At 44.8% G+C, this 71,830-nt stretch overlaps 3 protein-coding genes across 7 annotated transcripts in view; 2 read left to right on the forward strand and 1 right to left on the reverse strand.

Moving 5' to 3' along the window:
* Positions 1-6,586: 6,586 nt before the first annotated feature.
* On the reverse strand, positions 6,587-27,197 carry mRpL16 (mitochondrial ribosomal protein L16). 4 transcript variants are annotated; one of them, XM_065447006.1, is made up of 6 exons: positions 27,055-27,197; positions 26,320-26,385; positions 15,556-15,713; positions 13,938-14,069; positions 9,227-9,358; positions 6,587-6,808 (listed from the first exon to the last, which is right to left on the reverse strand). In XM_065447006.1, exons 1-6 carry the CDS (start codon positions 27,113-27,115, stop codon positions 6,614-6,616), a joined length of 744 nt encoding a protein of 247 aa, XP_065303078.1. In that variant the 5' UTR covers positions 27,116-27,197; the 3' UTR covers positions 6,587-6,613. The 4 variants fall into 4 exon arrangements, with proteins under 4 accessions (XP_065303078.1, XP_065303077.1, XP_065303080.1 ...); XM_065447005.1 differs by having other exon boundaries at positions 26,320-26,415; positions 27,055-27,130; XM_065447008.2 differs by lacking the exon at positions 27,055-27,197 and adding an exon at positions 26,988-27,051.
* Positions 27,198-28,955: 1,758 nt separating this feature from the next.
* Positions 28,956-56,521, forward strand: LOC135914240 (RNA polymerase II-associated protein 3-like). 2 transcript variants are annotated; one of them, XM_065447010.1, is made up of 10 exons: positions 28,956-29,303; positions 32,876-32,977; positions 33,060-33,149; positions 34,233-34,360; positions 35,267-35,459; positions 38,504-38,707; positions 39,291-39,473; positions 42,356-42,453; positions 50,394-50,488; positions 56,259-56,521. In XM_065447010.1, the coding sequence occupies exons 1-10, from the start codon at positions 29,151-29,153 to the stop codon at positions 56,324-56,326; spliced, it is 1,314 nt and encodes a 437-aa protein (XP_065303082.1). In that variant the 5' UTR covers positions 28,956-29,150; the 3' UTR covers positions 56,327-56,521. The 2 variants fall into 2 exon arrangements, with proteins under 2 accessions (XP_065303082.1, XP_065303081.1); XM_065447009.1 differs by having other exon boundaries at positions 28,957-29,303; positions 39,288-39,473.
* Positions 56,522-69,354: 12,833 nt separating this feature from the next.
* The window catches only part of LOC135914243 (tRNA selenocysteine 1-associated protein 1-like), a 24,951-nt gene continuing 22,475 nt past the window's right edge, over positions 69,355-71,830 (forward strand). The window contains exons 1-2 of the mRNA XM_065447015.1: positions 69,355-69,597; positions 70,050-70,147. Coding sequence (XP_065303087.1) covers positions 69,379-69,597; positions 70,050-70,147 — 317 coding nt within the window. The 5' untranslated portion in view covers positions 69,355-69,378. The remainder of the gene's footprint in view (positions 69,598-70,049; positions 70,148-71,830) is intronic.

The following is a 71,830-nucleotide window of genomic DNA, read 5'->3' on the forward strand; positions in this document are numbered from 1 at the left end:
CACCTTCACTTCGATGTTATCGCAACCTCTCCGGAAAGTCTTCTGTCTCGCCGGTGTTGTATTGAGGCGAGGACTTACGGAGGCACCATCCGTCAGAAGCGTCTCCCTTTCACGTGGCGCGCACATAGGTTTCGCTTACGCCGCTCAATAAAAACACCTCGTGAAAGTACTCTCAAAACGGGGGAAGTTTTTGATTGTCGATATCATAATCGTGGACAAACTGAAAGCACAGAATCGTTCGGCGTTGAACTCGTAATCCTCTGGATGAAAGTGCAGCGAGCACACTTCATGATTTTTCAGCCATTTGCCAGCGCGCTGTGGTAAAGGTACGGCACTTAACCACTTCGAACGGTGAGGTTCACTCGTTGGCACACAGTGATAAGCAACGTTGGATTCGCCGCTGCAACTGCCCTTGGACAAGTTCCGCGAACCGTTCGCGCATCCCACGACATCACATAGACGTGCCATTCTCGCTGCTTGTTCCAAATGTAAGTTTCGCGAGCCAGCAGAACCAGCGCAGCACGACGCGATAACGAAACAACTGAAACTCCAAAGTGCGCGCGATGCTGAGTCGAGCGCGCGGAGTCGAGCGAAAACAAAACCTTTCGACCACCCATACAACTGAAGAGTAACATCAAAATCTTTTTTCTTAGAATCGAACAGAAGTGGACAAGTGGCATTTTCTTCCGTCTTGTAACCTAATGAAATGATCTTTTTAATACGAGTAGTTGAAAACTAGCGACATAAATTATGATGAGTGCCTTCGTCATCGGGCTAGTACCGGTATGTCGCTGGGGGGTCCCAAATCGTGTCATGCATTTACCTCAATTTCTCGGTTACTAAAGCTCTGTTCGCGATTATATTGACGCCTTAGACGTTCTAGAGCATTGCTTTATCACTTTAACTTGACTTCATAATAACCTTTAGCGTCCCTTTAAGGACGTTGTCAAAGGGAGAGACTTGTTCTCATCGAGAACGAGGAATATGGGATTTATTTACAATGTCTGCATGAAGGGTGGAGAACGTTACAGTTCATCAGTCTAGCATAACTGAAAGAGAATGCACCCGAAGCAGCTGTAAACGGCTGCTGAAAAACACTGTCCTCCCCAGATCCCTAGGCGAGGGAAAACTGCCGTTCAACCTTCGTCCAATGGGAGAGTCATCGTAGTCGACCCGCCTTTGAGGGGGAGGGTTCACACACTCACTTCCGCACTTTGGTTTCACTGAACACACCGAGGTGAGGGGGTTCTTGTAGACAGGGGTCTTGACCTGAGCAGGCTCCTCTTGATCCCAGAGCTGACCCTGCAGTCAGTAGCCACAGCGTCGGTCCATTGACTGTGACGACTTCTGGGGCCCGTGGGAAAGCACCGCAAAACATCCTTTTCCAGGAGTTCTCTTGCTCCAAGCAAACCGTGAAGGCGACAGCGAATTGACTAACAATACTCGGTCCGCTGAATATGGCTAGACATGACGGCGCCGTTGGGCTGTTGAAGAGGCGCATTGTTGTCTTTACAAAGCGAGTCGACGCAGCGGGCTGGAAAGGGTTCGGAAGTCGCTTCTCTAAAGATCACCAGCCCCCTGCAGGCCGATTGTAACAAGCTTAGATGATCAGGGACCGTATTCTGAAACGCTCGCCTTCCACGATAGTCGGGTTCAGTAAATCAAGCAGCTGCTTACCTGTAACATCAGTGTGCACTACCAACACGCACTCTCGAACACTTCACATAGCATGAGAGAGCACACCGTGCGAGTGCAAAGTGGCTCAGGTGTGTTGTTTTTGTTTGTTGTGGCTGCAGTATGGGTTCTGCACACTGACTATGGTTGGCTGCGTCTGCTTTAGGTAAAATAAATTTAAAAAGGAAGTGTGAAATGATTTATTTTAAATGGCTCAACAAATACTGCCACAAAACAATGTGTGTAAGATGCCACCAAGAAGACTACTATAAACTACCACCTCTCATATCTACTACACTCCACCACCAACTGAACGCCAAGAAACGTGTTCATCTATTCAATACATGTCGAGAGCACCCATCGACACCATGACATTAAAATGACGTAGGCAGGAACTACTAGATTGCGCTGTTTATTTTCCGGTTTTGCTAAAACACCCAATCCGATTGTGCCGTTGGCGGAGGCGTGGCCAAGGCGATAGTTTCATGGAAGGCGAACATTTCAGAATACAGCTCCTGGCAAGGATCGGCGTATTCTGCAAGACGCCCTCAGTGACCACAGAGGGATGGCAGGTGCAACATGAGGTGACTTCCACATTATGAGTTCAGCCTACTGGTTTAACTTAAAGCGAAACAGAAGCACGGGTGGCGAAAGGCACAGTATGTTATAAGTTTCTGTTCTTTTGAATATGTTGAAGGGGCAGCGCAAGATGACAATAACAGAAAGCAGGAAAGACACAGGACAGCACTTTCCTGCTTTCTGCTTTTGCCGTCTTTCACTGCCCCTCGATGATGTTCGACAAGTACCGACTTGCCCAAATGTCAATTCTGCTTTTTTTTTTTTTATAATGCGAAAACGTTATATAGCTCATGAAGCAGTAAATCCAACGTTGGTGTGACCACACGATGGTCCAAAAAGGCTAAGGACCCTCAGCCTTTGGTGGGAGTCAAAGCCATGACCGTCAGTGTTAATTACGGTGAAGTTAATTAAAACACTGTTAATTAAGATAGAGTCAGTTAAGACACTTGAATCCACGAAGTTACGTTGGGAGTCGAACCCACAACCTTTGGTGTTAATTAAGGTGAAGTTAAATTAAGACAACTGAAAGAGCACAGACATCGCATGGTGGTCACAATGCTTTTGCATTCATCCACATAGGTATAACTAAGTGTCTCTTCAATTTTTTTAAGGCGAAAGCCTTAAGTGGCTCATACTACCGACGGCCTTCAAAAAAATGCATCATCCGCTCCAATGGTACAAAAACTATCATCATCAGCAATGGCTCATACCTCTCTGAGCAAGCAAAAAATGCAATGCCTCATCCCTCTCCACACTCGCTGACCACATCTGGGCCGTTCAGCAGGCCCGCAAAGTGGCGACTAGGCAAGGCCTGAATGTCTTGATGTGGGAGACTTGAGGGTGGGTCATTAATCTGCAGGACACTCAATAAAATTTTTTACCAACCAATCCTTCTCGTAATGCAGAGGCTACAAGCAATCAGCAAAGTGGAGCAAACAGTGCATACATTCATTAAAATCATCCATACAACACACAGAACAGCATAGGTTTCAATCCCCCACTGAGAGGATGCAATAGAATAGAAAGTTGGAGAGAAACACTGTTTGCGCGAGTCTGACCTCACTATACGAGCGCACAAAGCCACAGCTAAGTGTCGAAAATGAGCCAAAGAAGTCGAACTGCAAAAGCAGGCAACGCGACAATGTGAGACGGGACATTACCAAGTGTGCAGCAGGCTTTCGCCTTCATGTGTTACAGGAGTGTAACATGCTGCCGAACTTTTTTAGTGTGTGCATAAGAAAAGGAAGGAATAGGTGCTTTCTTCACAACATTTGCCCTCTTTCATATTTACTCATTCTAATATGCATATTGAAGTCACTTATGCAAAAGTTGATGGTGGTTAATCAATTGAAATAATTGTCAACTGTCGCACAGGCTCTGCATGATTTCTAGCACTCATTGTATGAAAAATTACCACCTTTTTCTTACATTATCCTGAACTTGATATATGTATTACGCTGATATGCGTATGCAATTTGGTATACCTGTAAGTACATGTACACTTGGAATGCATACATCATTATAGAAAGGAAATGAATGCAAGATAACAATTATTCTTTGTGGACAAGATAAGCCACAAAGAAAGTACACTTTGGCCAGGAAATATTATCCCCCTTCTCTCAAGAACCATAGTTTCATTAATGAGGCAGTCCTCGCTGAAACTCATGGTGTATATACACTCTTAAGAAGTTGTGCACCATTTGGGGCTTATCTTTGTCCCACAATAATAATCATCATCTACCTTGCTTGCGTTTCCTTCCTGGAATACTCCACGCTTGCTACTTATCTTTTGAGAATGCAATGTCACGCTGATAACACGCTTATTGTTCGTGACCTGGAAGTACCAGGTGCGTTGCATTAAAGAAAGGAAATGTGATCGAGATAGATGACGATTATTGTTGTGGGACAAGATAAGCTCACTAAAGGTGCAAACTTTTTAAAGAATGTATAGGAAGAGGCACCGCTGTGGGCAACATGTAAAAGAAAGAAGAAAAAAGCCTAATTTGTTACCTAACTTGCGCTCATCGCCGCGTCTTCCAGTTTCTGTGTCTCTGTTAAACGTTTGCCCTCCCCACAAAAAGTTATATATTCGAGAAAGCAATTGATCGTATAGCTACGACTCCAGTGCACATAATGCCACACGTGCCCAGAGAAAGAGATTGGCAACTTCATCCCTTACGCCGAGGACAACCACAAGTTGATCGTCTGCATGGGCCGTGGTGTCTACAGACTGGGCTTGGACACCAAAGAGAAAATGCTGCTGACCAAGATGCTCGACAAGGAATCACCGGCGCCCACGGCCATCAACAATGAGCTGGAATGGTGACGATGGCACGACCATGACAGCATGATGTCAGCATGACAGGCAATGACAGGCAATAATATGACGACGGATTAATGACAGCGGCTGTCCGATGACAACGGCATGACGACAACGATATAATCACGACTGAATGACAACAGCATGGTTAAGATAGAATGATGGGGAAAAAATTATGTTGATGAAACGACGAAGGAGGTATGATGACAATGGGATGGCGTTTTTGAAGAGTTGAAGATGGTAAAATGACGTGAATGGCATGACTACAATGGTGTGACGATGACAGTGTGATGATGAATGCATGACAGGAGTCGGATGAGGAAGTTTCACTGGCGACAACGGAAGGACCATTACAGCATCGTGACAACTGTACGGCAACAAATGTATGGCGATGACTGTATGACGAAGACACAATGACGACACTTGCATGGCGATGGTATGAAGACAATCGGATGACAACAAGTGTAAGACGAATATGGTGTGAGAACTGTATCGCGAATACTACATGACGACTACGTGGCAACAACGGGATGACAGATAAAGCTGGAATGACAATAATCGAACGACCCTGACATGATGATGACAGTATGACTACTAATGCATGACTGTATGATGATGATAGCATGACGACAAGCGCATAACGAGAGTCAGATGAGAAAGCTGAAATGATGATTTAACAGCCATAACGGCATCATTACCACGAGTAAATACGTAGTGTTCCAAGCTATTAACAACTTGGGCAATAGAGTCGCAGTAAAAGGCATTAGGAAGAAGAAACTTTATTAAAGAATAGTCCAGCAGTTCTTCCTGAGGATCAAAAAAATTAAATTATGGGGTTTTACGTGCGAAAACCACTTTCTCATTATGAGGCACACCGTAGCGGGGGACTCTGAAAATTTGGACCACTTGGGGTTCTTTAACGTGCACCTAAATCTAAGTACACGGGTGTTTTAGCATTTCGTCCTCATCAAAATGTGGCCGCTGTGGTAGAGATTCGATCCCACGACTTGTGCTCAGCAGCCCAACACCATAGCCACAAAGCAACCACGGTGAGAGTAGAAAGCGTGACAATGACAGCAAGACTAGAGTCAGATGACAAAGCTGGAATGGTGACAATGCAATGATCACAATGGCATCATGACCATGAGTCCATACATTATGGTTCAAGCTATAATACAACTTGGTCCACTGGTTTGGTGTAGAAAGTGTGGCAATGACAGCATGACTAGAGTGGTGACAAAGCCTAAATGATGATGGAACAACCACGATGGCATTATGACGACGAGCCTACATGCAGTGGCCCAAGCTGGTAGACAAATTGCGCCATTGTGTTGGCGTAAGAGAACAGATAGATAGATAGCCTCAAAATGCCTGAAGCAGGCAAGGAATGCTAATCACATTAAAATTCGGCAGAACTATTCTCATGATGAACGTCAACTGAGATGTGTTTAGCGTTGAATCAATAGAGTGACGCAACGTTTTGTCACTGTAGAAAAGAGTTATGTATGAGGCATGTACTGCAGTAGGACTCCTCTTTTGCACTTCTCTAAGAACACTCAGTGCCATCTAAGGGTGCCATTGCAAGGACTGTGGCTGGCATCTGAAATGTATGGCACACCGGCATGTGCGAATGCTAAGAAACATGTCATGACCCAGGTAGATGGGAAAACAGCTAGAGACAAAGATATATAAAAAGGTGACCCGTGAAAAGTGCGTAAAGTACCATAAGAATGCCAACGCATTAAAATTTTGGGCAACAAAACGTCATAGTCCTGTTGTCAGCCATGCCATCATCATCACTGTGCCATTGTCATTGTGAGGTCATTGCTATGCCATTAAGTGCTTTGTACAGTAAATCACTTGGGTATGTGTCCTGTTTATTGCACTGCTTTGCTAACATGAGATTACGCTTTCTTCTTTTGCAAAATGAGATTTGCAGGGGAGGAGGCGCAAGAGAGACATGGCAACATCTAGTATTTTATTGAGCTCCACCCCCCCCCCCCCTTCTGTACATTAAACAAATGTCGTCTATTATGCATGTCACACATATTTAGTGTAGAACTTTCGGTCATATTTGCTAATCCACCGAGCAGAGTCATGCATCTTGTAGTCTATAACCCGCTCAATGCTAAATGGATTGATGTTCTTTCTCTCAAGCTCCTCTTCTTCACGCTTGATTTCTTCAAGCAGTTCATTGCTGATTGGTATGGCATCTACAGGAAGCTTGTAACATACCTAGAAACGATACAAAAAACCAGTCAATGCCTCTTTGAACTTGAACTTCTTTTATCAGTTCGAAAGACTTCTCTTAGGATTTCACTCAAAAGGTAGGTTAATCATGTGTATATATTTTTAAACAAATAACTAACTCTTAAGTTTTCTAATCGCTAAGGGATCAATACAAAAGTTGTAGATGACATTGAGATTGACCAATGACAACGTGTGTGGTTATTTTTTCTTGAGAAAAAGAAAGCTTGTGAAATTGGTATTACAGTCAAACTCGGCTATATGGAACTTGCAAAAAGATGCCTATGAGTTCAATATAAGGCATAATTCGATATAAACATGCTAAAGAATTGGATGTCATAAAAGCACATAACATTTATAAAATCACTTTACTGATGAAACTAGCTTAGCTTTGCATAAAATAGTTCTGTATTTTCTTCTGCTTGGGCAATTTCACTACCTGCGACACATGCACTTCGCCACATTGTCTAAAGAGTCGGATCAGCTAAGGCCGCAACCTTCCGCATTCGCGCAGAAGCACCGGACTAGTGCGAGTGCACCAATCACCTCGGAGGATGTGGGCAAAGGACCATCGTTGCTTTCCCCATTGTGCCCATTTTCACTTGTGCTCGGTACAATGTCGGCAATGTAGTCTTCATCATTGGGCGGCTCTCCCGTGGTCGCGACACCATCATCTGCACTCACAAACTCGTCGACTGTTGATGCATCAATGGCTTCTGGAAATACTGACAGCTCGCTCGAAACTTCGGCGACATTGGCAACGGCTTCATCGCACTCATCAGTATTCAGTCATTAACGGGCACGCGGAAGCCATTCTGAAGAAATTTCGGATGAACCACATGTACACAGCCGTGTGTACGCGTCGGGTGCCACGGGCACCGGGTCGCGAGTTTGTGCGCTTTAGTCCTAATCTCCCCCTTATTCTTCAAGATCGTGCCAAGAGTGCTCCTTAGAATCTTGCACGCTGTGGGGACATTCGACCTCTCACCGCGGTCGACCCGGTTTATGATTTCAAGCTTCACGGTGAAAGGCAAATTCTGCCACTTCATCAGGGCAACACTGCGGGAGAAGGCCTACAAGGCACAAACACGACGAACCAGAAAAGTAGCGAGGCAACTCGCACTTGCGCCATCTTGCACGACGAGGGCGCAAGAGCCTCTCATTAGCTGTCCAACAAGCGCTGTGGGCAAGCGAAGATAATTTTTTGTAGGGGGGTGTCGACGGCTCGCCCCACGCTGCGCTGTCACAGTAAAGAGAGTGGTTGGTTGGAGCTGCACCACTGGGGGGAAACTTTTGGAGGCACTTTTGCGCTGCTTGTCCTTCGACATATCGGGAGCCACTGCAATTTTTGTTCGATGTATGCATAATTTTTTTTATATATGCTTATTTTAACTATTCCGTGTTCTGAAATTTTTCGATATACAGAATAATTCAATGTAAACGGGTTCGATATAGCCAGGTTCGACTGTATATACTATGTGACAATGAGACCACATACCAGAGACTGCAGTGGTCTCAAACATAAACATAATCAAATATGGGTACAGACTGCTCCACTGGAAACGAGAGGCACCACTCTTTCCTCAACATGCAGCAGCTTTCAATGCAAGTCTTCAGTCCTCATCAAACACAACACCTTGGCTTTCAATGTGCATAAGATGCATAGCATACTAGATGATAAGGCTTACACTTGAGACCATTTATATCCCTGGCACACCAATACAGTGTTGCGTGGTATTATTAAAATGTTGCTGGCTTTTTCTTGTAGGATAAAAGCACCGCACATGACCTAGGTTGCTTTAAATGTTGTTCTCGACAATTTCTTGACATCCTCCACAATGCTTGCATTGACACCTTATTGATTAGGCAAGTCTATGAAAATCTAACTAAATAACTTAAATTAGATAGTTCTCATTGCACAATGAAAAAATACACTAATAGCTTGAGCAACACCCTCCACAAATAGTGATCATCGTTTGTATAAAGCCCTTAACCTTTTTTTAAATTTCTTGGCGACATTTAGTTGCAACAAGCTAGTACATATCACTGTCACAATTGATGGCAGTCAAGCAAGGCTTCAGAGAAACATGATATGGCGTGGCTTCTGATATTAAGCACCGCCTGCAGCTGCCTAAGGTGCACTGAAAAATACCAGAGGCAACATGCTGGAGTTTATGTCACATATGTTAACTACCAGGTGCCCGCATTATCTGCCTAGGTGACATTTAAAGGCTGCCAATAAGAAAATTAGACAATTACTAGCCCAGCACCTTTCCCAGGATTGCTTCAACAGGATATACTATTCATTTATAACTAATTTAGCCAAAGTGAAATTTCAATGCAGTTGACCTTTAAAAGCAATAAAATAATTCAACTATCAAAGGAAATTCAAGAAAAAGCACTTGCCTGCTGTAAGAGTGGCCTGATTTCCTCAAAATCCACGTGGCCGCCAACTTCGATGATGATACGTCCTGCTTTGATGGGAGTCACATAGTGGTCTATGGCGCCTTTTCCTTTACCCATCCTTTTTCCCTGACCCTAAGGGCACATTTAAACACAAAGGGAAAACAGAGCTCACAAGCAGCAAAAACATAGCACAGTCTAACCCACTGTATTAGGATGGATGTGACCTAGTAAGTTGCAAACAATACTAAAATACCTAGATTATATCCAGCATTCAATATATGCATATATTTGTTACATGGTGATATCGATGATAAACATTATATATTTACTTTGTTATATCCAATAATTCGTCATAATGGTGTCTATGAGGATGAAACAAGCACAGGTATAAAAAATTATTGGACATAACTAAGTAAAGCCAAAACGTCTCTCCTTGATACCAGCATGTAATGAATATATTGTTACGGTGCATTTGGACTGGGCATGCGTGCAAAAGGGAGACGAAGAGGAAGTGGTAGACTGTGTCCTGGAGCTGTGACCTTTGTACCAGCCTGCGCAATCACCACTAAATTTTCCCCATGTAAATAGTTGTAGATACATTTGTGCATCGGGCTTCCTCTTCATAACATTTGCTGGAGGTGCAGGGTAACTACTCGAATGGAACTTCGCAGTGGCCGCCGCTTCAGTCGCAGGAGACGATGCCTTGGTCGGCAATGCCTGCATCCACTGCATCGACTGCCGCACTCACACCTCCGTGTGATCCAGGAGCCTTCTGCTGCACTGATGGCGCCAATGTCGACGACTGGTTGGAGATGTATTAGCGGGTGAGCAGCCACTACAAATGGGATCCCACAGTAATGCTGACGAACATAATTTTTTACTTGGTGGAAACCGCGCGAGTGTGGTTTCAAAACCACGAAGAACTCCGTGACTGCGATACCTGCGAGCAGAAACTGTGAGATCTCTTCAGAAAACCATTGGGTTGGAAGGTTGTCGCCAAGAAAGAGTTGGCATGAGTTCGGATGTCTACCAAAGGCTACGTCGTCTATATGCAAGACATGCTGGCACTCTACTGCAAGGTCGACACAGAAACGACGGAGTCTGAAAAAGTCAGGCATGTCTTAAAAGTTATCGCCGATGACGCCTTCAATTTACTCATTTGTAAGAACTGTACTTCGGAAAATGACATTATAACAAAGTTCAAGCATTTTGAGCAGGTGAAAAGTCGTCATATTTATCAGTCATTTGCACTGCTTCCCAATACATCGTCTTGTGAAGTCTGACAGAACTCTCCTTCATGGCAGCAGCAGCCTTCAGAGCAGCTGATGAAGAATGTGCGCCGTGAGCTGGAAGCCATGTGTCCTGTGGCTCTGTAATTACCTCTCACCAATACATGCGCTCCTTTAGTTCCCCTTGTTCAGGCTATTATGTGCCAAGAACTCACCAATGTCGGCTTGCAGTCAATTTGTACCGTGGCCAGTTCCCGGCCAACCAAACATCCTTCACTCGTGCATACTCAAAATCAGTGGGTCTCCTGTGGTTCTCGCAACATGGCGGAGTGGCGAACACCAGATGACCGACCTATTTGTTTCAGTTGTCACCACGTTGGTCACGTCACCCGATATTGTCGCAACTGCTGGTCATTGATGCCGTTCTTGAACAGCCCTCGTCTAGATGGCAGTTTTCACCATATCCAGCTGCAAGCTGAGCTGAACCTGCACACCACTGACGGTAAGACCGCATGACACCGTTGATCACCGTCGCTGAGCAGTCACCGGTCCCGTTCACCACAAAGCTGTCGCCCATCGTCCAAATCACCCCAGTCCCGTCGCCTGTCGCCGTCATTCTGACCTGGGTGCATACCTTCGGAAAACTAAAAGATGCAGCTCCTTGAGGTGATGCTGCATTGTCGATGCCTCTGCCAAAACCTCTCAACCTGCTGACCAGACGCAATATAATCAATGTAGAAGTTGACGGTGTATTTGTCCCAGTGCTTGTTGATACTGGAGCGCATATCTCAGTGATGAGCAACCGTGTTCGTTGCCACTTGAAAAAAATCCTGACATCTGCCACATCTCATGCTATCCGGGTCGCTGATGGAGCCAACCCATTATCCTCGGCATATGTACTGCCCGAATAATTTTTGCTGGTTTCAACACTTCCATTTTATTTGCTGTTCTAGAACGGTGTTCCCATGACTTGATCTTCGGCCTCAACATTTTATCAGACCATTCAACTCTAACTGACTGCGCTGCTGGCCTCCTCCAACTTGAGCTACCTATTCACTGCTGTCCTCCAAAATCAGCTGAGCCTCATTTATGTTCTGAAGACTTCGTACAGTTGCTGTCTCGAGCCTCTGTGTATATGCCTTTGACATCCTTCCCATCTGTTCTTGATGGCGATTATGTGCTGACTCCTAATGTCAGTGTCCTCCTGCTATGCACAGTTGCCATTCCTCATACCATTGTGACTATCATCGATAACCGCATATTTTTTCTTGTTATAAATTTTGATTTAAATACACAAGTTACCCCGAAAGGCATATAACTCGGTAATGCTTTTTCCATCGACGATTCCGCCTTCTCTGTATTAGATGTTCCGTGCTCGTATGCATCCACCTGCTGTCCGATCAGTTCCACATCGTCCGATCCCGGCATATTTTCGAAGCTGATCACTCAATACCTGCTTCCCAAACAAGCTGCGGCTCTTTGTCACATCCTTGTGTCTTATCGCGACATCTTTGACTTTGAGAATCGCCCGCTGGGACAGACTTCCGTTGTGACCTATAATATTGACATTAGTGATGCTAGTCCTATCCGCCAATGACCTTATCGCGTGTCTCACACAGAACGCCACATTATCGAAGCTGAAGTAGGCAAAATGCTAACCAAAAGTGTAATTGAGCCCTCTCAGAGTTGTTGGGCATCGCCGGTTGTCTTGGTCAAAAAGAAGGATGGCAGCTGGCAATTGTGTGTCGACTACCGTCAACTGAACCAGGTCACAAAAAAGGATGTGTACCCTCTCCTGTGGATTGATGACCCTCTCAACTGCCTTCCTGGATCGAGATACTTCTCTTCAATTGACCTCCAATCCGGTTACTGGCAGATTTCAGTTGATGAACTCGACCGTGAGAACACCACTTTTGTTACACCCGATGGCCTTTACCATTTAAGGTTATGCCTTTCGGACTTTGTAATGCACCAGTAACTTTCGAAAAAATGATGGACTCTCTCCTTCAGGGCTGTAAGTGGTCCACCTGTTTGTGTTATCTGGACAATGTCATCATAATTTCCCCTACGTTTGACAGCCACCTCAGTCGCTTGGCTGCTATTCTTGAAGTCTTTAGTGAGGCTGACCTTCAACTTAACTCTTCCAAGTGCCATTTTGAACACCATGAAGTCAAAGTTATTGGCCACCTTGTCAGTGCTGCAGGTATACAGCCTGATCTCGATAAGATTCATGCAGTCAAGAACTTTCATGTACCCTGCTCAGCAAAAAATGTGCACAGCTTTGTGGGCTTATGCTCCTATTTCCCGGCTACTGACTGACAAGGAGGAAGCCCAATGCACAAATGTATGTACAACCATTTACATCGGCAAAAGTTAGTGGTAACTGCGCAGGTTGGTACAAAGGTCACAGCTGCAGGAGACAGTCTACCACTTCCTGTTTGTCTCCCTCTTGCACACACGGTCCTGTCCAAATGCACTGTAACAATATGCATATACTAGATTGAATAATAGGTATAATGAAGGTATCTTCTTCCCGGATGCATATGAGCACTGTTGAATCAATACATGTGGTCCAGCAGCAACAATCATGACATGGTCATGCACTACACAAATGAACAACCAAAGCCAGGAGGTGTGGAGAAATTGTAGAAAGTAGGGAATATCTGACTATGCATCATTTCAAAATATGAACCAAATCGTTACGTCAGAGTACTCAGTCTATGAATTCTATATTTTTGAACATTCCATAATGGCATAAGAACATGAAGAGTTACCAACCATTCAAGACTAAGGGTACACTGGAAACTTCAGGTTCCTATTGTAGGCTAACCTGGAACTGCGATAACCTATGACTTCTAGTTTATTTGCAAACTACTCAGTTTGCTCAATTCACTTGCCAATGCTGCCACTCTACAACACATCAGTGTTGTCGTAGTGAACGTTCACAGTCATCGATTCAGATTTACTAATGTTCGCCTGTGCACACATGACACCATGCTTGGTAACATAATTAGTAAGCGAATGTTCATTGCAATTCATACAACCAATGAAACTAGGAGCCTTGCTTCAAGTTGTCTAATACTTTGCGACTGCCATCGATGCTTCACTTTTAGGTTGAAATGACAACTGCTTTATTAGCATTGTCCTGCATGCTTCATTTCATATTTTTGGAAGCCAAAAAGTGTTAAATATACAGAGCACCCATTTTCTGACCATTATTAACCTATTCAATAAAAAAATTTCACCATTCCAAACACCTCTAGTAGAAAGCTCACAGAAACAACACACAGACAGACAGGAAAGACTTTCAAGAAGGATAACTCTACTCTAGAACATCAAGGATCACCTCACCATCTTCATGCCACACATGGGAATCATAACATTTGCAAACACTGGGGCAAAATCACTGGCTAGAAAAAAAAGGACATTCAGTCATGTGCAGTTATACCAACAGACAAAAGATCTACAGAAAGAAGCTATACCTTTTTGGTAATAGGCTTCCATGGTGGGTCAATCCTCCACACGGCAAACATTCTAGTCACATCAAGTTTTTTGTTTATATTGAGACGGATCATGTCAATGTGACCTGGTCGAAGGAAGGCACCTGAAAGGGCCTGAAAATCAGAGTGAAAAGCACTGCTTTAAAACAATGGTGTACTGTCTGTTGAAATCAGACTGTACTGAGAGCCAATCTTTTTTTCTGAGTGAGAGAGAGAGAGAATCAACTTTAGTACTGAGCCCTTAGTGACAGTTGGTGCGCGCTGGCACCAGATGGGGTGGAACCTTCTTCTCAGGTCCCATATGCGTCCAGCAGTTCCTGGCCCCTAGCCGCCAGCGCGAGCTGGGTCGGTAGGTCGGGGCTGGACAACAAGGTCTCCCATCGCTCGGGGGGGGGTTCTTGAGCTTAGTGCACTCTGCAAGGATGTGTGCTAGAGTGCCTTTTGACCGTTTGCAAAAAGGGCATGAGGTGTCATGCTCTGTTGGGAACATCTTGTGCAAGAGCACGGGATGCGCTAGCGACCCCGCTTGCATGCGTCACACGATCGTTTGCTGCATTCGGCTGAGTTGCAGATGCGGACGGGGAAGCCTACATCTGCCGCTTCTGTACATTTGCGTTATTTCTTTGTAACTTGTCACGGGGTGCAGTAGCTCTGGCTTGTCCTCGGCGTGGATTAACAGTTCTCGGGCATAGTGCACAACTATACTGGCACGTCTACTCTCAGTTACAATGATAAGCTGAGAAGGTGGGCAACCATGCCAGGCAAAATGAAGAGGAAGTCTTTGCCCTGCGCCAAATCTAATTTTCGTATTGAAATACATGTAAGAAGCAGAAATTCTCTAGACTACTACAGAATTTATTTGGTTTAAATTTGGTACACTTGGAAAAGAAAGCTAGAATCTAGCAACTGTTGGAAGTGAAATTTCAATGTAGGGCCTCGAACTTTTTGCCAAAATTGCCTGAACTGCCTAACACTGAAAACGAAGAATGAATGAATGAATAAATAAATAAATAAATAAATAAATAAAAGCTGAAGCCTGAAACTTACAACTCTAACTTTGCATACCAATAACAAATACAGGGCAACATAGAACAATTTTGTACACTGTATCGGTTATACATTGTCTAAAGCAGACATATGATGTGTATTAGCTTACAGCTTGTGTGATATAGTTAGTGTTTACCCAAGTTTTGCAGAAGTCCTGCTCATAAATTACTGGTATGATTCAGATCGGTGGAAAATACATGAATTTTGTCCACTTTAGATGACTGCAGTTTACAGAATTGTGCTATCTTTTTGTTCCAGAGCTGCAAAGTAGTAAACTATGATGGTTCACTTTAAAAAAAGATATTCCTGATTTTGGCAATTTTCATTTAAAAAATCACACTCTAATAAAAAATGTGCTGCCAATTAGCAGTAGACTTTACATTTTTGCTTTAGATACTCAACAAAGTCAATTGGGTGGATGCCAGACGAATTATTTTTGTGTTCTCACGTATAGATAAAAGCTCACAACACAAAGGCTTTTTCGTTAATAGGGCCTCTTTGTAGCTCTCCCCTCCAAAACCAGCGTATCTGCTTATGGGCACACTGCACTCACCATTATGCCATACTGGTTGTATAACAGTCTGTTGTGCACGAGCTCAGCCCCACGGATGGTGGCTAGGTCTTTGAACATCTTTGGAGGCCGCACACCATGTGGGTACGTTGGCACCTTTTCAAGGTTGCGTAGTTTCCTCTCCTCTGGGAACTCCACACCTGAGATTGGAGTGGCAAGAACAGCGAAACCAAAAGTAAGAATCCTTGCCTAATGGTAAATTCGCCTTGTTTGGTTTAAGCTTCTTTCTTTTTTTAATTCTGTAGGGCTTTGGTTGAACAATTCATGGTCCTCTAACCTCCCCCAACGCAGCACAGACACTGCTATTGGCAGGCTACATTTAATGCAATATGAAAACAGATGATAAATTGAAGCTAAGGTGATTCTATCATATATATATTGTAATGTAGATTGAAGACGAGTCTTACAAATATACGCTTCTCTTTAATGGCGGGCCAGAAGAAGAGCATGAAGCGTACGCGCTTCGTCGTCTTCCATGGCGCCGGCCATTGCGCGCGCCGCCCCGCGGTGCGGGAGCCCCACATCATTGTGTCAATTGGCCCCCATGCGTAAAGCGACCGTCTCGGTAGCATCGAAAAGTTCTTTCGGTGACAAGTAATGGAGCTCCTCAGGTGCATTTCGGCGTTCATGTACGCGCATAGTAGGGTTTCATGCGCACTACATGAACAACTTCAGCGCGAGGACGACGATGGGGCAAACCGGGGTCAGAACTGCAGGGGACGACTTCGTAGGTAACGTCACTGAGGCGGCGTGTAACCTTGTAGGGACCAAAATACCGGCGGAGCAACTTTTCCGAGAGTCCACGGCGACGGATGGGTGTCCAGACCCACACGAAGGCACCAGTATTGTAATGGACGTCGCGTCGACCCTGATTGTACCGAAGGGTGTCGGCATGCTGTTGGCTCCGGATACAATGCCGAGCAAGCTGGCGGGCTTCTTCAGCTCTTTGTACGAACTCTTCTACGTGTTCGCTGGTCAGGCTATTATCAGCCAGAGGTAGCGTGGTGTCAAGTGTGGATCTGACGTGACAACCGTATACAAGATCGAACGGCGCATACTGCGTAGTCTCCTGTACAGCAGTGTTATACGCGAAGGTCACGTACGGTAAAATCTCGTCCCACGTCTTGTGCTCTACGTCGATATACATGGAGACAGCATTCTGTTCAGACGCTCCGTTAATCCATTGGTCTGAGGGTGATACGCAGTGCTCTTGCGGTGAGAGCTGGAGAACGTCGTGCATAAGTTCGGCTGTAAATGCTCTACCGCGGTCGGTGATGACAACAGACGGTGCACTATGTCGTAGGACGATGTGGTGTACAAAGAACTTGGCCATTTCATATGAGTTTGCTTGCGGAATAGCTTCGGTTTCAGCGTACTGAGTTAAGTAGTCGGTAGCGACAACTATCCATTTGTTGCGCGAAGAGGTCACTGAGAATGGCCCAAGTAGATCCATTCCTATTTGTTGGAACGGTGCTTGAGGAGGGTGCACAGGGTGGAGAAAGCCAGCCAGTTTAACTGGTGGTTTCTTGCAGCGCTGACAATCGCGGCAGGTCTTCACGTACCGTTTCACAGAAGAATAAAGCCAGGGCCAGCAATACTTCTGTCGTATCCTTGCTAATGTTTTAGCGAATCCCAGGTGTCCCGCGCATGGCTCATCATGGCAGGCTTGCAAAATGTCTTGGCGCAGCGCCGACGGCACGACAAGGAGGTACGTATTGGGACCGCTTCCGCAGTTTTTCCTGTAAAGGATGTTGTTGTGCAAGCAGTATGATGATAAGCCGTGCACGAGCGAGCGGGGTAAAACACCTTCAACTACTTGGAGGCGCTCGATCAGCGGCAGCAGTTCAGGGTTAGCGCACTGGTTCTCAGCCATTTTCATGGCGTCAATAACGTTGACAAATGGCAAGTCATGGTCAGGGTCCGATGACGTTGTAGGGAGTGGTGCACATGACAAACAGTCAGCGTCGCTGTGCTTCCTCCCAGATCAGTAGACAACTGTTGTGTCGTACTCTTGTAAGCGCAGGCTCCAACGGGCTAGTCTGCCTGAAGGATCCTTGAGGTTGGCAAGCCAGCACAGGGCGTGGTGATCGCTGACAGCCTTAAAGGGTCTACCGTACAAGTAGGGTCGGAATTTACCAATTGCCCACACAACCGCTAAGCATTCTTTTTCAGTGGTTGAGTAGTTCTTCTCAGCCTTGGTGAGACTGCGGCTTGCATAAGCAATGGGGCGTTTCGCACCAGCTTGCCACTGCATAAGAACTGCACCGAGACCCGTATTAATGGCGTCAGTATGGATTTCAGTGTCAGCGTCTTCGTCGAAATGAGCAAGTATCAGGGCCGCCTGCAAACACTGGCGCAATTTATTGAACGACTGCTGCTGCTCGTCCGCCCAAATGAAAGGCACATCGTCGCGTGTAAGCCATGTCAGAGGCTCAGCAATTCTCGAGAATCCCTCGACAAAGCGCCTATAATATGCGCACAAACCAAGGAAGCGTTGGACAGCCTTCTTGTCTCTGGGTGGTGAAAACTCGGCGACAGCAGCCTAACTTGTCTGGGTCGGGTCGGACGCCTTTAGGACCAACGACATGGCCAAGAAATTTGAGCACTTGGAACCCGAAGTAGCACTTTTCAGGCTGGATGGTGAGGCCAGCAGTACGGATCGCAGCGAGGACACTCTTGAGTCGTGCAAGATGTTCGTCGAACGTGCTCGAGAACACGACGACATTGTCCAAGTATACGAGGCAGGTTTGCCATTTGAGTTCAGCAAGCACGGTATCCATCATCCATTGAAAAGTGGCAGGTGCGGAACAGAGACCGAAGGGGAGAACTTTGAACTCATAAAGCCCGTCAGGTGTCACAAACGCTGTTTTTTCACGATCCCGTTCATCAACTTCGATTTGCCAATACCCTGATTTAAGGTCCAACGAAGAAAAATACTTGGAGTGCTGTAGACGATCTAATGCGTCGTCTATGCGAGGCAATGGATAAACATCGCGCTTGGTGACACTGTTCAATTTCCTGTAATCTACACAGAACCGTAGTGTGTTATCTTTCTTTCTGACTAACACTACAGGGGAGGCCCACGGGCTTGTGGACGGCTGGATCACGTCGTCTTGGAGCATCTCTTTCACCTGATGCTTGATCGCTTCCCTTTCCACTGGAGACACTCTGTAAGAATGCTGACGAACAGGACGTGCAGACTCGTCCGTAATTTTGGACGTGCGCCGTACTTTGGAAGACATTGAAAAACAGCCCGCAAATTCATTCACGAGGCTCAGTAGGTAGTCTTTCTGATGGTCTGGCAGAGCAGTGTTAACGTGAATCCGTTCTTTTAGGCTGGGTAACTCTCAGATTGCTGAGACGATGCGATTTCCAATGTGGCAATGTCAGTGACATTAATTATTTCGTGAAGAAATGCGATTGTCGTTCCTCGCAGTACATGCCGATACTCGTTGCTAAAGTTTGTTAGCAAAACGACTGAACGTTTGTTTTGCACCTGAAGAAGCCCTCTGGCTATGCAAATGTGGTGCTCAAGAAGCAGGGGGATGTTGGCTTCAGCAATTCCTCCGGCGTCGTCTTCCATGTTGCATCGAACAAGGGTAAGCATGCTGCTCTTGGGTGGCAACATGACATGATCGTCAGCTACGCGAAGCGCGATGTCACTGCAGTTGTCATTACTGTGCGCTATGGCTTGCGTAGTAGCGAAGCTAACTCTGGACTCTTGCAGGTCGATGATGGCACCGTTCGCCTGAAGGAAATCCATGCCGAGTATAAGGTCCTTTGAACATTCAGGAAGAATGACGAAGTCACCGATGTACGTGAAGCCCCGAATGTTGACTCATGCCGTGCACCGGCCCATTGGAGTTATGAGGTGCCCTCCTGCAGTATGAATCTGAGTTCCGGTTCATTGCGTCGAAACTTTGTTCAGTGTGTGCGCGAGCTTCTGGCTCATAACAGACGTGTCTGCACCCGGGTCGATTAGCGCCGTGAATTCGTGGTCATCGATGGTAACTGGTACGTTGCAAGATACTGACACCGAACTACACTGCTTTCTTGGCGTCTCAATTACGTAATTTCGCGGTCGCCGTTGTAGAGGACCTTCAGCGTTCGCAACGTCAGCGACCTCACCTCTGCAGGTCGCTGGACTCAGTTTTCCCGGGAGGCAGGGCCGGGTGAGCGACGCCTTGTTGTGCTCGGCGTGAAGATGGGGTTGGAAGACTTGTATCGGGCAGGTGACAGTGATTGCGGGGCCACGGAATCATGGGCCAAACAAGCTCCTGGCGTCCGCGAGGTGGGCTTCAACCTCGAGGGGGCGTTCACCATTGCGCAGGCACAGTGCATTCAGTGAAAATCCACGGAGCCCAGCTCGGCGGTAAGGACACACCCTGTAGAGGGGGTTGGCTTCACCGCAATGAAAACACAAGGGTCTCCGGTCTGCAGTGCGCCATACGTCATTCTTGCGGGGTGGTCGTGTTTCAGCCATTAATGGCGTGCGGCGAGTCCTGAAGTCGGCAGTTGCTTGTTCAACGGCGCACACACCAAGGAAGTCCGGGACATCGCGCGCATCGTGAAAAGTCGGAGACAACGAACTTTGCGCAGCTTCCGCATACGACATGCGAAGTTGTGGCTGCCGTACCTCGGGCTGTGGTGCCTCGCTTCGCTTCGGGACTTGTACTGCCTGCCTGATTTCTTCCCGGACGACCTCAGCCAGAGCGAGTCGCGGTACCGATACCAAAGCCACCTGAAGCTTTTGGAGCTCTTCTCGGATAAGCCTAATGAGCTCCCGCAAGGCGTTGGTATTGTCCGAGGGTATAGCGAGAGGGTCCCGCGATAGGGTCGACACGTCGCAGTTGTACTGCCTTATTCGTTGCTGCAGTGCCTTTTCCATTGATATGGCTTCCGCGAGAAACTCTGGAACGGTCTTTGGTGGGTTGCGTATTAGGCCACCGAATAACTCTTGCTTGACACCACGCATCAATTTCCTAACCTTCTTTTCTTCAGGCATGGATGGATCCGTGTGTCGGAAAATTCGGCACATATCTTCGACAAACATTGCGACGCTTTCGTTTGGCCGCTGTACACTCGCCTGAATTGCAGATCCAGCTCGCTCCTTGCGATCGAGGCTGGCGTATGTGCTGATTAGCTGGCGTCGAAATTCGTCCCATGTCGATAAGGCCGCCTCACAGTTCTCAAACCATGTCTGCACTTAGTACTCGAGGGCAAAGTAAGCGTTGCATAGCTTGCACTCTGGAGTCCAGCCGTGGAATTCTGTGACGCGCTCAAAGTGATCGAGCCAGTCCTCAACATCCTCGAAGGTGTCCCCATGGAAGGATGTGGGGATTCGCGGCTGGTTAAGGAGGACCTCGGTTGGTGCCGTTGAGGAAGAAGACAGAACTGATGTACTCATCTTTCCGACTCGATTGGATAGAGGCTCGTGCTCAGGTGGCAGTCCTTGAAGTCGACGGCCTGTCCGTACGTGAACAAGAGTCAGCTCAACCGGACTTCATAATTGGCTTGTAGATGGCGTTCGATCTGGGAGTGGTAGCATGTACCCAGCACCTCCATCAGAAAAATGGAACATAGATTGAAGACGAGTCTTACAAAATAGACGCTTCTCATTAATGGCTGGGCAGAAGAAGAGCATGCAGCTTAGGCACTTCGTCGTCTTCCATGGCGCCAGCCGTTGTGCGCGCTGTCCCGCGATGCGGGAGCCCCCACATCATTGTGTCAGTGTATATTATATATATATATATATATACATACATGTTGTGACGCGAAGCGCCAACTGATAAGACAAGACGATGCATTGACGGGGGAACCGCGGAACTGCCTTTATTCTGATGGCAATCGCTTATATACACTTGATATAATTGACAGCGCCCCCTATACACAACACATTCCTCCTCATTAACAAAAAAAAGAAAGGAAATAAAATCAATCCACTTTCGCGCACTCACTTCACATCACATGAAACGAACGACTTTCTTACTGTCAGGTAAGCTCGTAGTCTTGATATCGTGCTGGCACTCTTCTTGTTCGTTCCGGCCTGGTGCGAGATGGTGCTGTGGTTGTGGCCAATTGCGATCGAGAATTGGCTTGCTGATCGGGAACCTCTAGAATAGACTCCGTTACTGTGGGCTGTGCACCGTCACAATGCCTGGCGCTTCCCTCGATGTCTTCTGATGGCACCATTTCAGATTGATTCTCGACGGTAGTAGGGGTATTTTGCTCCGCCATCTTCCCTATGTGAAGATCCAGGTCGCAGGGAAACCCCGAGGCCGCACTGCGTTGCGCTGTAACCGCGTCAGCTAGTGCCTGTCCTGTCCCAACTTTACCAATTACTGTTAGTTTTGATGCGTTCCATTTCGTACCGTTCGCCAGCAAAAACGAATTCGTGCCCACTCGTCTCTTCACCTGGATCGGCAAAGAAAACTTGTGTTTCGTCTTTGGTCCGCCTTGCTTTATTTTTACGAAATCCCCTGGCTCAATGGTAGACGCTCTGGCACCTCGTTTTTCATCGGTGTACTTTTTTGTTCGTTGTTGCTGCTCCTTAACGCGCTGTTTCAACTTTTCCATGGCGGCACGCGGCTCCTCGAAAAATTCCCTTTCTGGGAGGCCAACAACATCCAATCTTGTTCTGGGTCTTCTTCCATGCAGTAGGTAAGCCGGTGACGCTCCTGTAATTGCATGTGGGGTGGCCCTGTAAACACCCAGGTAGTCCCAGATTGCCTCCTTCAGTGGTCTTCGTTCCAATGCCGCAACCTGAATATAATCCTTGAGAATGCGGTTGAACCTCTCAATCTGACCATTGCATTGCGGGTAGTACAATGTTGCAACACAATGCTGGATTCCCCGATCTCGTAAAAACTGCTCAAAACATGTCGACATAAACTGACGCCCATTGTCAGACACAATGCTTTTCGGGTACCCTTCTCTCGCAAAAAGTTCCAAAAGCACTTTCACTACTGCCTGTGCAGTGATTGTGGACACAAATGCCACCTCGGGCCACTTGCTGTGGTAATCAATAACAGTGATTGCAAACCTGCACTCCGGAGGGGCTCGCTCCATCGGCCCAACGATGTCGATTCCCAGCTTTTCCCACGGCTTCTCGGGCCACTTTACTGGCTCCAATGGGGCCATTACGGTTTTTGCCGATTTATCTGATGCTTTGCAGATAGCACAATTGCTAACCAGCGATTCCACATCCCTGTCCATTCCGGGCCACCAGTACTGTTCCCTTAACCGTTGTTTGGTCCTTACAATGCCTGGATGTGATTCATGTGCCATCATGACCAGCCTGGAAGTGAGTGTCGATGGGGGAACGACCCGTTCCGCGCGAAACAGTAGCCCGTCTATCACCGACAGCTCTTCTTTTATACGAAAAAAAGACCTTAAATTTCCAGCTAAACAGCCCTTTTCCGGCCATCTGGACGTAAGATGCTGCGCCACCTCATTTAATAATGAATCATCAGCTGTTTCTGCTTGCAATTCACTCTTAGTGATCATGCTGGAAACCACAGCAACTACTTCCTCCACCGGTTCGTCCTCTGCAGAGGTCAAAGGTAACCTAGAAAGTGCATCCGCAACGACATTGGTGTTCCCCTTTGTGTACTGCACAGTGAAGTTGTATCTCAAAAGTCTAGCACACCAGCGTTCAATACGCAGTGGGCGTCTTCCAACCCCATTTGTGGACAGCAGTGTCACCAAAGCCTGATGATCAGTTCGTAAGACAAACCTGCGGCCCCACAGATAAACGTGCCAATGTTCGCAAGCCCATAAACATGCCAGCGCCTCTCGTTCCCCGGTAGAGTACTTGCGTTCTGTAGGAGTTAGTGTCCTCGAAGCGAATGCCACTGTACGTACTTCTCCGTCGACTACCTGCTGGAGCACAGCTCCCAGTCCATATGCCGAGGCGTCAGTGGTCACTTGTACAGGCAAAGACTCATTGAACATAGCCACCACCCCGCATGATGACAGCATCTCCTTGATCCTGCAAAAGCTCTCCTCGGTGCTCTGATCCCACACGAACTTCTGTCCTTTACGAAGAAGTCGTCGCAGCGGCTCCACCACCTCTGCATAATTGGGAAGAAAATGTGAGTAATAGCCTACAAGCCCAAGGAAAGACCGCAGCGAGACTACATCGGCAGGCGTTTGTGCTTTAATCACAGCATCCACCTTTGACTTGAGTGGGGCAAGACCACTTGCACTCACACGATGACCCAAAAAGGAGAGTTCCTTGACAGCGAACAAGCATTTCTGATTTAGCTGCAGCCCCGCCTCAGCGATCCGATGCAATACCTCGCGAAGGTTACGGTTGTGCTCGTTCTTAGTCTTTCCAAAGACTATGATGTCGTCGATATAAAACAACACGCCCTTGCAGCCTTTCAAGATTTCTTGCATCATTCGCTGAAACGCGGCTGGTGCTGATGCGAGGCCAAAACACACTCTGCGGAACCTAAATAAGCCTTCGTGCGTAATAAACGTCGTTAATTCGCGACTATCTTCGGCTAATTCCACTTGATGGTAGGCTGCAGCAAGATCCAGTTTCGAGAACCATGCTGCTCCGCTCAGCGCATGCAACAGTTCCTCAGTGTGCGGCAAAGGGAATCCATCAATGACTACTGCTTTGTTCGGCTCGCGTAAATCGACGCATAGACGAATAGTTCCATCCTTCTTCTGCACAACCACTATAGGAGACACCCATTCCGCAGCACTGACTTTTTCTATAATGCCTGCATCCAATAATCTTGCCAGTTCAGCCGCTACCTTCTCTCGCAGCGTCAGGGGCAAACGTCGAACCTTCGCTGCTACTGGTTTTACATCTGTACGCCGCTTCACAGAATGTACGAAGTTTTTCGCTAATCCCAACTTATCAGCGAAAAGAAAGGAAAACTCACATAATTCAGGAGGAAGCGACTTGGGGCTGACCGTGATTTGCAAACATTCCAGTGTAGAACCGATGATGTGCAATTGCAGCTGGTGGACCCCATCCAGTCCTAGTAATGCCATGCCTTGGGGAACAACGTAAAATCGAAGGCAAGCCGAGTTGTTCCCGCGTACAACTCTGGCTGTGAACCATCCCAAGACCGGAATTTTCTTCTGTGAAAAATCCCGCAGCGTCGCTGAAGCCGCAGTCAAAGGAAAGCTGTTGGCGAACTTGGCTCGATAAACGTGGTCTGGCAAAATAGACACCGACGACCCAGTATCTACCAGCAACTGAAGTGGCTCGTTCTCAATAACGACGTCAACGACCAAAGTCCTTCGTTCCACTTGTCTGACCGCCAGTACAGTGAGCACGTACTCCTCGCTAGCGCCGTCGTTTCGGACCGTCCGCACGTCCCGCTCTGCCGACCTGCCACAGACCGCTCGAAAATGTCCCATTCTGTGGCACTGGGAGCAACGTTTCCCCCGTGCTTTGCATTCCTGTGAATTAGCTAGGTGCCTTGTAGAGCCGCACCGGTAACACTTGCGCACCGGCGTCATTGCCGCGTCGCTGTCTGGACTTTTGCCTTGAGATACATGCTGCACGATGTCCGTTTGTGATGACCCTTGGTCATAGATCGCAGCCCCCTCCGCTGCCTGCTCGTACGTCTGTAGCATTTCCACTGCCTCTGCGAGCGTAAGTTGTGACCCCTTCACGAGCAATTTCTGTCGCAGCTCAGTGCTCCGTACTCCGTCAACAACCCTGTCTCGTAGAGCCGCTTCCAAGAATTGCCCGAAGTCGCACGTCTTTGCTAACTGTCGGAGAGCACTGACGTACTCTCGTATCGGCTCGTTCGGCAGTTGCCGACGTAACGTGAATCGACGTCGCTCGACCAGTACGTTGACGGTGCTTGAGAACTGCCGCTCCAATAGGCTCAACGCCTCCGTGTAACTATCCCCTTCACTTGCCTCCGTCCTGTCTTTTCCTGCTGGTTTGCTTGTCTCCGGCCCGGCTTTTGTCGTGTCTGACGTTCGTGCCGGCTCTGGGCCCAATGTGCGAAAAACACGGCGTCCCTCGACCCCAAGACATTGCAGCAGAATGGCCTTTTTCCGTAGTGGCGGTTGCGCGTCCATCTCCGTCGCTTGAAGAAAATTTGTGAAATCATCGCGCCACTGCTCCCATGGAATTGTCGCATCTCCAGGAGTCTCCAGGAAAGGCGGTAATGGCAGTAGTCCGTACGCTGCCATTTCGTAGGTGACGCCCCTTGGAACAGCACGGAGCCAGGTAAGGGAAAACAGTTCGTCGCTAGCTCGCTAGCTTCGCCGACTGCGCCAGATTGTTGTGACGCGAAGCGCCAACTGATAAGACAAGACGATGCATTGACGGGGGAACCGCGGAACTGCCTTTATTCTGATGGCAATCGCTTATATACACTTGATATAATTGACAGCGCCCCCTATACACAACAATACACACACACACACACAAGAAATAAAGCTATAGGCCAAATGAATTGAGTATGCACGAAAATCCCTTCAAATATATCATTGTGATGAAAATGACAAGTGAAAACTCAAGCATTTCAAAGGGAACTTTCAGAAGACATATGAATCATGACATTGAGTATTACCCTAAATTTTTGAAAATGCCATTGCACAGGCCGCGCGCTTCGGTGATGCCCTTTTGTCGAAAATGAGTTTAGGTAAGTTCGAGGCTCGTAACCACGCCGTACAGAAGTCCCAGCAATTCAGCATTGGGGACATATTTCGGTAGACGACATCTAGTTCTATCAACCAAGATTTAACAAGCGGCCAGCACGTTACCTTCGTACGTTGGAGGCACCTTCCACAGCTTGAGGCCCATGCAGGTAACCACTTGAGGAACCCGAGCTTCATGAACGAAAAGTAGAATGTGGGAAGCTACAGCCATAATAAAAGAAGACCTAGATACAGCATCCCGCCACGACGAGTGCAGCCACCCACGAGGTCAGATCATGAACTGTGCATATATTGAATCTCATGTGTCAGCACACTAGTTAAGTGTTGAGATCAGACATGGCGAGCGAGTTTAAATACCGCTGTCACGGCACATACGATCACGATCAAGGTCGATTTTCTCGATTGCGATTGGACATTGGATACTTTGTGCAAGTTGCGTAATAGAGCCACAGAACACGCGTGTTTGAGCCACGATACTAAAGCCGGTCGTGGTTTGAGCAATCACAAGTGAGAAATTCGATATCGCGATCCAAAGTGCCCGTGTGACTGGGGCGTCACACGGCAGTCTTTTGATCGCCATCGAGCTTGATTCGGATCGAATTCATCGGTCGCGATCGGCTTCTTTGCTCAATCTGCGGGAGGGCGCCAATCGCGGTCGATGATTTCGATCCGGATCGGGCTCAATCGCTATCGAAAGTGGCCCTGTGACACCGGCATTATGGGACTCCGCGAGCACACCGTGATCGGTCTGACGACGAGGTGCATGAACTTACTCTTTTAATTTTTGGCTTGTAATAAAGCACAGTTCCATGAGCACTAGAGAAAAAGAATAGTGCTTACATCTGCAGCTCTGCATAGATTTCGATGCAACGGTGAGCATGACTGACATGGGAGCCGCCATGTTTTTCTACTACGCTTTCGGTATTATTTCCCACTCTTTCGCACAAGCACAAGAGAAATCTGAAAGACATAAGTGATATGCATACAACATAATTTAAATCTTAATGAACAGAAAAGTTTTCAGGCCATTGTTCTGACGCCCTGTGCATATTTAGTGTTTTCGGTTTGCATCATTCACATATTAATTAACTTCATCATCATCATCGATCGAGAAGCGCTTTTTTGCGCTGCATGTTGTATGGTTGTATTCTGTTCCTGCATTGCGCAATCGAGCAGTTTTGCCTGTGGTTTTGCTTCGCGTCTACGCGGTTTCGCCGATTTCGCGCTAAAAATTGTGTATATCTGCAGCCACGCGGGAAAACTCAGCGTACTGCGCTGTCAGCAGCTTTGTTTTGTTGTTTGTTTGTTGCAAGGCCACGGAACAGCTACCGAAGCGATTGCGGGAAGTGGATCGCATTTTCTTTTTTGTGACCGCACGCAGCAGCAGCCCATACATACATGTGCTGGGTAGTTCTGAACTTAGTGTCACACATTACTTCCCCCCTTTTCTTTGGCTTCTGGATTGGATTGGCGCGGCTCGCTACGTACTTGCGCAAGCTTTTCCGAGCGCAGATTGGTGTGCGCCTGGTTTCTGCACTAGGCTGTTATGCGATCGCTTTTTTGAGCGCAGATTGATGTGAACCTTGTTTCTGCACTAGGCTTTTGCACGATTGCCTGCTTTTTGCACTAGGCTTTCAAAAGGCAAAGTGAGCGTCGCTTACTGCGGAAGTGCAGCGCCGCGGGCCTACCGTGTATGGAAGCGCGCAGCAATGCCGGGAAACATTCATACAAAAGCAAAGGGTCAGAAAAGTGCGCTTTATTTTCCATTACTATGTCACACTGGGTAGCGCCGTGCGATCGCTTCTAATAAACGCAGAAACGAGTCCTTGCAGCGCATGTGCCCATTAATCGATGCCCACCATAGCCATATCAGGTGCGACTCGAGAAGCTGTAGAGTCACCCTGTAGCCGGCGGAGTCGAGGTAGCGCTTCACCTTCTGCCAGTAGCTTTCGATTTTCTGGGTGTGAGCGCCCGTGATTGGGTCTACAAAGTTCATGCTGTGGTTAACAGCCTCCCATTGCAAATTCAGTCTTGCTCCGTTAGCCCCCACCAAGTTCGGGATGCAGTTGTATGCGGCCGATTCATCACTGTGGATGGTGGTTCCCGGTTCAACGTTGGCTGCAATAATGGGGCCTAGCGTCGCCGCGTCTCGTCGGTCGACCTTGAATAGTCGGAGCTCCCCGGTGGTCACGCAGATCATGCCGAATACCCATGGTCCACGATCTGCAATGCCACCGTAATTTTGGCGGCTCGGCGGAACCTTGTCGCCCGTCATCAGGCGGCCTCGATTGTATTTTCGCTTGCCGCGAAGGAGGCATTCATCAATTTGCACAATCCTCCCGGGGCCACCGAGTGGGGGTCGCGCCAGCAGGTCGTCCCGCACGACCTCACGAGCGTAGTTCCTCCAGTCGGCGATGACATGGTCCGACAGATTAAGCAAGTCGCCGGTCATCTCCTTCATGAGCCACGTGCCTATGTTTTTGCTCACGCAGTACGTGAGCCAAATCACTTGCCGCCTGCAGTAAGCGACGCTCACTTCGCCTTTTGAAAGCCCAGTGCAAAAAGCAGGCGATCGTGCAAAAGCCTAGTGCAGAAACCAGGCTCACATCAATCTGCTCTCGAAAAAGCGATCGCATAACAGCCTAGTGTAGAAACCAGGCGCACACCAATCTGCGCTCGAAAAAGCGCGCGCAAGCACGTAGCAAGCCGCGCCAATCCAATCCAGAAGCCAAAGAAAAGGGGGGAAGTAATGTGTGACACTAAGTTCAGAACTACCCATGTGCTGCTCGTCACCGGTGTTGTGTCTGCGGGGCGTGAACAGCTCCGAACTCCCGTGAAAAGGCGCGGCTCTGCGTCTGTGCAGCGTCGTTGATTTTTAGTCGCACGTCATCTTTATGACTCGATTCGTGTTGCCGTCAAATCGATGAGACGCAGGCATGCCGTCCGAACCGCGCTGTCAGCCTAGCACGACGAAGACTCGCAACGCGGCTTACGAGGAATATCTGCGCAACCTCCAAAATTGGGAGACCAGCATCAAGATGAAAGACGCACAGCTTCGCTGCTTGAAGTCCAAGCTCCAGCCGGCCACGGTAGTGCGGTCCCTTTGCATCTAATGCGCAAATCGGCGTTGTTTTCTTGCCGCCGCTCTGTCGTGTTTCGTGTGACGCTGAGCACGCTACATATGTGCGACAGCATGCAGTTCTCGGGACATGTTTTCTCGTGGCAATGATTCCCTGTGATTGGGGCACGTAGTGACCCTATCTTTTTTTTTATTTTCTCCTGCTTCATTGTGCACCGGTGCGCAGAGCTTTCGGTAATCATTAAGAAAAGTAATATAGTCAGAGTTAAGTCCCGCTCTACTATATGAGTCGTAACACGTATCCCGAAAGACTCGCGCCCTGCTTGTTCGTGCAGTAGTCGACTGCACGTCGACTCCACAATTTGTCAGTTGTTTCATTTATTTATTTTTGAAGATCTCAAGCGACGTTGGTATAAAAATGCCAAAACACTTTCAAAACTATTGACCCTCTTCCCAATAAATTTTTCGGTGCTAGCATTGCTGTATGTAATGTTCAATTTGACTTTCTGTACAAGTTCAGCAGCGTTGCACAGCTGTTGCCCATACTGTACATGAAGGGGGCCAAGCCAATGCAAATTTTATTGTTTTACCTAAAGATTTAGTGCTCTAACTCATTCTTGACGCAGGCATACCACGAGGTTCATCATTAGCTTTGCTTGTCACTGTAATTCATGTCGTTGACGTTTAGCGTGTAACATGCATTTTCAAAATTTGCATCTATGTTAAGGCAATATTTTCCACCATGCTATTCAGTCTCTCCATGACCATGTTATCGATTTGTATCATTATAGTAGTTTCGAATGTGAAAAATGTAAGGTAACTTCCAAAAAACGGCCTTGGTGACATTTACGAAGAATTAGGTACGGCCCTTTATATCCTTTATTTTATTCACTAGTTTATGTAAAACAACAGGACATAGTACAGGTATCTAAGTGAGCTTAGCACATTTGTCCTGGCCTTAGCGCACTGAACTCATCTGACAGCATGGTTGTTTAAAACATACTGCCTGCTTGGCTTTTCAAGTACTTAGATCATATGCACACTAGTAGCATACTCTTAAACGGTATTGTAGTAAGACATGCAGTGTATAAAAGTATGTAGTTGATATGTAGGAGGGTGGTGGGGAGGGGCTTGTAGGAAAGGAAAGCAGACCGTATTTCACATTTTGCTATCTGAATTGCACCAACTGGATTAGGTTGCACAATGGTATTCTCAAGAAATTGTTTTAAAGATACCTTGGTATACATTCACTGGGCTTTCCAAAGATGTGAGCTGCATCTTATCAATAGATAATCAATGCATTGTGCCAGTACTGACCAGTGGGCACTGTAGTTGCAGGATAAAAAAAATTCCTGGAAGGAATGCTAAAGAATGCAAAAAGCCAGGGACTGAAAAATTATAGTTGTAACGTTAAGAGGCAGCCATGCTGCTATGTGGATTAGGGAACAGAATGAATTGCTGCTATCCTAGTTAAGATTGGGAGTTAAGAAAGCAATGTAATGTGAACAGCAGATAACAAGCAGTCCATCAGAGTAACCGAATATTTGCAAGGGGAAAGGAAACATAGTTGTGGGAAGAAGCTTTGTGTTATGATATTAGGAAATTTGCAAGTACAGGATGCGGTCAGCTCACATGACATTAGTAATTGGAGATTGCTGGGAGGGACATTCGTCCAGCAGTGGACACAAATTAAAATTAACTTTCCTTTTTGCCTGGTATTGATGATGCTTGATTGCTTGATCCTTGCTGCTTCTCATCTCCTGGCATTTTTTTTTTTTTCACCGCTTATTTTCTCCAGTCTTGTAGCTGCTTTCTGGTTGTTTTACATGAAAACCCACACAAGGATAGCTGACCTTTTGAACTAGATTCACTCACCAATTTAAGCTAGTAACTTTCTTGTTGTATGTTTCTAATGGCTTTTACTGGTTACAGTAGAAGTGGGACACCAAGCCCAGTATAACATAATGATCCTGTTCCACTTATTTTCTTTTGGCACTTTGTGATACAAATGGTATTTTGCCTGCATTATCGCAGGGACCGTCCAGTTGTAAGTGGCACTTGGTAAGGAAGGACTAGAATTGAGCTAAAGAAATCCCTACGTCAGACCGGCCCAATTCCATTAAGGTTACATTGTAGTACATGTACTACATTGTAGTTCAGAATTCTTACCATGAAAAAAATAAATACACATTTTGGGCTACAGTCATTAGTAATCACAGTTATGTTGAAATCACACTGTATTGCATCTAAATACCATAGCCTATGTAATAACATTAAGCAGTTAAAAAAGGGTGAACTCTTAGTTTGTGTGTCAGCATGGTGCACTTGCTGCGTAACTATGGTGGCAGTTGTATAATGGAATGAAAAGCGCGTGCATGTAGATACAGGTGGTGAACCATAACTGTCTTTTTGGACAGCATCTCTGTCAAAGCATTCAGTGATTAGACCAGTACCTGAGTATGCAGATATTATTTGGGAGCCTCATTCATTGGTACTTGTTGATCATTTAGAGAGCATGCAGAGAAAGGCTTTATGTTTTGTGTACAATTTCTATGATGGGGAATCTGTGCCAGGATTGTATAGCGATTCAGGATTGCCAGACCTGTCGACTAGGAGAAAGGTGGCAGAGCGAGGAACTTTTGTTAAGAGCAGACAAGTTGTTTGGTCGCTTTCCTTGCGGGTGGCCTCCTCAGTCCAGGAAGCTTGCGACTTTGCCGCCTGCCTTGCCCTGTTTGCCATTTGGCACTGGTCATCAGGGTTGAGGCTGGTGAGCTGGGTCTCCCACTGCTCCAGTGTGGGATGGGGGATTGTGTGGATGTTGGTGCTTTGGTTGCATTCCCCATACCATATGGCATAGAGTGTTTGGCGTCTGGCAGAATTTGCAGCTGTATTCGCAATGTGTGTGGTAAATGTGTTGGCATTTTGTCTTATGTGGGAAAGCATTGGTTTGTAGTTTTCTGTAAGTTACAGTGTCTTCTTTCGAGAACTTTGGTGGTATATAGATTCTTCTCCCCTGTCTGTGGTGTGAAAAAGAAAAAAAAACAGTGAAAGGAATGAAATTTTTGCATAATTTAATATTGTAACACGTTGGGGTTGGATTAAAAATGCAGATTATTTTCAATTCTGTTATAGTCATGAGACATGGCAAAAACATGAATATGTCATTCATGTTTCGTTGCAGGAAGAATGTTTTGAATCTTTTTTCCCCTACGAATGGTACTTGAGTAGAATGCATCGTTGCCAGTTTTTGACAGGAATAACAATTGAAAGTTCATTTTGCTGTAATCTTGATCAATTTTTCTTACAATATAACTGTTACTTTTTATATTTGTATTTTTCTTGTTTCTACTCTGCATGTCTGTTTTATTTGTGCCATGGTTCTTGTTTGTGGCTGGTAGTAGCATGTAGACATATTGAAAGGCTCTTATGTGCTGAGCCCTGAACATTTAGCACAAAAAGACTTGCTTGTCAGCAAATCCAGTGCAGGAAAGAGAACTTCGAACTGTCAAAATGACCAGCTAGTTTGAGCTTAACTATTACTGTTGAATATATTCAAACACAAAGTGTTGCTTATCTATTCAGGAGCCTATGCCTGTGAAGAGACCTGCTTCATCGGAAGATAACACACCATGTGCAGGCAGCGTGGCGTCAGACTCCATGGTTGCATTAGAGACTTTAATAAATGTGCGTATGTGACCTCACTTATCACCTTACTTCGAAACTGCCCACACTATCCTCTTGCTTATCTTTATCATTTTATTTCTAGGATGAAAGCACATCGGAGACTAGTGGCAGCGATGACGAGCAGTTTCAAGCTGAATGGAAGCGTCAACGAGCACTTATTGAAAAGGAAAAGGCTAGTGTTTCATGCCTGGATATTTGGCAGATCTCATGAAGTATATTCATGTTGAATTGACGTAGTAAAGTAACAAATGGAGACACCATTGACAATTCCATTTCAAACTGATCCTTTATGCCCTTCGTCATGGGTTGGTCTCGCATGGCACAATATTAACTATAACCAAGACCACCAGTTTTGGTGTAGGATGTAAATATGAAATTTTACATAAAAGAATCATTGTGTTATACTAGCCACGCTGCTCTTTAATGTGTCTGCCTATGTTTCTGCAACAACTAAACAAGACAGAGGTCAACAGGAATATGGAGGCTTGAAGTGAGCAACAGTGTCGAAATGAGGGATATTTCAAGCTGGAGCCAATGTTTCAACAAGGAGACTTGTCACCGTAACAGAAAAGTACAACTCCCATTGTTGAAACACTGCAGCATGAGACATGAGGCTTCAGCATGAGACATCCCTCCTTCAAATACTGTCAATCATTGTATGAACTGTTTCATAATTGTATCACCTTATATTGTGCATAGCCTTGACTATGTAAGATATCAAAGTGCCAATGACGATGATGACAATGCTGATTGCGATGATGCAATTGGAACACTTCCAAGACGTCAACATCATCACATGGCCAGTGGAAACTGAATGAATAAAAAGTACTAAAAAGCAAAAAGCTATTACTACTTTAAGTGCACATGTGCCTTTAGGAGCTCAAATTCTGAAGTACCAAGGCCTCAGCCTAGTCAGGTGCCCTGTCCTCTGTGTGTCACACGGCAAGGGAGTGAAAAGCAGCTTGGAACAGTTATTCATATGTAGCACTCAATAATGATATGACAGCAACCAAAAAAAAAGCACTTCAGGGTTTAATTTATGAACTAGGTGGCTGGATTCTGGAAAAAAAAAAATGTGAAGGGGAGCGGCCTCTGTCATGGCACGTGAGGTAGAGTTAAGAGCATAAAAAGCGTGCCCATTCAGAGCTCTCCACAAACTTGGATTTGATAACCAATCACTTTCTTGCACTTGTAAAACACTGCACAAAACTCTTGACAATTGCAATGTTTCAATAAGCTTGTCTCATTTGTGCAGGGCAACAGACTCTTCAAAGATGGCCGCTATGATGAAGCAATTGAAAGCTACGGCATAGGCATTGAATGTGACCCCCAGAATCCGGTGCTCTATGCCAATAGAGCAATGGCATTTTTGCGTAAAAACATGTGAGTTGCTCACCTATTTCAATGAGCTGATATGTTGAAGGGGCACTATGGAGAAACTAAATCAGTTTATACTAATAAAGCATTCTTTCAAAACTCTGTTTTTCTTAGTTTCACAGTAAGAAGGTGGTTACCAGAAGATAAAGTGAGGGCTGAACTTTCATTCTTGAATTTCACGCCACAATGCCAGCGCCAGTCAGAAATTTCAAAGCATTTCCTTGTGTTTGGGCCATCGTGACTCGGTTGTTGAAGCTTGCTAAGTTCAGTCTGGGGCCCCTTTAGAAGCAATGTAGCCCATCCTTACCAATATACAAATAATAAGACAAAAGCATATGCTGTCAAAATCTATGCTGTCACGGTGAGCATGGCACAGGAACTTCAAGATGGCATCGCCAGAATGCTTTTGTTTTTGTGTCTTTTCTAGCTTACCAAGCCGCCTCACACAGTAAGAGTGGCTTTCATGCTATCCCAGAAGTGCCACCTCTTAATACGCCTAGCTTATTTTTATCCTGAATGTCCCTTTAAAAATTTCATTTATTACTAGACCCTTTTCACAGGTACATTTTTAAATGCGAGCACTGGCTTGTGTTAATAGATTAGAGAGGCTGTCATTGGTAAGGGGGCTATTGCAGTGAAATAGCAGACCAGTGTGCAGTGTAGGGGAGGGGTCAGCTGATAGAAAAATAAATAAAAAAATGCATTAGTGTCTGGAAATGTCAAAACAAAACAAATGAAAGAAGAGAGAGAGATGTGTGAAGCAAGGAAGGGGGAACCAATTTCGGAATAACAATAACTGATATAGAAGAATAAAAAAGCACAACATGCAATAATAGTATTTTGAAAGAAGAGGCATGGTGAACTGGCTCATTTAAAATAGCGCATGCACTTTCTGTATGTTCCTATGAACAGGTTTGGCGCTGCTGAAGAAGACTGCAATCGGGCCTTGGAGTGGGATCCCAACTACATCAAAGCCTACCACCGGCGCGGTCTGGCTCGACAAAGCCTCTCCAAGAAGGCCCTTGCCGCAGAGGATTTCCGCATGGTCCTCTCCCTGGAGTCAAACAACAAGGAAGCGAGGCAGCACCTGACCAAACTAGAAAAGGTACGCTTGTGTCATGTGCTAACAGCAGCTCTCTCTTCAACTAGGCATGACCACAGATATGTTCTAGAACAGTGGAGTGTGCATGCTTATCACGCGTGCCCATGTGATGCATGCTGGCGTGACCTTGCATGTGCAGACACCACTGCTGTGTCAGCCTGCACAGTTCTGAACCGTGGCCACAGTTTGAATTAAAACAGTAATATAATTATACTTATCTTTAGATTGTCAAAGGTGCCCCTTTACATTATGTTCTTGAATATATCATACTGTAGATGGAAGCGCTATGCCATATTGTGCCAAACCATCAAGCTGTGCCAACCTGAACCAAAACACTCATTTCTACTGAAGTCGCTAAATCTAGTGGAATGTGCATGTTCAGAGGCAACCGCACAGCCATAGTCATACGTTGGCTAGGCCTCAGAAACCAAGCTTAAGCAATCCTTTTCAGCATCGGTGTCTTTTGAGTGTGTATGTATTTAGTGGCGCATGATAACTAATTTTCCTGGCCCCCAAAAAATGAAAAATGTTAGGTGCTATTCAATGCATTACGAACATTTTATATAGGTCTTATGTGTTTGCGCACTATGCAGACTGGCTGAAGATGAATTCAATTGGCTCTCTTTTCATGGGGCAGTCAGGAAGGAAATGGCGCTCTTCTCTGAATGAATAAGTTGTATGGTCTGCTCAGAGCACAGCACATCAGTTTCATTATACATTTTAGGGCTTGCTTGTGCGCCCTATTGGTAAATCTGCGTCGATTAACGGGCGAAAGCAATGTGTGTAATGTTCTAAATCCATTTCCAACGTGCACCACATCCGGTTACCGGGATAATAGTGTAACGCACTGACAAACGACCTGCTTGCTTTCGTGAAACTTCTTGGACAAAAATATCCAATGGCAAGCGTAATCATGACACAAATTTGGACTCGGGCCAAATTTGTGTGACGACCACACCACACAAAATCAGACTTTTGCCACTGCAGAACGCAAGCCAGTGGTGTAAAGTTTTGGTTTTAGTCAACCTTAGCAGCCAAACAGTGGTCGTAAAAGGTAAGTGAAAACATAAACGACAGAAATTGCATTTGCGCCGACGATGGTCAGGACGCAACTTGCACAGATCGCGTCCGAAAACTTGTTTTACATTGGCTTTATAGGCCCTATAGCGGAACCGTTAATAAGTCCAAGTAATCGAGCTTGTGCAAAATATTGGTTGACAATGCAGCTCAGAAACGTGTGAACATTTTTTCGCTTGATTCTCTTCAAAATGGCAGTTTTCTTCTTGGCAAGTAATAGCAGAATAAAATGAACACTCGAACGTATTCAAAGAAAACTTGACGTTTCGGGGCCCATACAGATCCCTTGATCACAATGAAAGCAAATGCGGTGGCTTTTGTTTAAGTATGGTAGAAATGGCACAGTGATGTGGAATACTGGCAAATATGCAATGACCAGGGAAGTAAATTCACATTTATTTTATGGTATTCTGCTATTCCAATTGAATGTGCAAAGAATGAAAAATTAACAGAAGGCATTATGTAAAGGGCATTCATTGTATGTTGGTGGGTGTTGTTCATGGTTGTTACTGAGATTATATATTTCTTGTTCATTGTGCATGAATACATTTATTTAATTAGCTAACTTTATAAAAAGTGGTGAAGGACGCTAAATGACCAATGATAGCATTTAAGGCAACCTAGGATTTGTGCAGACTATATTTTTTAACAAAAAAAAATACCTATGAAGTTAAAAAGAAAAGCGAAAAAAAAAACAACTACAACACGTACTGCCTATGACAGTGCCTCCAGGCGTGAAAGATTGCACATTAATCTCGATGAAAACCTTGTCAAATATGGGCTCTGGGAGCGCTCTTTTCTCGACGCGTCAGCAGCTTTCGTGCAATATCATTTCTTATCAAATGCAAAGTAGCATGACCTTGTAGCAGTTCACTTTCCAAACTGTTACCAAGACCGTGCCCTTGGTTCACACGGTCATAATGTATGTGATGTAATAGATGGCCATGTTTTGGTCTGAGACCGCTGATATCACTAGCGCAGGGACGTGTTATCACAGGGAATTTCAAAACATTTCATGGGCTTTTTCTTTTTCTTCTTGTCAGAATAAAAAACCACACGAGATCTAGGTTGTCAAAAGCTGTTATCGGTCATTTCTCTATGTGCTACACAACTTTTGTATTTGCACGATATTGAATGTAGATAAATTATAACTAGTTAAAATTAAATATTAAATGTGTGTGCACAAGGAAAAAGAACTCTTCACTGCCATTAACAAAAGCCTATCTGCATACAGTAGGCGCTGTTTGTCTAAATAATGCCCCCAGTTATTATTTTGCTTGGCCACATTTAGATGGCGCATCATGTATGCAACTTAAAAGTGGTTTCTATGAAACCTATACGGACTTTCTTTGTAACTTCTTGCTACAGTCGGGTAAATGACACTTTTTCTCTTTTATGAACTTTCCTCCACTTTGTGGGCTTCTGCAGAAATGACTTGCCGTAACTTAGTAGTGTTCTACAAAGTCCAAAAAGAATATATTTTCTTGATTTTCGTGTATTTCGCTCACGTTAAGCTTTACCAAGCTGCTCCAGCATGTGTGTCTTCCACTTCAGAATGAATGAGTCTGCTCTAGACCTGTTCCAAAGTGCCAAATCTGCTCCCAGAGCTGCTCCGAAACTCCCTTGGCTGCTTCCATCCCTGAAATATGGTGTGCACTGCTCTTCAGTGATGTTCCTTGAGGATTCCTGATCCATGAGAACCTGTACCAATGAATAATAATAATCATGGTTGGCAACCTTGAGCACCTTCATGAAGGCAAGAGAGTGGAAATGTATTTCTTGGGTAACAGGTTATCACAAGAATTGTCAAGGAGGATTAATGTTCAGTGACTACACTACTGTTGAAAGGATAGCGCTGCTCTCCCATCAATGTAGTAAAACTTAAGATGCTCAAGTTTAAGCGTATTTGCGACTAGGATGGGTTAGTTTTCCTTTGCAATATGTTTTTTTCTGCTCTTTGTCTTGCTCAGGAATTAAAGGCTGGAGTTGGTGACGTGGTCACAACAAAGGCCTCCTCAAGTTCCCACTCTTTGAATGCCAAAGAACCAGCAGGCCAAGTTGAAAAGCCAACGAAGAAGGGCTCTGCAGCTGAAAAGACGTCACTGCCCATCAGAGCAGTGACTGCAGTTAAAGTGGAGCCCCTGACTGCCCCTAGAACCAGGAAAGTATCAGAAGTAAGTGTTGTATTGTGGATCTTGTTCTTTGGGATCTTGGCTTTTAATGTAAACCTTTGAGCTGTCATGTAAGCTTTTTAGCAGGATAGTACTCCATACCTGCCAACCGTGAAGATTTTATCAGTGAAGGTCCAGTTTTCTAGAGCTTGTTTGCTATTGTCATATTAACATAGATAGATTTATTATTTTTTATTTGCACCCAGGTTAAGGCAAAGCCAATTTTCGAAGAATGCAACTACAGTTATTGACTTTATTCATAGTCAGATTTTTTTGGATTCTTTTTTGGACACTGGCTCACTGCTTTCTTGTGATTATTCCGGTTGCGACACACAAGTGGGACACCAAAATAAACATGCACCAGACTTGTTCAATTTTTTTATGAGCAGCGTCGCCATACCTAACCTTATTGCTACACAACATCAGCAAATTTGATTTTCTGTCATGACGTCACGAGTGTTTACTAACCTTGACACTTGCTAAGCACGGTCAATTTAGGTGCAAGAAATGTGTAGTAGAGTTCCTACAACTTTGAAATGTGTGTGTCAGTACAACTTTAACTGTTGCTGTCCTTTCCTGTCAGCAGAGACTGCTGAAGAGGGTACCCATCCGTGACGTGCCAGGTGGAACGCGCCTCAAAGAGGAGTGGGTGGCAGCAACAAAGACACATAAGCCGGAGCTCCCGCCAGCTGCACCAAGTTCATACCAGTTTCAGGTCGACTGGCGGCAGCTGGCCCCATTTCCCGAGCTGCGCTACAGATACCTCAAGGTGTAACATTGCTGTTCAGCCTGTAGTTTTAGCACTTGCTACATTGTTTTCTTTTTTCATTGCATGAAGCTTTGAAACCACAGCAAATGATAGAAAGAGAAGAGGCCTACTTACTCGTGGCAGGGGGTCCTACCTTTATTATACACGAGGCCCCTTTGCACACTGCCTTAATATATAGCCAATCCACACAGCTACAAGTATTTGCAATCATCGCTTCTGCTTCTTTTCTTTTTTAGGACAATACCTCCTATGTGCCCATAAATTTGCATTTTTTTATTTTGATAATCTTTGGATGTGCAGGTTCCAGTGATATGAAGCAAAAATGGAAAATGCATCGCAGATGAAACATCTTAATATACACATGTTCTCACACTGGCTTTTCTCAAACAGGACTGTGCAGATACAGTCGAAACCCATGATAATGAAATCCTGCAACAATGAAATTCTCGCAACAACGAAATATTTTCGTATCCCCGGCAAATGCCCATAAGATTCAATGCATTTCGTACCTCTCGGCAACAAAATGTCGCTGTACTACAATACCGCATCAACGAAATTTGCCGGAGCGTAACTCTGCATATTACCCACTCGCATAGGGCTAGCAGGCTCAAAATTGTGCTCAAATGTGCTGTTTTGCACTAAAATTGTGTAAAATGCCACTGCATTACACTCGCGTGGGCGCTGCCATTTTTGTTTACAAAAACAACCAGGCGCCGCAAGCGGTCACATGCGCTGGAAACATGTCATGGCCACCATCTTGTCTGTTGATCGCCCGTTCGAAGCGGCACGCATGTTGCTACTCACATGTGACGACAGTTTTGCACACCTACTATGAAAGATTGTGGATTGTTGTTCGAAACGTGTGTTGTTTGCCTTCCCCACGGCTGACAACTCGGCGCGGCCTAGGTCAATCGCATGAGGCGAAATTAAACGCAAACTGAACGTGCCTTACGAACAACGATTGCTGATCGCGGCAGTGCGCCGCATGATGTGCGCCTCAGTGAGAAAAATGCAGCAAACACAAGGCAACCCACGTACCACTGACATGAAATTGCTTATGGCATTTCAGATGGCGGTCGCAGCATAAAGTGCCACGCATCAGGCTGTTATTGAGCGATTGTTCGGGAATACGTATCCCTTACATCAAGAACACTGGTTTTGGTGCCATCCGACAGGCATCGCGTGCGGATTCGGCGCCGGACGTAGATTTACTCTAAGGGGCCGTAATCGTGATCTTTTGCATTCAACACCGGATGCATTGGTGCCTATGGGCGACAGTGTGTGCTGGAGAAATGCTGCTGCATGCGTTGTTGCTCTGCATCCGGTGCTGAGTTATGCAAAATCTCACATAAGTGATTGTATCTCCGAAAGCAAACAACCGAGAATACTGCTCCACGGCAGTGCTGCCACTGCTGATCAACGCATGCGGCGCACTTTGTACTGTCGGCAGTGCGGTTTTATATCCTCGAGCAAAGCTTGTCAAAGTAAGCTAATGGAATTTTGACGGTAACGTTTCGTTCTGCGACGCATTACCTATCTGTGCTGTCTCTTTTCACAACAAAATTCTCGAGAGAGGGCGAATTTTTTCACGTTCCCCACCGATTTCGTTATTGCAAGGTCCAACTGTAATGCTGGCAGTGCATGTGTCCTCCTGATGGGAACTGCATAGCAGATGGCATTCAATTGGAAATCGCTTTTCGTGATTGCATATACTGTAGCCTCTCTTGCCACTTTTTGCCGCCATAAGGTGCTGACATGCCGTACAGTTGACGCTTGTGCATTCTGGTTGAAAAACTGCAAGAATGTAGAAGCCTTCAGAGCCTATTGATATAGATTTTGTGCTTCTATGAAAGCATGCTTTTTGTCATCCTAAACCTTAAGCACCATTTGGACTCTATTGATCTTCATTACTTCAAAATTGAGGTTTTGTTTCTACAGTTAAACTTCAGTATAACGAAGTGGGTAAAAGCAGCACTTTGTTTCGTTATATCGAAATTTCGTGGCATTGAAATTCGTCCTTTTATGCACATAAGTACAGTCACCGATCGATATTTCTTACATGGAAAGAAGCCACAGAATTTTCCGAATTATCAGGCAATCGATGAAATCAAATTTGAATTAGAAAACAGCTCATTTGATCAATTTGGGAGTCGGTGATGAATGATACGGTTTCTTGCCACATCGACGACATCTTCATATCGGCGCTACGAATGAAGCGAAGCCAGCCATGCTTTCGTGTGCACTCCACCCCTGCAGCTCATAATGTTACCCGCACTGGGACAACGCTATCCCCAGCAGTGGGGAGCGAATGGTTTGTCTGCCTATCACTCCAACGAGTCAGTGAAACTTGGGATTACGCAACTTCCAATGCTAAAAGCGCAGCAAGACAGCCTACATGATGCCACGCCCTCTCGGTGCGCCCACTCTTTGCACATGCGGTAGATTACCTCTAAAGGGCTAAACGTAGTCGAATGTATCGTGAACACACGTACATGTTACGTCACGTTGGCGAGAACAAGAGCGTCTATAGTTCGACCGATGGTTCGATGCACTGGCACAGCCAAGGTAACTGGATGCGGCCAATCCGCTCCAACGTACCCACATGCTGATAACTTCAGACTATAAACACACCTTAAAGCAGGGCACATAGTTGCGTATGCACTCAGCCGCGCTTACAGCCATGCGCAGCGATGTACAGACAGGCGCGTGCCAGAAATCACAACATGCGCCAACTTACCCCCCCCCCGCCCCTAGCAGGTGCTTGATTTCCCTTTACTCGTGCAGGAAGGCGGCACTTGTGAAGCCATTGTCTTTCTTGGCTCACCTATAAGGTAATATTCTATTCTATTTCACTACAACGTTTTGTTTCTTTTTTCCCACAGCAAATGAACCCGAGCAAATTAGGAACATTTTTTCAAGAATCGATGGAGACTGAACTCTTCTGCGACATTCTGTGCATTCTGGAGAACCAGTTTATGAGGTGTGTATGGGGGCCAGTGGTAATGGTCTGAATGCTGACAATGTCTGCCTGTGTGCATGGAGATTGCTAGATCTTGCTGAGACTTTCTCAAACTTCCTATTTCGGGGAACCACACCATGTTTCAAAGCATGCTAATGAATCCTGCGGGTGAGACGGGTCTTAAAAACCGCAAATTGCGAAAAAAATCTAGTTTTGAGAACTACTTGTTTTGGCATCTGTAATGCCTAACCTACACCATAACAAAACGATTTGCCCAAAAACGCACCCTAAAATTCGCTGTGTGCACCTAAAAAAATTTTGTCAGTGCAGACAGCGAGAAACGACCCCAAAATCGTGCAGACACCAGAGTTTACGGAGCTATTTTTCGTCTTTTCTGCCGCTGAGCGCCACCATCTTAATACATGTATCGTTCAAAAGCTCAATGTTCCGCCTTTCAGTTCCCCGCATGCTTGCCAACAATGGCCACATAGAAAAAATGCAAATGTAAACAATCAGGGGCCGGTCTGACGAAGCTTGCGATGCATGCGGCCCTCCTATTGGCTCAGTGCACTGAGAGGTGCCTTTTGATCAGCTGTTGCTGCGGCAACTAGGCCCAGCAGATGAGCTCGTCTGCTAGGCCTGGCAGTGGGTCACTTCGAAAACCGCTGTTACGCCATTTCTTTGTTAATTGTATTGTAAACATAAGCGGTAAATAGACCCTCTCCTTAAAAAAAATAATAATAATAAGTTTGAAACTGAACTTGCGTCCATGAAAACTGAAGTGCAAGCCGTCTGTGTCCTATAGCAAGAAAGAGGAGGCGGTTATCTCAAGGCTCAGGCGAGCCAACAAGATCACGCCGGAGATAAATCACTGCGTTGCCATGCAGTCTCATACCATATCGGCAATAACGCAGCAACGAAGCTAACCATTGCCCTTTGTCCTCGCGTGTAGGTTTACTTTGGAGACTGCAGACAATGTGCCGATGCCTATTCCCATGCCTCTCACGCATATGTGGGTTTGTGTTGGTGCATTCCAGATTCTCTTACAAGCCTATACAGGCACCTAATGTCTCCATCAGCAGAAGAATTTTGAGTTTTTAATTATGTTGTAATTATGCCTCAGTTTTGAAGCTTGAAATTTATATTTTCCGAGTTTTCTTTTAGTTTTTCTTTTTTTTGTTTATCTCAAGTATAGCGTTTTTAAATTTCAAAAGTTTGGAATCAGCACTGTGTTCCTTCTACTGATTCAATTCTAGTCATTCTTTTTTTTCCCTGAGTGCAGGCGAGTTAGAGAGTGCACAAAAACTATGATATAGTGTCTTAGGACACTGAAATATTTTGAAATCCTGTAGAAATTACCAGCAAGAATTTACATTTGTAAAGCTGCAACATTAGAATTTCATAATTTTGGCTGACAGATACAAACATCCAAGTACTAACTAGCAGTATCTGAACATCTAGGAACATACCTGATTAATTTTAGCTATGTTGTTGCAGAATATTTTTTTAAAATCACATCCCAAATTTTTAACACAAGGAGAATTGTAACTACAGGTTTTCCCGCTCAATTTAATCCAAGTGCCAGTCAATTTAATCCGAGTGCCAGCCAATTTAATCTAAGTGCCAGTCAATTTAATCCAAGTGCCAGTGATTTTAATCCGAGCGCCACTCAATTTAATCCAAACGCCATTCAATTTAATCCAAACGCCAGCCGGAATAATCCAAGCGCCAGTGAATTTAATCCAGACACAACGGAATTCAAGAACCTTTGGATTTCAAGACTTCTGAAAATTTGTCAACATATTATGAGTTAACAGCTTGAAAATAAAAGAGCGGGGTGGTAGACCAGTAGCGATCCTGCCACGGGACTATTGACCACTTTTGGAGGTTTTGAAGCGAAAAGCTTCACTGCGCTAGCCGGCGTATGTCGGAATTGGCTCCGTGAGCGTGTTCGGAGTCGAATTGGCTCCATGAGCGTGTGAGGAGTCGAATTGGCTCCATAAGCGTTTCGGAGTCGGCGCAGGTGGCCACTGCCGCGTGCTATGCGTTATCGTTTGACGTCGCCCGCAAGCGCGTGTTTATCGCGGAGGCCGACTATATAACCACTTGCCAGAGTATAGGCGTGCGCATTCAACATGGAAGGAGAAGAGAGATACTACCGATAGGAAGAGCTGTGTTTATGGCTGTACAGAGATCGCAGGACACTGTGCCCAACAATGATGAATAAAGAAGTGTAATAATCCTGCATTACTTAGGGTATATATCATTGATAAGCAATTTGCATAACTACACAAGGCACACGTATAGCATTAGGACAATTATGAAATGAGAAGTTTGAGTTAGTAGTAAATATCAATAATTTTTACCATTACAGCGTCTACTTGTATGTGCTGCAATTGAGTAAAGTTTCAATAAACCAGCAAAAATTTGAAGAATATAAAGAACATCAGCGAGTCATTAGCAAAAAGTAGTGATTTTGCACAGTTGTGTTTGCCGGGTATATACAATTCTTCACTGTAAGGGCATCTCATGAAAAGTCGTTAGCAGCGTAATTAGATTATGCTGTGAGGGATCTCATATAGTTTGGTCCCTGTAGATGACAGATCACATCACATTTCCCATACGTCGCACATATGTAAACTGCGGTAATACACTATGAAGTGAGCAGGATGTTCACGGTGCTTTACAATGCATATGGTGGCTGTGATGCGAACAAAACGTTCTCGCAGGTCTGATACGTTCAGAGAAAGGCGGCCCATTTGACGGTTTGCTGTTCTAACAAATTTCTTGAAAAGGCGAATGATGTGAATGAGTAAAAAGGGCGGCGACAAACGACGAAACCCCCAAAAGGACTGTAATGGACACATAATTGCTCAAGATGCAATCGGCAAGAAGGGCTTTACAATAAGTTTAAAAAAGCATCACGCCTCTTGAGAAGGAAGCATACCTGCGTGCACTACAATTTGTGTTTTGTTTTCCTTCACTTAAAGAGGGCCGTACTAATAACAGGGTAAATGATAAATGCCGAGAACGGTTGCATTTGTTTTGCTTTGACGTGTTTCTGCGTGCATTATTCCTATCAGGGAGAGCTTAATTTGTATATATGGCCTTGCTTATCGTCATCTCTCTCAGTCATTGCTTGTGGACATTAGTCAGGTCCATTGTATGGGATGCTCTCTTGTCAATATTCCTGTATAATTCTGTTCACTGTGTGCGTCCGCTGGATGCGCGCTTGTGAAGCAAAGGCCAGGCATTCCTGAGCTTCATCAATGGCTGACAAAAGTGACGAATCTTGAACTGCGGGAAAGCTTACTCTCGCGACCGCCATGAGCCTGCCACTTTCGTGTTTCGACTTTAATAAGCCCTTCGAACGCCCACAATGAATTTTCCCGTTTGAGTATCACTGTTTCGCTTCCGGTCTTTGCCATATGCTACTGGCTAGGCAAAAGTAAGACCATCCCTATATAGTATGGGCTCGCAAGAAGCTAGGTGGGTTTTGGAATAGCTAGACTTCCGAGCATCAAAGTGCTTTGATGTCGTAGAGAAAAAGTTCAAAGTAATTTTTATTCATCAGCCTAATAATTTGTGCTAACGCGTCAACTTACACCAGTGAACGCAAGGAGGCGAACCGAAGCTTGCCTGATATTTATCGAATGTTTCTCGCTCAAATTTCGCAGAAGGTTCAAGATAGTGAAAGCCATTTCTTGCAGGGCGCGAGCAGACGATCAATGAAATTGCATTGGTCTGTGGGATGTTACCACGATTGTCTGGATATCGTAAATGAGGCATTTCATTATATCGGGTAATAAAGACCGTAAGAGCTTGTGTCTGTGAATTATGGCAGCGTTTTACAAAACATAAATTCTTTAACTAATGTTCGAGAGGAAAGACTACCATTCTAACTAAAGCAGACGACATGCGGCTGATTCTATCAGGGGTGCCGCACTTCCGTGCAGACGACAGGCAGATGACCAGCGTCAGTCATTGTGCGATCATCGTGAGAGGCATGCCTCAGCTTTAACGTAAAGTGAAATTTTGAAAATTTGAGACATGGAAGCGGGCAAGATGCGAGCTGCTGGACGACCAAGAAAGATGCCTGATGAAGAAAAGACCAAGTACGCTCGCGTTTCTGCCGTGGATCGTTCCCGCATCATCGATGCGTACCGACGAGGTGGGGACTTCAAGCAATTGGCCCAAACACTGGGAATAAATATAAAGACTGTGCGCTCAATCGCCGCAACAGATCGCGAAACAGCCAAGAAACGTGGTGGCTCGTCAAAAAAGTTTGGCCAAGATGTGGTCAATGCCCTGCGTGAAATTCTAGAAAAGAACCCATCCTTCACGCTTATGCAAATCCGGATGTCGTTGACAGAAAAGTTTCCCGGTATCGAAATCAGCAAGTCTACCATCGATCGGCTTCTGGATGGCCATGGTTATACACTTAAGTTAATTACTCAGAGGCCGGTTGACCGTAACCGGGCTGATGTCAAGGAAGAGCGCCGCAAGTTCGCTCAATGGCTCCAAAACGAGGGTACCACAGTCACGCGGTACTACATCGACGAAACGAATTTCAACATGTGGTGCGCAAGAAGTTTTGGCAGAGCGAAACGAGGCGCCCCAGCTATTCGTCTTGCAACCAGCACAAAGGGCGCGAATATAAATGTTTTGGCTTGCATGTCTGCAAATGGCCTTCTGCGTTGGACTTTAGTGGACAAGATCCACTGGGCTCTATTCAACGAATTTCTCGATGATCTGTCCAAGAAGGTTCATCATCAGGAACCTGGCACTGAAGCTGTGTTCTTGTTTGACAATGCTCCAGCGCACCGCCGTGCTGAGGAGGTTGTCTTGGCCACCAATGATCACTCAGTGAAGCGGCTTCCACCCTACAGCCCATTCTTCAATCCAATCGAAGAAGTTTTTTCAAAGTTCAAGGCTGGTGTAAAGGCTTTTCTTGCTGAACGGCGCGACCGTCTTTTCATGACACCACCAGGTATATCCAAGAAACAGCATCGCCGGGCACTGTTGGTTGAGGCCGCGGGAGAGTCACTGCAGCACATCCTGCGAGTTGAATGCGCTGCCTACGACAGGCACAACTACACTTTTGTGCAAGCTGCCCTAGCGTGCCACGACATGTGAAAACTGCTCAGTGCTGCATTCAAAGAAAAGTCGACAGTCTAGCAACAAAGTGCTTTTGGTTTATATTAATAAAGTTTCCTCTCGCAGATCTACACATAACTGTTATGGTCATTGTTTACATAAACGATTCACAGGCGTCGCCTTTGCAACGCAATCAATTGTTTCATAAGAGTTTAAAGGAACTGAACATTCTAACCTTTACTGCAAAATTTCGAATTAGCTCTTTTCCACATCAGTTTACTATAAGCCAATTGATGAAGCGTTGCACCTGCTATGTTAACATTTCTGTTACTGACGGCACTCACGAGGGAAAGCTGCCTCAAGGTTTGTAAAATAGGTGAATAATATTCATCAATGACATAACTATACGAGTTTATAGCAGGCATAGTGAGTCACTCGTTTCATCGTATTTCATCAAGAACACCAAGAACCCGAACTGCGCATTGTATCTCACTTGTGATTACTAAGTGACTCGACCATATCACTTGTGCAATTAAATGGTATTCATGACTGTTTTACTGGTACCGATGACAAGGTCTTTCATTGGAGGCTGCGGATGTCGCAGTAGAATAGTGAATCGTATTTGCTACCGACCGAAGCCTCCCGGCGAGAGCCTAGTGATTATCATCGAATCAACCTTTATTGGTTTTTATGATAGCCAGGACCAAATCGCATGTGTACCATTAACTCGACGTACTCATGCTGACGTTTCCTCTCAATTAATTTGGAGAATTATAATCTTCTGTGTCACTGTCATAACGAAGCAGAAAATAAAAAAAAATTTGCTGGGGCTTAGCTAAGGTTAAGCCTGGATATCTCGAAGCGAAAAGCTTCGGTGATGCTTATAGTTCAGCTTATGGTTATGCTTTATGATTTAGTCTATGGTTATGCTTACGGTTTAGCTTATGGTTATACTTTATGATTTAGCCTTGTATATGCTTACGGTTTATCTTATGGATATGCTTACGTTTTAAGTTATGGATATGCTTACGGTTCAGCTTATGGTTACGCTTTATGATTTAGCCTATGGTTATGCTTACGGTTTCACTTATGAATATGCTTTCGTTAACTTATGGTTATGCGATACGTGTGCCTTGTGTAGTTATGCATATTGCTTATCAATGATATATACCATAAGTAATGCAGGATTATTACACTTCTTTATTCATCATTGTTGGGCACAGTGTCCTGCGATCTCTGTACAGCCATAAGCACAGCTCTTCCTATCGGTAGTATCTCTCTTCTCCTTCCATGTTGAATGCGCACCCCTATACTCTGGCAAGTGGTTATATAGTCGGCCTCCGCGATAAACACGCGCTTGCGGGCGACGTCAAACGATGACGCATAGCGCGCGGCAGTGGCCACCTGCGCCGACTCCGAAACGCTTATGGAGCCAATTCGACTCCTCACACGCTCATGGAGCCAATTCGACTCCGAACACGCTCACGGAGCCAATTCCGACATACGCCGGCTAGCGTAGTGAAGCTTTTCGCTTCAAAACCTCCAAAAGTGGTCGTTAGTCCCGTGGCAGGATAGCTACTGGTCTACCACCCCGCTCTTTTATTTTCAAGCTGTTAACTCATAATATGTTGACAAATTTTCAGAAGTCTTGAAATCCAAAGGTTCTTGAATTCCATTGTGTCTGGATTAAATTCACTGGCGCTTGGATTATTTCGGCTGGCGTTTGGATTAAATTGAATGGCGTTTGGATTAAATTGAGTGGCGCTCGGATTAAAATCACTGGCACTTGGATTAAATTGACTGGCACTTAGATTAAATTGGCTGGCGCTCGGATTAAATTGACTGGCACTTGGATTAAATTGAGCGGGAAAACCTGTAGTACTTTTTTTTTTACCTCAGAAAAAATCTAATTGCATATTTATAAGCAACACACAAGATTGGATGTGTCCTGAAAGTTTCGTGCGTCCAGAGCGAGTATCAAAAATGTTTGTTCTGGATGCCATATCCCCTCATATTTAATGCTGTTTGTTTTTTGTACGTTTATCAAAACATAAATTTTGGGCTCCTTAATGTTCAGGCCTCACTATCTCAAAAGTAAGAACAGATAGAACTACATACATATATATATATATATATATATATATATATATATATATATATATATATATTTTTTTTTTTTTCAGAACGGATCCTAATGTATACTCTGTGAAGTATAGCAAGCAACCTTTTTTCACTTTGGAAATTAGTTATTTTGCTACAATTTCTGCCACAATTTCTGCCACTTGGTTGCTATATTTAGTGGGCTTGTATTCAGTGGGCTGACAAATATCTATTAAGGGTCAGATCAAAAAATTTGCTTGCTATCCGTCATTCCTTACTCTTTATGCTATTTAAACATGCCTTACAAGTAATTTTTTATTGTGCCATTTATTTTCCATTGTGGCTCTAAACACTGGAAATGAAATGCTAATTATCATAGAAACTAATTGACCTACAACAAAACTAATTACATATTTGAAATAACAAATATCCTAATAAGAGTGGAAAGTTTCATTAATATTGATGGAAAAGGTGATGAACATAGTTTCAATAGCAGTGTCCCCTCTTAAAGGAGTATGTACTGACACATATCATGTAAAAGTATGTCACCTAACAAGTTTGAACGTTTAATATTACCAAGATACATTAATTTGATACTTGATTCGAAATCAAGCCAGTCTTTTTCACATAAATTCCAACATATGCAGTGAAACTTTAATGATGCATTCATTGAGTTAAATATGTTGTTGTATTCTGGAAAATGTATGACGTGAATTTACGATTGAGGACAGTTGTGAGCATATTTTTCCTTTCTTTCATTTCAGGGATGGTGTAGATATCTACCCCATTTTGAGCAGCCTGCCGAAAGTGGGCCGTTTCTCAACATTAGTTGTGTTCCTTGGAAGTGAAGACAAGAAGCGTAAGTTCTGCCAAGTGCATGTCCTTGTGCGAATACTTACTGCAGTGAAAGGCGAATAATTATAGCTTGATTTGAGTTTTCATGTAACTTCAAGACTGCCATGGTCTTACGAAGCCGCGGTAAACTGCATGTCAAATAACGGCTTTCTAATTTGAATGTTAATTGCTTCTCTCACTGATAGTTCAAGCTATGCACTGGCATTTGGAATTGCCAGCAATTGTGTACGTGTGCTGATCAATTAAGCTAGCAAAAGTGGATGTGATCGATTTTGCAAGTAGGCACATTTCACAGAGACATAAGTTTCATGCTGCTATGGTGATTCGAGCTACATACAGAACGAACTTCAGTATGCGATCTTTATCATGTCTTGTTACTGTCAAAATGTTGGAAGATTTTTTTTTACTGCATTTGGGTGCCACATGTAATAAATGTGAATATTCATCTATTGACCCTTTTCGCGGTGATACCGTAGGCGCTGCCATGTTTGATCACGTGGTGACGCAATCAGTGCTTGCCTCAGCTGGCTTCGTTGCCTCCGTGTTTACAATGGGTTAGTATGACGACGCTGCAGCTTAGCGAACCTCTGTTTCGGGAGATACCGTATCATAGACAGTGACTATGTGGACGACATGAAGCTTTGGCCAGAGCTTCAGAGAACATGCAAAAGTGCTTTGGAAGCTGATTAAGCCATGTCAAAACGGCGCGAGCAGCGTATATCGTGCTTGTTCTAAAAGTGAGGCCAAATATGTATTCCAAGCTATCCAAACTTCCCGCTCATGAATTGAATCAAAGTTAGTGTGTTTTGCTCTTCGCTCTTTATTTGGCAAAAATTTTGAAGCAGCAGTTTGTCACATTTCTGACTTCCTTGGTGTGGTCACTATCGTATCATTTTTTGCCTAATTGCTTTCAGATGTGCTCACTTCCAATAAATACGTTCTTGCTGCATGCAATTAGGCTTGAAACATAGCTGTTTTGTACGTTGTAGTACCTTGTAGCAAAGATGTATTATCGCTAGTAACTTGCTTACTCTTGTGGGCCGTCACGAAACATTCAGCTTCAACCATTCGTGTGCTATTAGTGTAGCCTGTCATTTATTGTGTACTATATATAGTACACATATACTCAAGTGTGCACCCATTCACTCAATGACACATTGACGATAGAATGGGTGTAATTTTCCGTGCCAGTTGCAGTAGATGTATGTTAATACTGTGCACGAAACTTACACTGACAAGAAGTGACACTAGTCCCTTTGTCATTGTTTAACGAGTGGTACTCACTCTCGCCGAAGTTCTAGGGCCAAAAAACTTTCTGTGAAGGTTAGCGATACAACCCTGGTGGATGAGCAAATTTCTGTGTCCTCGAGAAAAGCCAGACATCTCGAAGTGACGGTAACATGTACAGACGGTTGCAGCAGCGGTCCATGAACTTGGCCACACAGATTCATTCCATTCTTTAATATACCAGCCACTATTTTTGCAGCCAACTACTGCACATGTCTTATATCCACATGATTCAATCCAGCATGATTGGAGCACAGTGTGTTAGTGAAAACTCAGTTGCATTTCTGACAGCTGATCGCACAGAAACAGTGTAGAAGCGGTAGCGGTTTCATATTCGTACGCTTCACTGAGGCTACGTGCAGCACGCTGCCAAAAGCGCCATCTTGTTTCTATAGAACAGATTGCTCTGCAAAAAGGGTCAATAGTTATCATTCTAAAGTCTTGTATATCTCAAGACCATGGATACTAAATTGCATTTTGGGAAAAGCTGACACTTTGATCATTAATTAGATGGAAATGGCGTGTGTGCAACTTGCATTGCATTCTCGTTACAGTGAAACGCCTGCATTATTACGATCTTTGAGACCTTCATTCACAGTAAAGCCTTGTCCTTTAACTGGTGGACAGTTAGGCCACCTGTAAACGTATGCAACCAGTTTATGATATACTGACACATTTTTATGGAATAGTTTAAAGGAGTAGGGACATGTGTTTTTGAAATCACAGAGAACCTACCATGTTTCTCACACATATAGTGTGGCACCTGGCAAGTATGAATGCTGAGAATCACTTAGTATATCTTAAATTGATACTAAAGTTGGCTTCAAAATAGCAGACATGACTTCATAACAGAGATAAAAATTTGGTTCCCGTGTGAAGTAATAAGACTAGGCATTATAATGATACTGCTCACAAAAGAGTGCTGCTTGCATATATTCTAGCTGTGCTTGTATGTAGCAGCTGCAGCGACAAAAACAGAGCAAGCTAGTGTACCTGATGAGTACTGATACTGAAATAGGTACGTAAAAACAAATACGTATTGTTAAACCTCAATATAACTAAATTCTCAGTATAATGAAGTAATTAACCTTTTATAACTTCTTGTCCATAGAAAACGTATTTAGAATCTCAGTATAACGACTTGTAGTTATATACGATTTCAGTACAGTCAACTCTCGTTACAATGGACCCTGATAATCCGACAAAAAAAAATGTCAGTTTTATTTGAAGTCCATAATATCTGAAATGCCTCACCTCTGAAACTGGTCACAATGTCTAACAACGTTATTGCAAAGAGTTAGTGACAAACGTCCAAAGTAAAAAAATTTTTTAAAAAGTTGCAGTTTCGCCCTAAAGGCATAACATTGATTGCGGTAGCAAATTAGTAGACAGATATGTGAAGGAAGGGTAGCAGTTTGATCTCTCTCAATGGCTGCGGAAAGTCGCTGTCAAAATGTTGGAGTAGGGAAGCACAGCAGCAGCAGCGAGTGAATTGACCTTCGTGCTGTCTCTCACTTCAACGCGAACTAAACATCGAAAGCAGAGCGCGTAAAATGCTATATAACCAGCAGCCGCCGGAGTAGAACTCCCCCTCCCCCTTGCCTCTCCCAGTTCCTCGCGTGCGAAGGAAGGTGGCACATTCCTGCCCCTCTTCCTCTCTTGCACGCTCAATATTGAGCCGTGATCATCGGCTGACATTGCAAGTCGGTTGTTCGCCCATGTCGACATAGCAAAAGTATGTCTTATACGCCTAATTTTGAAAAAAATTGCCGTTAATTTCGTCTGCTGTAGTCGATAGTCCATTGTAGCGCGGTCCATTATAAGCAAACTTTGTTGCAATAATAAAATTTCTGGTCTGTTATATCCATAAGTCTCTTGTACGCGGGTCCGTTGTAACAAGCTTAGACTGCATAACAAAATTTCACTGCCACCACGAAAGAATACCAAGGTAATAAATGGAAACTTTTCCACGGATGGTCAAATGGTTGAATACAAGCAGTTGCCTGCAAACGCACCTCTGAAATCACGACCACACCACCATGAGTGACTGCTGAAATGGAGCATCGGCATGTTCGGTATGAACTCCAGGGGTGATAAGATCCTATCGTGCCCCGCATGCTGTATGCTTTGGCAGCAAATGAAAGCATGGGAGGGTGAGCTGAGAAGAATGGGGGCTTGATGATCACTATCTTCATGTACGAACAAGGGGAAAGTCGCAGCAAGGCGATCAAGCGGGAACATTGAGGATGGAGGTGGGGATGCAGGTTGGATTGCATTTGCTTTTCTATTGCAGCTGTGGCTGTGCATGGCTGTCAGCTTGGCTGAGTGCGTACGCAGCCTGTGTGCCCTGTTTACAAAGTAAGCTCCTGCCTATGCAAAGAGTGGGTGTGCCGAGATGGTGTGGCATGTGTGCTGTCGTCCTGTACGTTTACCGTACTTACTACCCAAATCTAATGCGCACTTTTTTCCCAATTAAACGGGTCCAAAATTGCGTGCGCCTTAGAATGGAGTAAAACCCTAAATCTGTGTTACCATATCACCATCAGCATTTCAAAATGGCCGCCTCGTACGCGCTTCGAGCCTAGCTGCCATAGCTTTCTCAGTGCACTGTAGTATGTGTGCTTAGGCGATGTTTCCTTTGGCTTAGGTTAGTACACAGTCTGTCTTCCCATTTTCTGCATTTGCTCTATCAGCATGGAAGTGCCGACTGCAAAGACATGCCGAGTTCATCACAATGCCGCAATTAAGAGGAAAGCTATCACATGTGCCGAGACGGACGGAAATCGGGCCGCATCACGGTTGTTCAGAGTTCCTGAAATTTGCGTGCGGGACTGGCACAAACAAGAGAGGCAATCTTCACTGGCTGCTGCTACATACAGCGCGGCCGCGCATCCCCTATCTTGAAAGCAATCTGCGACGGAGACTAGAGTGTACACATCTAGGCACACCGGGCTGTGTTCTCGGCGCTTAGTTCGCATCGAAGTGAAAGGCCGCACCAAGGTCAATTCCCTTGCTCCTGCTACCACACTTCCTTGCTCCAGTGTTTAAAGAGTTTCCGCAGTCATTGAGTGAGACATGCTCATGTTTGCTTGTGCATATGTGACACCATGCTTGTTGTTTTAGTTAGTAATCGATTGTTTAAGAGTTCATACGGCTGATAGAACTACTAGCCTTACTTTTTGTATAGCTGTCTACTAATTTGCTATCATAATCGATGCTTCACTTTTCGGGCGAAACTGCAACTTTGTTTATTTATCGCAACTGTGGTTCATTGGGAGTAAAGCTTTCTTTTTTTTTTTCAAATGAGAGAAAGTTGTATTTCTGTATGAAAGAGTGAGGTGTGTGGTACTGTAAAGGACTTTCTTGTTTTATGTCATGGCAAACGGGTGCATGTTACAATCAAGTGCGCTTTTTTTTTTCTTTTCTTTTTGGTCATGGAAAAAGGGTGCGCATTGCAATCGAGGGCGCGTTAGAATCAACTAAATACGATAGTACTGGAAATTGCATAATCTCGAGTTTCAAAGACGCACTGAAGCGAGAGACTGATTTGCGCTCCACTGCCGGTGCTTTTCATGATAGTGTCGTCCTACTGCGAGCAACGTTATCAGCCGCGAGGGTGGAGTGGATGCGAAAGCATGCCTGCCTTTCCTTTGTAACGCCGATGTGAAGATACCTTTGACACAGCATCTTTTGTCGCCAACTCTCAAATTCAACAAAATTATTTTTTTTCTCTATTAAGATTGTTTTTTCTGATTGCCTTATAACTTGGAAAGCTTTCCGGTTCCCTTAATGTAAAAGAATTTCTTCGGCGTCTGCACTTGCATAAAAGCTCAAATTTCAAAATAATGAAATTTTCATATAACAAAGCAAATTGCCAATCTTGCCAACTTCGTTATATGTTACTGTGGCTGTGCCACAGTAAATCACTCAGGGTGCGCTGACACTTACCACTATATATTTGGTAACCTAGGACTATCAGTTAATGCAAAAAAATATACTAAGTAAATACTAAGTTGAAGATGTCATTAAGTACTCCTTTAAGACTTTAGCATTTCACTACAAATAAGCAGGCTTCGATTGAATGAAAAGAGGAAGTGATTTAAGCTTCTGTATATTATTCTCTTGTTACAGGGTAAAGGATTAGCAAAGGCAAAAATTTCAGTTGCATCTTCTATTTTCTTGTAATATCTCCAGCAGTGTGTGCACTGTCTGTGGGTATTCCCTTTCTCTTCTGGTGTGTAATGTTTTTTCTATGTTTAGTGCTTCTTTACGTGTTTTGATTAAACAGCATTTTAATGTCGAACTTCAGTATGAACACAGATATAAGGAATTATCAGATATAGCAAAGTAAGTATAAATATTGTAAGGTATTTTCACGTCAGATTCGTTATGAGGTGCTATGTAAATCTGGCATCGTCAGGCCAACACTTAGTTTGCAACCTTGATTTATTCTTGTAAAGAGGCAGTTTATATTTCTCCCATTTCAGGACTGGCGAGGTTGCTTGCCATCGCCTCAAAAGTAGATCCGGGTCTCGCAGACAGCTATGGATTGTGATGAAGACACTGTCATCATGTCACCATGAAAGCACAGACAAAACTCATTGCTGCCATGAGTCACTGTAAAAGCTTCATGCAACTTTTTTGGCACTGTAAAAAGAATGCATGCACTTCACCACAACATTGTTCTACTCACTGCCTTGTAGACAGTCACAGTGTTTTAATTTTAAATAAACGTGTTTCAAAAATTGCAGAGCTTGAACAGGGCTCAATAACATGTTCGTGGGCTGAAAGTGCTTACGGTTCTCAAGATGACTTCGCACACTCACACTTGCACGGTGGAAAATCGGAGGATACTAAAAATGAGCATCAAGTTTAGCTGCTTGATAAAGCACAGGCTGTCACAGAAGTTTATGGGACAGGGACTCTACAAAACATCTAAATTCTCACGAATTCTGGGCACATAGTCTCGAATGGGTTTTATACCTTTGCCTTCCTTCCCCTTTTCCACTAAATGTTGGATCGGCTTAAAGTTTGTCTGTAGTAGGCATTACAACCCAAGCAGTGATCCACTTAGAAGTGCCACATGCCTTAACAAGGCAGAAATTGACAATTGTTGTGGAACATGTATTCTGTAAACTTCTGTGGCATGCAGAACATTAGTTGAGCAGCTGCCTGGCAAGCCATTCAAAAAAAAAAAAATTTAAGCATGAGCAGTAACAACCTTTTAAAGGTGCCCTTAAACACTTTTCTAACTGATTATAGAATGGCTTCACTATTATTAAAGGACTTCGTCTTACAAATATGCTGCAAAAAATTTTTGAATTCGTCAAGTGGAGTTATTGCACTGATACCAAGACCAGGAAAAAGGTCTCAGTGGCACCTATACGAAAAAAACATGTATCCGGAGTGCCACATGGCTTGATGTCAGAGCAGAGTCAAGTGGCTCAGGAAACAGTATGGCAAACCACACTCTACGCGAATGCGGCCTTATATAAATTTGGCAGCAATGGCAAACACGGTAACAAGAGGAAAAACAGATACACGGTGGCCATCACAGACAACATCAAGGTGGTGCATACCTCACTTCTAGGATCATGTCGCTACAGCGGAAGCTACGGCAATAGCCCTGGCAATACCCAGCGAGCTGAAGTGCAGGAGCTCAACAATAATTTTGGACTAGCAGGAGGCCTGTTGTCTCCATTTGAACAAATGACTGCGCGCGACATGCAGAAAGGTATTAAAACCCAAACCCATGCACAACCACAGATTGGTTTAGTGCCCGGGACATGCAGGTCCAGAGGTGAACAAATGGGCTGACGCACTAGCTAGAGGTATGACTAACCAAGCAGTTGCCAAAAACATGAACTCGGTACCACCCCTTCGGCAGAAATACACAAAGACCAATTCGGCAGAAACCCCCAAACATTCTAGGAAAGTTCTAGCTCACCAGCATCCCTACAGTCAAAAATATGCTCTTATCCACAGGGAGCTAAGCGGGGAGGACGCGATAGATCTTAGAAAAAAAACTAGACGAGTGTTTTTCCGCACCTGAGAAGACTAAATGTCATGTTTCCAGACCGGTACCCTGAGCTGCAATGCCTGTGGTATGAGGGTAGCCCCACTTTGCATCATGTATCACGGGACTGCACACAGAAGCCACAGACACTTAACACACAGTTAAGCACAGAAAATCCTAAATCCGGAGCAGTGGAACAGTGGAAGGCTTAACTGTCCAGCTCGGACTTAGGGGAGTGGCTGGCTCTCCTGGATCAGGTCCAACAGATGGCTAAAGCCAGCGGGGCGCAAGACTAGTGGACTAGTGGACTCCGACCATCTACTCACTAAACCTTCTTTCCATTTTCATCAAGGCAGTTTATATATATATATATATATATATATATGTATATATACACACATACATACATACGTATATATATATATATATATATACACACGCACCGAACGCTGGTCAACCAGCTGAAAACATTAAGTAAATACGTCTTCCAAAAGGTTCGTCGTCTCTTTTCTGCATGTGTGTGTATATATATATATATATATATATATATATATATTTCATCTGTAACAGTTGATGTGCAATAAGAACACTTTGAAATTGTAATGTTTCACTGATATGCTGCCAGCTATCCAAACTACTAAGACGGACATTATGAGGAAGTTGTAGGCTTGTAAAAAGATAATTCTGGGGTTTTACATGCCATAACCAAGAGCTGAGTTATGAGTCACGTCGTAGTAGATGACTCTGGATTAATTTTGACTACTTGGGTTCTTTTAACGTGCACCCAAAAAGCATTGAAGGAGTCCGACGCACACCCTATGCACACCACATGGGCGTTCTTGCATTCCAACCCCATCGAAATGCAGCTGCTGTGGCAGATATCGAACTACTGACCTCATGCTCAGCAGTACAATACCACAGCTGCGGAACGACCATGGCAGTTGAAGCTTGGAATAATCAGCAGTGGTTGAACAAGGAATTTAGCTGAATGTTTTGACAAGGAGACTTGCCTTTGTTAAAATGGACACTCACATTATTCTGTCATCTGCTGCCAGTGAAGTCCCTTTGTCGGAACAATCAACAATATTCATTGTTCAACCATTGTTGATAAATGTAGCAGCTATTCAATTTAAGGCACAAAGCTCAATAAAGAAGATTTGTGTTTTGTTGTCTCAGTCAATATTTCTCTGCCAAGTGAACGAAAACAAGAGTTTTGACAGAATACTTCACATGTATAAACTGATTTAATGTCCTTGGTGTTCTCTTAATGGTTTAATGCCCAACCATAAGCTGTGCTCATCTCACGAGTTAGTACCAGTATCAACGAGGCCAAATTTTGTTCCTCCAGGCTGCAGCTTGCACTTGACGGATGTAATTAAGCATCTTGTCATTTGGGAAGCCTATGCAGCAGATATTCCTCCAAGACGAACGTGAAAGGGTCTTGAATATCTTCATCATTTCATTGAAGCAGTGGGAACTAGGCAAACATATTTATACTGAGCTGCTTGTCAGAATTTTTGTCAAAGGAAGGATACTGTAATCAAAATTTTAATACTCCCTTTATTTTTGCTTTGAAAAGCTGGTTTATACTCCCAACAGCAATATGCGAGGCTACATGTATGCTGCAAAGATTGCCAGTGGAAACAAAATTGGTGGCAAGATTGGAATAATTGAAATCACAGTGGACTCATTGGTGGTAACAAAAAGAACGGGTTCCTTCTTTGCTTGTGGGTGTAGCAAAAGCTAGGCAAACTGTGGTTTCCTTGATACAAGGTCCTGGAATGCCCAGGACTAACCGAGACCCTGCTGTATATTTGATTTGCCTGAGCAGCTTTATATAGCAATCTAAGCAGCTTCACTGTATTTCTTCTGCATTGATTATCAGTTTGAGGACTCTCCAAGGTAATTAGGCGGAGTACGAATGACAGGGCACTATGCGTCACATGTAGCCATCTTCATGGAGGCTTCAGTGATCTTCCTAGCATCCCATCATAACAGCTATTGTGCATACGTCTCTCTCTCTCTTTTCATTAGTTGATCAAGCGTGCTTTGTTTCTATACTTACTGTGCATGCGAAACATGAAATTGTCTGTGTCCAGGTGGCATGTCTCCCTTGTTCTTCTTGCAGGCTTCTCCAGGAACTGTGTGTCCTTTCTGTTGTTTATTGTTTTGGCTAAGTAGTGTTGTTTCACTTCAACATGTACAGCGAACCAGCCGCGACTTCGGCCCTTATAGCAGTCAATAGAAAATGCCTGTTTTATGATCTACAGTAAGTTCATCTCGCCCAAAGGCACATGTGATTTGCTGGTACTATCCACACATTCCAGCCACTAGTCTTATGGAGCCGTAGCAAGGGTGAGCTGCTGCTTTGATTTGTTGAAAAATGTGGGATTGTTCAGAGCAGGTTGCTCAAATGACACAATTCATTTTTTGGACGAGATCAGGTCATGAGCTGTCTGAGGACTATCCAAACTTATGAGTGCATGGCAGAAGAGAATAACCTTACCAGTCCTACCTTCATGCAAGCTAGCATTTGAGATGCTTGGCATGCACATTGTGCTGCATAACAATAATTATCATAGTTCATACAGTCAACAAAACAGTGACATTTCAATTAAACAAGAAAAGGGCCCAAAGTAAAGCACAGTATGGTACAGTATAAGCTTCACTTACCTTGACAATCATCTTCAATGGTTACTGCATTTTTTTTTTAATTGCTTGGTATAAAGCCCTGATGCACACATGCAATGTGCAAGCTGTGTGGGGACGCTTGACTTTCTCGCGGATGTCGGGATGCTCGACTTTCTTGCATCTCCTGATGTTTTTTCCCAGCATGGCTTTTGCTCCTCCTGGAATCTGTTTTTCTGGCATGATACATGTGGTGAGAGTCAGTGTCTTTAGCTGTGCAGTACAATGAGAGGTGGTGTGAGTGTTCTAGTACTGCCACCTGATGGCGTGGATACTTGGGTGCAAAAGCAACTTCTTTCCTCCTTTTTGTCTTGGGTTTGGCAAAGCACGCGGACCAACTGTGAAAAGCTTCAAAGCAGGACATAGGGATGGACGAACATGATCACTCAAACACGCCTCCGTTCACGAAATGTACTTGTGAATGACTTAGACGTGGGCACCTGGAAAGGGTGAACATTACTTTCTCGATATCCTTACGTGGTGAGTCAAACTTCAATTCTTCAGTGTGTTTCATTGGTTGGCTACATTCGTTGTATATAGACTAGCTGGTATTGTGTATAAAAGGTGCAATAAATGCCCTTTTGTGTTTGCACTGCACTGTGTATACTTTACTTTGTTCTTGAGTGCTTGGTACCCCATAGCCATTATCAAGATTACAACTGCAAAATCGGTTAAATTACGATCAGAAATATGTTGTCCGTAGATCTAGGATCAATAAAATTTTGTTAAATTGCAAATTTCATGAAGTCGAGGGCAGCCACAGTTGCATGGCCTACCATCTTGACTTTCTTTTACTAGAAGCCACAATGCCTAGAAATAAAATTATGTAACAGATACATTTATCATCAGCCCATCCTAATTAGCAACTGAAGGGCACAGGTGGATATATAAAAATATAGGTGAAACTGCCAAAAAAAAGCCCTAAATCAAGTTCTCAAGAGCTGCAACCCCCCCCCCCCCCCCCCCCAAGAAAACACGAACCATCTTTTCTTTTATTGCACAAGCAGTAGCTTCATTGGTCTCGTCAGTAACAGTTCCAGAGTGGAAATTTGAGTGATTGAGCGAAGTGTCTACACAGTAGACAGCCTGCACAGTAGGGAGAAAAACAAAAAGTTGTGACAGAACTTGTCTCTTGGTGACTGTCGATGGTAAGCATTAGCATTGAATCAATTAGTGACACAATGTATTGCCACCGTCAAAACAAGTTATATATGAGGCATTTACCAAAACAGCCGTGCTTAGATGATTATATACTTTATTGGCATCCCCTTCGAAACGGGTGGTGACAAATAGTCGCCTAGCTTGCTTAATTTAATTGGGTTTTCATTTCAGCATATATTTTTATATATATCTCCTTAATAATTTTTTTTTGTCAGAACTTCTCTATGTACTTTGTACCGCTACCTATGCCTGTAACAGATCCAGTCGTATCTCTTCCCTTCCTTTTTTTCCCCGACTACTTTAAATGTCTCTTGCTTATGTTGACTGCTGACCGGTTGATGCTTCCATCCACTTTAAATCCAAGCGGTTCTGGAACGCGTATGTTACCTATGGGTCTCATTGGGTGAATCCTGTAGTATTCGATTAGGATGTGCCATGTGGTCTCCGGATTTTTGCTGCAGCGTACACATATGTTATCTTCTCGCAAATACGAGGTCTGTTGGAAAAGTATGCGGCCTTTGGCTGAAGAAAAAAAACTGGCATAACTAGAGCGTTGGAAACCTAATCACCCTCAATGTAGTCTCCTTGGGACTCCACACACTTCTTCCAGCCGTGCTACCATGGTTGGAAGTATTCCGAGAAGGCCTCTTTCGGAATGGAGTTTAGCTCAGCTGTCGTTGCAGCCATAATGTCCTCTCTTGTCTGAAATCGCGCTCCTTTCAATGGCCTCTTCACTTTGGGAAACAGCCAGAAGTCGCAGGGAGCCATATCAGGAGAATAAGGAGCCTGTTTAACTACAGGAGTCTGGTTTTTCGCCAAAAAAGTCTTAATCAATTGGGAGGAATGTGCACGAGCATTGTCGTGATGGATGCGCCAATTTCCTGTTGACAACTCTGGTCTCTTGCACCGCTCAGCATCATGTAGGCGACGGAGGACATCTCTGCAGTACTCTTTGGTGATTGTTTCACCTTGTGGTGCATACTCATGGTGTACCACACTGTGGGAGTCAAAGAAAGCAGTCAGCATCACTCTGACGTTGCTGTGCACTTGGCGGGCCTTCTTTAGTCTTGGTGACATGGAATGCTTCCAATGTGATGACTGGGATTTGGCTTCCGGGCCGCACCCGTACATCCAAGACTCGTCACCAGTGATTATGGTGTTCATGAAGTCGGGGGTCATTGTTTGTGGAATCCAGCATGTCCTGTGAGACTTCAACACGAAGTTGCTTTTGCTCCACCGTGAGCAGCTTCGGCACGAATTTCGCCGCAACTCTCTTCATGGCCAAATCTTCAGTCGTAATTGAATGTGAAGAAAAAGGGCTGGTGCCCACCTCTTCCACAATTTCTCGGATAGTCACACGATGGTCCTGCATCACCACAGCGTTCACTTCAGCAATGACCTGGTCATTTCAGCATGTTGATGGCCGACCGGAACGTGGCTTGCTCTCCACCAATGTGCAGCCGTCTTTAAACCGGTTGCACCACTCCTTAGTCTGTGTGCTGCTCATAGCATCGTCACCGAAAGCTGTCTGAATCTTCCAAATGGTTTCCACTTGGCTGTCGCCCAGTTTCTGGCAAAATTTGATGCAGTAGTGCTGCTCCAATTGCTCCGCCATTTTCCTTGCAATAAAAACCTACGAGAGCACTGCGCACTATCTCACTCAAACGCTGTGTCCCAGCGACTGATGCTATCGGCAGGTGGGCAAAGATTCATGCATGCGCACGAAGGTTCAAGGTCGGCTGATGCAAGCGTGCTTGTTTCATATCCATTACGTCTTCGAAAAAAAAAAAGAAAAATAAGGTCGGATATTTTTCTAACAGACCTCGTATTTGCTCTGGTATGTTTTTGTCCTTAGGCAACCAGCTCAAGCCTCAGCTAGCAAGGCACTGCTGAGGATAGGGTACTGATGGAGGCTGCAGCTAGGAGTAGTGACTCTGGTTTCTACTTCTTGGGCGAATAGATCAGGGTCAAGAGAAGTGGCTGAGCTATATGCAGGTGAGAGCTGGGAGGCAAATAACTGGGCAGTTGATGAGGGTTCGGTTATGGGGACAGCGTTGTCCATAAAGCAAGGTTTGTGTCAGTGGAGAGGCCTCAAGGTGGAAGGGCTGTGTATACTTTTGAATGGTGTGAAGAGGCGGGATGGACAAAGGGAATGAATGTGCAGAATTTTGTTATGTCCTGAGTAGCTGCAGGTATGCGCTACAATTGTGGTGCATACCTGCAGTGGGGCACGTACCTGCCACCGCACAGGCTTAGTGGCTATGATGTGTTGCACTGCTGAGCACAAGGGTCCAAAATTAAATACTGGCTGTGGTGGCCGCATTTCAATGGGGGCAAAATGCAAAAACGCCCGTATCTCGCGTATCGGGGTCACATTAAAGGTCTCCTGGTGTTCAAAATAATTCCGGAGTCCCGCACCACGGCGTGTCTCATAATCAAATTGTGGTTTTGGCACCTTAAGCAACCCCCAGGAGGTGATTGCTAGTTTCAGTTTCAAGGAACATGTGTGCTTCATGTGGTTGCCAAACATCCTAACTTTCTTCTTAATTCTCTTTTTTTTTTAAATTTTAAATTGGGCGAATTGCGGGATGTGGTTGTCTTCGTGCGTTCGTCGAGCTTGCCTCCGCTCACTCTTGCCACTCGCTCAGCGATATCCGAATTCGGATTGTGCTTGGTCATCTGCTTTGCTTGTCGTCCCAAGTGTGAAGATGGGAAAGATGAGACAGAGACGCTTGATCAGGTGTGAAACGAACGAAAGACACAGGAAACCAATTCAACCAAGCATTAGACAAAGATGGCTAAATGGGGCATCACATGTGTAGTGCAGCTCTGTGGTGTTCTAACACTGGGAATTACAATTCTGCGAAGTTCTTCAGGTTGCCTAATGACAGCAAGTAAGCACAAGTATTTGTCTTCATTTTCTGAGGGGGTATTCATTTTGCATATGTAAACCAATTCTGTGGAAGCCTGAGTGGAATGACATAGGAGCAGTGTCGATCGATCCATTCGTCATGATGGCAGCCCATCTGCTGTTGGTGAAATACTGATGCTGAAGGGCTTGAGTACGTGTTTGTTGGGCTATATATTTTGCGCACTCCTTACTTTGCCGACACATACAGCTAAGGCTAAGGTAAGGAAAAAATGAGGCAGCCGTGATGTTTTATCAAGTTTCAAGAGCAGTGACAACAAAAAGATGCATGCATGTAATTTCTTGCTGCGTTTTGATGCACCATTACTATAATATCGTACTGAAGAAGGTTGAAGCTCTCTATTTTATCTGAATTTTGGAGCATAGATGGTACAATACACTCAGTTACTTTGCTTTAGGCTCAGCTTCGGTGTGTGCAAGTTTTTGAGCACCTGTATTATCGAGGTGCAATGTTATTTGTTTTCTCAGCAAATGTATTTAATAATACCCATAATACAAGTATAGAGTATTTAATGCTAATTAAGTATGAACTGGTAATCCCCCTTGGGATGAAGAGTGCTATTAAGTTTTTTTTTTATGAATGGTTGGTTCCTTGCATTTCTGTTGTGTCAAAATAGTGCTCTAATACTCGCCGTTCTTTTCTGTATATATGAATATGACACAAAGTATGATGACAGGCAGATTATATGCACTTGTAAGCGCTATAGAAATATGCTCCCTCATTCAGCATGTAGTTCAAATAATGAGAGCAATTATAGGCTACTTCCTGTTCATGCAGATGCATGTAGCCAGTTTAAAATTCTGTGGGTGCTTACTTCTCATACTGTCAATGAAATACATGTATTGTGCTCTACCTTCTTTCTGTGAGCCACAATATGTGTCGCCGTCATACGTGATAGTGAAGTTCTGTGTAACCAGCCTGTAATGGTTAATTTTCGCATTGGTTTGGATCTTCTGGAATCTATCATTATGTACAAATTTCAGTTGTGAATGAAAATTGCCTCTACAGGTTGACACCTTCGCACTGCGTGGAGGTCAGTCTTTTTCAAGACGGAATGTGTGAATAAAAACAAAAACATTCAACTTTTACTTGTGTTGAGTTCTGGCTGACTGTGAAATCGGCCAGCTTTAGTTAATCCACTTCACAACACACGTACAAACTTAATGATTGATGGTGCCAGGAAGTTATTTTCTTTATCCTACCCCCTACTATATCTGTGGACTAGCTGAACTGTAGCCCTAAACTTAACTACAAGTTAGGAATATCAAAGTGACTACTTTCACGAAATGACCAAATGTAATATATATTACCTGCGAATATTTGTAGTTAACGACGGTTATTTGCTGTATGAATATTTTTCATTATATTTGCTTGGCACTGGTGTGTACGAGCGCTGTCCCAGTGCTTCCAAAAAATTAATAGAAGTTTCCATGATCAACGCGGCAGAAAAAAATGCGCGTCGTAAACATGGCACACTTCAGCGGGTTCCTGCTCCGCGCTTTGGCCAATGTCGTCGTGCGGCCAGCAGACTTGCCAGAGAGCACGAGCACAGCCCACTTGCATGCGAAGTGGGAAAAGAGGGCTTCATGGCAAGCCTCTGCCTCCCGGCAGTACACTCTCTCCCTCTACCTTCTGACCTAATCAGTAACGTCATGGAGACATTGTTTTGTTTGTGAATTATTTCCAGTTGGATATCCGGCAAACGCCAGCGGTGGAAGCGGCGCTGCCGCCACGTATCGGCTGAAGTTCCTTGATAATTTGAAAGTACCGCCACTATTTGAACTCTCGCCTCCGCGCGGCCTCCTCGCCTCCTCCTCTATCCTCCTCGCCCCTTGAGCGTTCCCCCCGTGGGAACTCAAGCCCCGAACCAGTTTTGCCCTCGTTTTTCTGCATGGCGATTAGTCTCCTTGCCGTTGCCTTTCGAAGCGCCTGGATCTTGCTTTTTGCTTGTTTCCTTTTTTTTTTCGTTGGCGCCATTTTTCTCCTTAGCTCGCGGCTGGCTCAGCGCCGTGAACGTTGCACGCTGTGTTTCCTGTGGTGTTGTGCTAGCGCTATACCGCGCTGTAGCGCATATAACTGCAGCAAGAAGCCTGAATATGACTATGCAGTTTTTATGATACCACAAGGAAAGCATGACGGCTTGCGCAAGAAGCACAGTGGCTGCACAACATTAACCGAAAGAACTTTGTTCGAACAAAGAACATTGTTTGCGAGGTAAGGCGCCTTACTGCTCGTATCAAAGCATCCCCTAATGCTTCATTTTTTTTAAATGCTCCGGCCGTCTCATCAGCGTTTTTGCTGCAACAATTTGTACATGGCCTAAATATGGGGGTGTCCTCGTATGCTGAACATTCTGCTGGGACTCGTCATCTCGCACATCATCAACTGCATGTTATTTAGTCGGAAATGCAATAGCATAGGCTGTGTTTTCTGCTGTCAACAATTATGTGCGCAGATCGATACAGCCTCTCGATTGCACTTTTCGTCATTGCTAAGATCCGTTGCCTGTTTCACTGAAATTTAAATCGAAATAGCGCGCTATTTCGATTTTCTCCACAAGCCGCGGCTTGTGGAGAAGCTTTCTTTCCAGCTTCAATGGGTGCGTCAGTGACTCAGATACAATGTATGCAGGCCCTGAAAAAATTAATGGCAAGTATACCGGTGGCACTGCGGATCGTGAGCGCTAGGTAGTCTACATTGCCATTTTAACCCGCCGTGGTTGCGTAGTGGCTACGGTGTGGTACGTGTTGCCAAGCACGAGGTCGTAGGACCAAATCCTAGCCACAGCGGCTGTATTTCGATGGGGGCAAAATGCGAAAACACCTTTGTACTTACATTTAGGTGCACCTTAAGGAACCCCATCTGGTGAAAATTTCTAGATGCCCCCCCATATACCACCATCATAACCAGATGGTGGTTTTGGCACATGAAAAGCCATAATTTAATACATTGTTTTTAATGCGTAAGCATTCTTTGGCAAGTACCCCAGCGCTGTCACACAAAATGTACATGCAACAGTGGCGTAGCAACAGGGGGGGCCGGGGGGCCGTGGGCCCCGGGTGCAAGGGGCCAGCGGAGGGGGGGGGGGAGGGGTGTCATAGACGTCATACGTCTGAAGACACCCCTCTTTCCGCCGGCTATACCCGGGGAGGGGGGGGGGGGGGGTGACAGAAGACCTATGGGCCCCGGGTGCCAGACGACCTAGCTACGCCACTGACATGCAATGCCTTGTATGTGCACAAAAATGGGTAATTTGCAAACGTAAGACATTTATTTATTATGATAGTGTAAATGTAGCTGATTGGTAGCTTTATAAGCGATAAGGAACAATTTAGACCCCCTAAAAATAAGTAAAAGAAGAATACCGATACATATAGGGCTCTTGGAAAATGCATGGGGAAGCTTACAGTAGGGGTGGACCAACTTGAAATTTGGGGGTGGGCCAACCTAAACTTGGGGATAAGCCAAGTTGAAATCTGGGGTTGGGCCGTGGGCCAACTTAAATTTAGGGGTTGGGCAAATTTGAAATTTGGGGGTGGGCCATCTTAAATTTGGGGATAGGCCAACTTGAAATTTGGATGTGATCCAACTTAAATTTTGGTGTAGGACAACTTGAAATGTGGGAGTGGGCCAACTGAAATTACTGAAAAACTGAAATTTGTTTTTATCACATACAGCTAGACAATGTGCAGGGCGTGCATGATCGCGCACGCTCAATTGCTTGCACTAAAATTGCACGACCATCCTATTCAGTTGCACCATCCCTTTCTCTATGGTTGCACACTGAACTACGTAGCTACTTTGACATTGATAATACAAACACATGGACGGACAGTGCACTCGCGATTAATTCATTATATGAAGGCACGCTGAATATAATACCTGCGGGACTCATGCACGCACAGGCAAGAAAAAAGAAAGCCAAACACAGAGGGATGTGCCACAAGCAATACCAGATCAGATGCACAAAGTAAAGCATCTTTTCATGTGGCAGAAGAAAATGTCTGGAGTGTAGAACTCGCCTCAAAGCTCCTTTTACATCAGTATGCCCAATTCATACAGCTTTAACAAGAAACCAACCTCCTCATAAACGTTACCTTCAGCATTCTCTATGCTAGCTGTTATCACCATTTCTCAAAATTCTCTACACCACTGGGGCACGCAACTGGTCCAAAATGATGCGCCTCCATCGAATGCTGCGGCCCGTCCCCTGGAGGAAGGAGAAAGAGCGTACCGTGCGCAGCGCGCACAGCTGGCGCGCTAGGAGAACTAAGGAGGAAAGCGCCGCGGGAGGAGAGTGTCGCTACTGGCCGCTACTTCCAAATTAGCAAGAGGTTTTAGCATATATAGCGAGAAACTCTATGGCATTTAGTATCGGCATGGGACCAAGTGTCCCAAGGGAGTTCCCGCGCCCTGCCTAAAGGGTCAGAATTCAATTCACAGTGGGGGATTGACCATAAATCGGGTGGTTAAACTAGGCGGATAAGTACAAGGAAATTAACAATTTGAATGTTGGAAATTGGTAAGTAAAATTCCCGCACCCGTTTTCTTTTTTTCCTACGAAGGCCTCGACCATAGCGAGTTGCAGGCGATCATGCCTTTTTTTTTATTTGTGTGCATGCGTGCGTGTCCTGCGTACGAAAAGTGCTAAGAATCCGTGCTTTGAAAACTGCACTAAATTTTTTTTTATCTAGAACCATTAACATGCGCAGCAGAGTTGCGTGCCGCCCACATCTCCTACCGTACTGTGGCGGCTGCTGTCATCATCATCATCATCATCAAATCAAGCGAACCGTGGTGCGGTGCACGCGAATGCTCAGCGGTAGTTTTTATGTTCTGCTCCGGCTTTGTGTTGACGTCGTCGTTGCGTTGTGGTGCGAGGCCCCCGTTGCTTGTCCTAGCAGTGTGAACCCACGTTTCACGTATCCTATTTTTGTTGACTTGCGCGAGCTTCTGCGCGACTGTTGTTCGTGTTTTACTTCTGCACATTTCGTTATGGCTGGGTCAGCGTCAACACTTTGGATGGGGGACGTGAGTATCCTGGAATGTTGCTTGATAAATGTTGATAAAGTTCAGTAAACTTTTGGGGTCACGTAGACGTGATTCTTTCCTCCCAGTACGCTTACAGCTTCGTGTAAGGAGCAACCTCAATTTTTGTGCGAGTCAAATGACGCCTTACTTCGTAGTGGCCTGTACCTTTGAGAACTGTACGTCGTAGTTCAGTGGCGCACTTTTCTGTTAACGATTTATGTTAACGATTTTACGGCGCTACACCCTACCTTAGAAGGAATTCCAGGGGCAAAGTGTGTATTCGCGTCGTGTATTGGGCGTTAGGAACGTCGTAAATTGCTTGTTACAGGCTAGCGGCCCCCGTTCACTAGGCGGGGCGGTGCAATATTTGAAATCACTCGTGAGACACGTGGTGAGAGCTGTAACGGTTGTAACGTAAATCTTTTCAAACTTCGTTTGTTTCACTCTTGCAGTTGGAGCCTACCATGGACGAGTACTTTGTGCAGCAGGCATTCAGTATGATGGGCGAGAATCCAGTTCATGTGAAAATCATCCGAGACCGGCTCACAGGGTGAGCAACCGTTTGCGACGCCGTTGACGCAAGCTCCTCGTTGCGGGCATAGCAGTAGTTGTCGTTTTACTTTTCTCTTTGCACGGCCTTTTCTTGGATCGAAACAAAATTGTATGCACAATGAAGTGGGCTTCTGACTTCAGCTTTTAATTTGTCTTGTCGTTTTAATGCTTTATCCAGTTGTCAATGTTTCAGCCTCATGATCTTTGAAACATAACGCATGGGCCATGCTGCAGACTCTAAATTACAATCTGCTGATTTGTGCATGCACTTCTTTAGTTCAAGAGATAATCCACGTTTCCTCGCTAACCTTAAGTTGCCTTCTGTTGTCATTGTAAGCTCGTGCATGCAATGCTTGCAGTATGCTTCTCGATACTTAATTGCTTAAGCATTTTGCGCGTAACTATAGTCTTTCTCACTAGTCTTCTGAGCAACACCTTTCCAGTGTGTTGGGCTGGGTTACCATGTCATATATGGTTGCAGTGCTTCAGATCTTTCTTGCAGTCATTTATTCGCCGGCCATAAGTCTGCTTTTCTGCAGCACCTGTGGGAAGAAGCATGACTAAATGGGACATTGCTGGTTTTTCCGTTGCAGGAATGGGTAAAATTCAGGCCTGTAAAGAATCAAAAGCTCAGCCGAGCCATTATTTGGGGGAGTGCTGAGCAGGCACTTAGTTTCCAGGGTACAGCCCTATGGGCACTTTAGGTAAGTATGCAGTGCTGCTAGACGCCAAGTTCTGCTTAGAAACTAGTGTGAGCTACGTTTGGATGACATTGGTCACCACTAGCTTCCCTTGGCAAGATTCCATTTGTGCTGATTTTGCTGTGGTTTTCAAGTGCTTGAAATATGTACCCTCTTGGGAAATTGCGCAAGTTGCTACCCATGCTATCGCTAGGTTCAGTGCATGTCAGGGGCGTAGCCAGGGAGGAGGGGTGCTTATGGGGCTTCAGCCCCCCCCCCCCCCTCGAAATTTTTTCGTGCTGTCGTGCACCGCCGACCAAAACAACCCCCATCGCCGGAATCCGGATTTTGTCTAGGATGTCTTCTTTATGCTCGAAAAGACATTTCGGCGTGATCATTGTGAACTCTGACTGGATTTCGTGGCAATGCCCATGCACTGGGAGTCGCATAAAGCAAGGAGCCCCACCTGAACACAGTTTCAAGGGCGTTTCGATGGTGAGTGGGCTCGTCGTGGAGGCCGCGGAATCTACGGAGCGCTTGTATTACAAATCCAAAACTATGGGTATAAAGTTCTTATAAAGTTTTGTTGCGAAAGGTGCATTGATATTTCCAAAATCGTGCTTTAAATTTTCAATTCCGTAACTTTGTGGGTTTAATGTTGTTATAAACATTTGACGCCAAAGGTGCAGTGACTTTTCTAAAGTCGTACATTGGACCGTACAACGAGGCAAGCCAAATCAACACACTATCAGACAAGCTGATTAGAGTGTACTACTCTAAAGTTCACAAAGCACGCAGCGAGGTCTGATGAGACGAAGCGTTGTGGCGGGTCAATTCATGCCGTCATACCATGGAAAAGAATATCAACATTTTTTTTTTCACCTTCATCAAAGCATCCATGCGAAGACACTAAAGCCAGCAAAGGTAACTATGTGCTCATTTATTTTTCTACTTTGGCTTTTATTCACGAGGACACATTGAGCCTCTTCAATTTTTTTTGT

The sequence above is a fragment of the Dermacentor albipictus genome, chromosome 6 (assembly GCF_038994185.2).
Source record: "Dermacentor albipictus isolate Rhodes 1998 colony chromosome 6, USDA_Dalb.pri_finalv2, whole genome shotgun sequence".
In the NCBI taxonomy this organism is placed as follows: Eukaryota; Metazoa; Arthropoda; class Arachnida; order Ixodida; family Ixodidae; genus Dermacentor; species Dermacentor albipictus.

Bases quoted from the DNA above. Each gene is read 5' to 3' on its own strand.
- mRpL16 (XM_065447005.1), bottom strand. From the start codon at position 27,115: ATGGCGGCTCCCATGTCAGTCATGCTCACCGTTGCATCGAAATCTATG. The intron at 9,359-13,937 runs GTATAGCTTCTT...ATGTGCCCTTAG, and splicing joins GGAAGCCTATTACCAAAAAG to GGTCAGGGAAAAAGGATGGG. The intron at 6,809-9,226 runs GCAAGTGCTTTT...TATCGTTTCTAG, and splicing joins TCAGGCCACTCTTACAGCAG to GTATGTTACAAGCTTCCTGT.
- LOC135914240 (XM_065447009.1), top strand. From the start codon at position 29,151: ATGCCGTCCGAACCGCGCTGTCAGCCTAGCACGACGAAGACTCGCAAC. The intron at 33,150-34,232 runs GCTAGTGTTTCA...TCATTTGTGCAG, and splicing joins CACTTATTGAAAAGGAAAAG to GGCAACAGACTCTTCAAAGA. The intron at 50,489-56,258 runs GTAAGTTCTGCC...CTCCCATTTCAG, and splicing joins TGGAAGTGAAGACAAGAAGC to GACTGGCGAGGTTGCTTGCC.